Raw genomic sequence first — 72,089 nt, 5'->3', positions numbered from 1 at the left:
GAGACGGTCACATAAACAGTAATGAGTATGGACCCTGTAGAGACGACCATTTTTTTAACAGCCACAAAAATACTGTAAACAGCTACAATAATATTTAATTATTTGAGGCTAAAGTAATTCTGATACAATGTTAAGCCTGTATATATCTTTAAATATTTTAAAGGGACAAAAACCATGTGTGGAAGTTGTGGTAGAAGTATATAGTAATTGGGACTTCCCTGGCTGTCCAGTGGTTAAGACTTCACCTTCCAGTGCAGGGAGTGCAGGTTCAATCCCTGGTCAGGGAGCTAAGATCCCACATGCCTCCCAGCCAAAAAACCAAAACATAAAACAGAAGCAATATTGTAATGAATTCAATAAAGACAAAAAAAAAAGAATAAATATATAGTAATTGGTCATTTTAAGTTTCACACATTGCTTCTAAGTTTTTCAAATCCAACAATTCCAGTGCTTGCTTTTTCCCCCCAGAGCATGTCTGAAAGTAAACATAATTTGTTCTATAATTTCAAGTCTTCTTTATAGAATAAAATAAGATTAGCAGCTCCATTCTTCCTAACATGGCATTAAACCACCTTTCAATTGTCAGCTTTAAATAAAAAATACTCCTAAATGCCAACTCATAAAAATTTGACAAGTCACTTCATTATTCAGGTTGTTCTTAAAGTGACCAACAGTGGTCTCTGTGAGAGAGTACACATTTTCTCTCATAAAAACTATTTTAATGGTCTCAGCCACTCATTTCACAGAAAATATTTTCACTCCTGCTGCTGTGTAACTTCAGTCACAGCCAACTCCAATGCAAAGGACATGCTGAAATGAACTATTTATTAACTAAAGTACATTATCAACCTTATCCACTCCTCCCCTGGATTACTAATTTGATGTTACTTCAAAAGACAGAGCCACATCGTTATCGGTGGCTTGTCTAGGACTTAATAAGCACATAAACTTAGACAACCATGACAATCATTCAAGCTTCATAAAATATAATTTTTATGACTGCTATTTAGGTACACCCAGCCCTCAGCATGACTTGCATATTTATTTTACAGAGAATGATACCAATCATGCTGAGTTTCAACATACCAATATTAAGCTTGGAATTCATACTTTATTCTGAGTTGACATTAATGCTAGGGCCAGTTGTATGAATTTCTGTCATGGGCACATGACACGGTATTCCCAACTCAACCAAAAGAGAATGAGTTTCAATTCAGGGTTCGGTTTTTTTTTTTTTTTTTTTTGCTTATTTGTTTTAAACAAGAAAGAGATGTAAATGAGATGAGTGTCAATTCTTGTGTTCGAATATTGGCAAGGATCTCCAATCCGCAGGAAGTAAAGAGGGTTAGTGGACCGTTCAGTAACAGGAAACCAAAGGAGAAAATTGCAGTAAATGAGCCCAACCAGCATGTTGGTTCATTTCATCTTTCAGGGCAGAACTTTTAAAAATACTTTTCTACTTAGTATATGCTCTAAAGCTGGCATTTCCATTTCTCTCACCACCTGCCCTTATTCTAAACATGTAATCTATCATTTTAAAAATAATGTTGCATTGAGAAAACTGCAGAAAGTCTCCAGTAGAGTAAAATAACTCTAACTGTGGCAATTGCCTGATTTTAAAACATCTTACTGTATGTTATTCTGTGTCACATAATAGTCACGTTGCTGTACTGATAACAAGTCTTTTCAGAGATGTAATGGTTTTCCCCAAAACCTCCTCCCCATTTCTCTGAACCACCTGGGGAGAATGTACATTTCCCAATGCCTTTTCCTCATTCCCCCCACCAAGAAACAAATAGCTTCTGTGGGATCCCACCCATTTTTAGAATTCACCTTTCAATGAGAATGCCAGAATTAGTTTCCACCTGAACCCCAGATTTCCGAAGGACTTATTAATGATGTGATCACATGGAAAGATCCAGAAATGAAGAGAACTCTTTGAAATGAGACCAAGAAGAACTGAGGATCCTGGCCTGCTTTTAACCATTCTAGTTCCATGTGTGCCCCCAGATCAAAAATCTTTAGCATCTTAGTAAATGAAATACATCATATACATCTACAAATTGAGTCATTGACAGGCATATAAAAATTAAAATCAGATATCTTGAAGTTAAGTTTGTTTCAATTTTTACTACTGGCATTCCTTTCTATCCCACTGGTAACCAGAGTAAAGTTTTCATATGAGAGATGATTAAAAACACCAAAAAGATAAAAACTGTACAAAAATTAATGGTCTAAATATGAAGGAAACTAAAATGTGATACCATTTTCGAGCAAGTGTTGGAGTGTTAAAAAAAGAAAGAGAGAGAATGTTTTATCCTTGGCATCATGTTCCTTTGAGAGGCATGAAATTAATGTCAATAGATTCCGTTTCTTTTCCTAAGGGCCCAAACGTAATACTTCGTTTTACAGTGGACAACACTTACACACTCATACTATTGTAAAATCTATTTATCAGATTTTAATTTTTAGAATCAACCTGTGGACATAGCATAGCAGACTTAGTAATAATCACATCTGAAAATAATATCTATACCTAGACCTCTAATGCTATACACAAAAACAAACTCCAAAAAAAGAAGACTACTTGAGATTTAAAAGACACCATTTATAAAACTAAAAACAAGTGGCAAACTAATGTGAACTATATTAAGAACTTCTCTAAAACAAAAGGAAAATTGATAATTGAATAGAAAAGATGAGAAAATGTTATGAACAGGTAATATACAGAAGAAATAAAAAAGAGAAGGAGTATCAAATTCATTGGCAATTATGTTAAGGCAAATTAAAACAATAATAAGATATCACTTCTGTCCTATCAAGTTGACAAAAATTAAGATGATTAATGCTATCCGGTATTAGTGAGGATGTGGGGAATTGAGTAGTCTCATGCCTTGCAGGTGGGCAGGTAAACTGGTAAACCCCTTCTCAGAATAATAGGGCATTAACTAACACAGTTTACAATGTTCACACCCTTGGTCCTTTATTTCTACATATAGTTATCTAGACTAAAATATTATCCCACCTGGTAACAAAGATGCATGTAAAAAAGATTGTCCTTGCACATTTTGTAACAGTAAACTTTGAAAACAACTTAGCTATCCCTTAAACTGGTGAATGACTACATAAATTACAGGGCATTCATTTTATATGCATTAACCTGAAGAGAGATTCCTGATATATTACCTGAACTAAAATAACAAGTATCAGTGCAGTGTACATAATATGACTATATTTTTAATTTTAAAAAAAATTGAACTACCATCTATATGTATGTTCTAACATGGAAATGTTTCCAAGCTCCTCTATTCATCATTAAAAAGTGCAAGTCATGATGCATTTATTTTTTGTTTGTAAAGATACACAATTATATATTGATATTTATGTATATATATATATAAAATTATACATTTAATATGATATAAATATATATAATATATAAATAAACTGGAATGATATAGCCCAAATCAGGGTTTTTCTAGGTTAGTAAGGAAAGCATGAGGGAGAATCATAGTTTTTAACAACAATGTACTCATTACTTTTTTATATAATAAGCAAAAAAGAATCAATTCTATGTAAATATAGACTGACAATAAAAACGTTCTGAAAAATAAATGAAACAAACCAAGGATATGGGTGAAACAGGAAATAAACCAACCTGAACCACAGGGCCCCATCTCTCCATCTCCCTGCCAGCACTACTCAGCTGGGTTAAGGGTTGTCACTTTTCTGCTTCTTACACTCTACATTGAAAGTTTAAAGTGTAAAGGGTCAAGTCTTTCAAAAATGAATTCCCCCTACCTAAATTCATCTAAATAAATAATTATTCTTTTGAATTTGTCATTCTTCTTTTAAAAAATCATTTGATTTGCTGGCAATAAGATCCTGAACCAAGGGAAGACTAAAATGAAGCAGAATGTATCAATTACTAAGGAAATGAAGGTGAGAATCCTGCCTCAATTCAATAATATCAATAATTACCAATAAAGAGATGATACTGAAACACTAGATTACCATAAGATAATGCTACAGTAAAAAGTATATGACCAAAATAGATTTTATCAAATGGTTAAGGTAAAAATATATACAATTTTCTTGGTTAACTGTTGAGCTTGAACAAGACTTCTGAATATTTTGTGCATAATTCATTTAAGAACGAACAGGCTACCTATGTTCTGTTACAATAAATAGGAGCACACATCTAATCAGAGTAGTAATCTTTGTGGTTTTTTAAAGTTTCAGATAGCTCAAGCTGTATCAAAGAATTATAAACATATTAACAAATCTGTAGTTGGCAGTTTTAAAAACAATGTCAAACTAGGGTATGTCTTAACCACAAAATGTCTGGGAATTGATGACACATTTTAGGAGCTTCCCTGATGGTCCAGTGTTTAAGACTGTGCTTCCACTGTAGGGGGCATAGGTTCTATCCCTGGTCGGGGAACTACGATCCTGCATGCCAAGTGTGGCCAAAAAAAAAAGAATCACATTCCACAAGTACATAAAATTAAAGACAAGTCCTGCATCAGTAAAAGTGACCTGATATGTTTAGGTTAGATTAAGGTGAACACTCAGAAAATCTTCTCCAGTTTCATTCTAGTTAGGACAAATAACTTAAGTTCTACTCAGACTAGGTAGGGGAGAAGTTTCCAATATTTTTAATTGAATTTTAGCATAACAAAAATGGCCTTTTACTCAGATCTAGACATGGATCATAGAGATGAAAGTCATTATCTTGAAGACATCATCTGAAGCAGCCTCCTCCATTAAGAAAAGTGATGTGTTTTCATTCCCATTTTACAAATGAAGCAACTTGAGTTTAAAAAAGAAGTTACATAGAAAAAATAGACTGAAAACCTGATCTTCCTATAGGAGCACTAATTGTTCCAATCTAGCATGTTAGTACTCTCATTCCAAATTCATTATTGGTACTAATGCGCTTTGCCTGCACTGCTTGAGTTCACAAAATCATTAATACAGTTAGTTAATAACAAGGTAGCACATAGGGACAGACATACAATACAATCTATTTGAATTAATTTTGGCAGTCAGAATTTTCCCTTTCCAGACCTCCTTTCTAGTCTTCCCAAATCCCTGGATCTAGGTTTCATATAATTGATCCTGAGCCTTTATCTTTTATGTATATTTCTCTTAAGAGAAATCTATAAAATTATTAAGAAGAGAAACTATTTATTACAAAGACTAACATTAACTTTCCTTTCATCTAAGAGTGTAATATATTTCCTTCTCTTCCTTATAACTTTCCATCATTGGTTCTTGGAAATGATATGCTTGCCTAGATAATTTGACTTCAAACTGCTCTATCAGAAAGGGTGAGTTTAATGGTAAGATGTATATACAACTCTCTCGAGAATGTTTGGTTTTTTCCATTTCTCTTTTTTCGAGTTCTTATATGTTTTAAAAAAATCTTTTCTGAGTAATTCCACATGGTTTAAATGCTCAAAATCTAAAGAGATTTAAAGAAAGAAAACAGATTCTATTTCACATCAGCTCAACAAGAAAAGGTCTAGCTTTGGGCCTTAAAAAAGTAAATTGGGTTACCTGTTCTACCATTTTAAAACAGCTCAGAGTCCCTAAAGAACGAAGATCTTGACTTTTATTGCCTTCTAATACAGAAGCAACTTCAATATGTGGCTTCGATTAAACAAGGACAGCTAGAAACAATGACATAAGGCATGAGAGGCTGAAGCTGCTGAAATCTCGAGCACATTTATCATGTCCTAAAATAGATAAGCATAGAACAGATAATGCGTAGGAGACATGTCCATCTCAACCGCGGAACTGAACTTAGTGAAGCTTGCCTGCTCTTGAGTGCAGTTTACTTTTGCTTTTACAGCTCAAATCCTGTCAGAATAAGATTTCTCTGGAATTATGTCATAGATCATTATCTAGGCATTGGAAATCTTTAGTTGCTCAAAGGGTTTATGAAATGGGACCTGACCTTTATGCTCTTTGAATCACTGAAAGGTAAAGAAAAAAGAAGTGAAGCTAATAAATTATAATTACGAGTATTATATTTACACTCCATCGTTCATTTTTCAAGGTATCTCTATATTTGTAATCCCATGGCATGAGTAGCTTAAGTACGACCATCTATACTTCACAGACAGGTCTAAAGTCACATGGATGGTGAAGGAAAAGAGAGGAATTAAAACCCCAATCTCCTTACTTCTTTTCATTATTTTTTTCTTGTTTTGGTTACCATTCCCACCCCCCCAAAATAAAACACAGACCCAAAATGGAGGCACTTACGCTGGGCCATGCCACCAACTGGGGCTTAATAACTTAATTGATGCTTTAATCTCCCCAAGGAATGTAGTCTTAAGTGGTCAGTCAGAACTTTCTGGTCAACACCAATGAGGTAATCTGTCACATGGGCCCTTTCCACCCCCCCCCCAAATGAAGATGAGGTAACACATCTAATAAGACCCTTTTGTCCCCAAAAGGAGATGACCTAACCTGAAATAATCTCTCTTTTTTTGGTTTTGTTTATGACTTCTCTGTCTTCCCTTTAAAAACCTCTCCCTTTCTGTAGACTTTCAAGCTCGCCTCTACTTGCCAGATGGGATGCTGCCTGATTTATGAGTCATTCAATAAGGCCAACCAGACTTTTAAAATTTACTTGGTTGAATTTTGTTTTTTAACACAATGTATCTATTCCTAGTTTGGTTCTTCCTTTTTTTTTTGTTCCTTTGGTTCCCACACTGATATTCCTCATTTTGGTTCCCATGCTTCTCTGGCTCATTGCAGACCTTTTGGGGTTAAAATGCCTAATTCAATGCTTTGATAGAAAGCACTCAAGAAATACAAATGAGTTTGAATTATTTATACAATCATCAAGATTCACTGACTTTTGCCTATTGTTTGTGTGTCTCTACAAGAATATCTGACTGCTCTTTATTTCTGCCTGTTATAGGGATATTCATCTGAAACAGCAAGAAGCCATGCCTTGTTACAGAGTACTCTATGTGAAGAAAACCTCAGTCCTTCCTTCAAACAGCATCTTTCAAAAATATTTTTGAAAATATTATCTCTTATCCCTAGGCAATGAGACTGCACTGAAAATATACTCCTGACTTGTCCAAAAGTTTGGAGTAAGAATTTCCATAGCAGATTCTCCATTGAAATGTAGACCAGGTTTATCCCAAAATGGACTCCAATTCTATCTACTTCAGGAAATGGAAATTAAAGAGAGTGGGAAAAAGCTTTTAAAAATTCACAGCATTAAATAATTCAAATGAAAGAGAGATCTATCTACTGCAAGTCCTAATTAAAGGAGTGGATTTCCACTTATAATTGTTGTGTTATTTTAATGAACACAAAAGGAAAGTGTTTATACCTCCTTATACCCAGGAGGTGAAAGTTTAGTTGAGGAGAGCTGGGGCCTTGGGGGGTGGGAGGGGGAGTAGTCACACTTCACTGAAACTGGAATACATGCATATGTGCATAAAAATTGGGGATTTACACTACAATTGACTTTATTCTCTTCTTTGATTTAATACTGACAGATTTTTTTTTTTTTTTGCGGTACACGGGCCTCTCACTGTTGTGGCCTCTCCCGTTGTGGAGCACAGGCTCCGGACGCGCAGGCTCAGTGGCCATGGCTCACAGGCCCAGCCGCTCCACCGCATGTGGGATCCTCCCGGACAGGGGCACGAACCCGTGTCCCCTGCATCAGCAGGAGGACTCTTAACCACTGCACCACCAGGGAAGCCCCCTGACAGATTTTTTTAAGGAACCTAAATACTCTTCAGATATTTTAGGCTTTGAGAAGTGGTTCTCCCATTGCATCAAAACCTAACAAATTTTTAAGGTTAATTTAAGTCTTTTGGATCATTGTAAATGATAAGAGGAGGAGTTGTACCGTGAGCCAACTCTCATCTATATTTTAAGAGCACTTTAATAATTATTTTAAATCATACCTTTGCCAATTCTAACCAAGTTACCTTGAACCACTGTAGCCACTGCCTTGACCATGGCCTTCAAAGATAGCAAGTAAGTGTAGCTTTTCAAATAATACCTTCTAATCTATGCTCTGACTAAATTTACAATTTGTTCCTATATTTTCCTTTCAGCACTGACAGAAAGCTCTCATAGTCTTTCCTCGCTTACCACCCCCAGTTTCCTTCTACTCTTTACACATTCTTATAAAAATATTTTAGCTGCCAAAGTATCCCTATTAGCGAAGACTTTAATAAAATTAATTATAAATGGTAACTTGAATAAAAGCCTTTAAAAAAAAAAGGATAATGTTCTATTTTACCCTGAATTTAAAGAAATCTGCTCTGTAACAGCATATCAGGGTTTTGGCAGCTCTTCTTCCAGTTATATTTAAATTTTAAAGGGAGAAAAATTCACCTTTAATGAGATAACATGGAAGCACTTCTGTGTAATCAAAAAGAAATTCATTTGTAAACGTGGAACTTGTTTGACAGAAGGAAACATTTTAACAAAGCAGGTTTGACCTGTAAAGAAATATTCAATCTTTCAGAACTATCTTCTAAAAATGCACATACTGCATTCACAGTAGAGTAGCGGTCCCCAAACTTTTTGGCACCAGGGACCAGTTTGGTGGAAGACAATTTTTCCACTGATGGAGGCAGGGGGCTGGGGTGGGGGGTGATGGTTCAGGTGGTAATGCATGCGATGGGGAGCATTGGGAGTGGCAGATGGAGCTTCCCTCACTAGCCCGCTGCTCACCTCCTGCTGTGCGGCCCAGTTCCTAACAGGCCGTGGACTGGTACCAGTCCACAGCCTGGGGGAACCCCTGTTGTAGAGCTCAAACTTGCCCTGAGCACAGAAACTGAGAATACTAATCTAATTTACAAATGTACAGCTTAAGGAAGAAGTTGCACATTGTCTGCTGGAAAAGTCACTCTGGGGGGTCAGGAAGTCCAGATTCTAATCCCTAACCTGCTAAAAACAAAACCCTCTGATATTGGGCAAGTCTCTTCATTGGGCTGGCTCAGTTTCCTCACCAAAAAAAAGTGAAGTTTGTAAAAATACTTTTACAAACAGTCAATTTGTAAAAGTATTTAGAACTCCAGGGGCAAATTTCAAAGTAGGAAAGCCATATTTAATGTGTGTTGTTTTTTTTTTTTTTCCAACTGCCCATTTCATTTATTCAGCAAGCGTACCTTCAGGTAATCTGTTAAGGATACAAAGTTGAATAAAACACACTTCCTGCTCTTCATAGTTTCTCTAATATAAAGGAAAGAGAAGTGAACAGTCATGGCAGCAAGGTAAGTGCTATAATCAAGGTATGAATGAGGAACAAAGATGAAAGATTTTCTCTTCCCAAATACATCATGGAAGTCTTTCTAGAAAAGATGGCAGCATTATATATTGATTAAAAGTGTGGACTCCGGAGCCATACAGCCTGGGTTCACATTACTACTTCACCACTTATGAGCTGGGTGCCCTTGAACTAGTCGTTTAACCTCTTTGTGCCTCAGTTTCCTCTTCTTTAAAATGGGGGCAATAATAGTACCTATTTCATAGAGTAGTTGTGAGGACCAAATGAATCAAAATATGTATGAGTGCTTAGAAAAGTACCTTGTTCACACTATGCATGTTAGGAAACCATTGATCAAAACCACCTGCCTTGGCCAGGCACGATAATCACCGCTTGCCTGTGTTGTCTCACCACAGGAAGTCCCGATAAGGAACATGGTCTGCTGCCGAAAACTACCTAAGAGAATTCAGGAGGGGCCAAAAGAGGGAGGAGACGCCAGCCCATATATGTCCTGTCAACTCCTCAGAAGTCCTCGTGCTAGAAACCATCTTGACTGAGAGATGCACACACTTCTGTGAAGGGACTTGAATCAAACCACATATGGGCATAGGAAAGATGACTGACCAGAGACAATCCAGAAGGCTAACCCCACCACCATAAACTCTGAGACTGCAAGCCATGTGGCAGAGCAGTTCTCCTGGGTTCCCTTTACCCTGCTGCTCTCTGCCCGGGTGCCCCTTCCCAATAACGTCTTTTGCTTTGTCAGTATGTGTGTCTCCTCGGACAATTCCTTTCTGAGTGTTAGACAAGAGCCCACTCTAAGACCCTGGAAGGGGTCCCCCTTCTGGTAACGAACACACATAAATTAGATTAGATGTTGGCTAGGGAGAAAAATATGTGGGGCATAGTGGGCAGAAGGAGAAATAAGTATAAAGTAGATTTTTATATAAAGAAAAAGAATGGTGTGCTTAGGACATTTCAAAGTGTTTAACATAGCTGGAATATTGGGTACACCTGGAGGAGTGGGGAAAGATGGCCCTGGAGGGATGGACAGGCCATTTTATAAAGGCCTCATGCAACATGCTTAAAATAATTGAAAGATTTAAAGATTTATCTGGGCTTCTGTGAAAAGCCTTATAGGCACAAGAAATGTAGGTGTTAGATGTAGAAATTATGCCCCCCAAAATTTAGGGTTTTTTTTTTTTTTTTTTTTTGCCGTATGCGGGCCTCTCACTGTTGTGGCCTCTCCCGTTGCAGAGCACAGGCTCCGGACACGCATGCTCAGCGACCATGGCGCAGGCTCAGCGGCCATGGCTCATGGGCCCAGCCGCTCCGCGGCATGTGGGATCTTCCCGGACCAGGGCACGAACCCGTGTCCCTTGCATCGGCAGGTGGACTCAACCACTGCGCCACCAGGGAAGCCCCAAAATGTAGGTTTTAAGCGTAGAAATTGTTTTTAAGTCTATATTTTAAACTTGCAGCTAGGTAATAATTTCAGTAACTTGCACTGATAAGCACATAATTAGATTGGTAGTTTCAATTTTCTCAAACAGTAAAACCTACATGGTTAACTTTGAATTTTAGTATTTTTATATCACACCAAAGTTTATGTTTTAAATCTCAGAAAATTGTGAATGACAGACATAACCTGTGTCTATTTACACCAATATTTCATTCACACACTAATTGTATTTCCCATTCATTTCTCCAAGTTTCTTTCTATGGGACTGTGAGTGTTAACCACAGAGGTATATAGCTCGATATATCAGGAAACCTGTCAGAAATGGCCAGAGGGAGAATTTAAACTTAACACATATCTTAAATAATGATCCAGATACAGACCCTTTAAGGAACTGTGAGTTTGTGAGGAGAATTGTGAGATTCATTATCTATGTGCTAGTTATCATCTTATCAATACTTCAAATTTAGGATAGAACTACATCACATTTAGTTTTATAACATTTTTATGTAGTCAATAAATAAAAAGCATGATCCACCTGTCAACACTCATGAAATATTCCAGGAATTTTTTGGAGGCATCTAAAAATATCTTCAAGCCATAAACAAAAATATTCCTTGCTTGAATGGTGGTTAAACACAAAATCAGTACTCCTGAGGGAAAAGAATAAAAGGTCAAATCTCTGCCCAGGTGCTCTGAAATCTGAAAGCCCAGAAGAAAGATGAACTGGATGAATTTTCTTGAATATGTGAGATGATGCTACCTACTTGATAAAAATTGAGAACCACTTTGGCAGGATGCAAAAATGTACCAACCTCCCCCCCAAATATTTTTAAGTTGAAAACAGACACTGTATGTTTGTATAAATGTATAAAATCCTTGCTGATATATCAAGTCACATGGAAAATCCAAGTGGGTCTTTTCCCCTTCACCATGCCCTCTGCCAGAGAGCAGGGTCTTATTTTCAAATGGGCACCAGGAAATACACAGTTGACAAAAGCTCTACAGTGGCCCATAATATCTGTTTTGCATGTTTACTGCACTCACACAAAAAAGCTTGGTGTTTACCATTCTAAACATCCAAAATTGTATGTCCACACAATCTTTGCCCTGGGCTAGACATGGTTCTCAGAATTTTGGAGATTACAGGGAAATATCTGGAAAGAAATGAGGAACAGAAATGTAGTGTTTTCCCTAGACTAGCAGTTAATATCTCAGGACAATTTTACATCATTAACAATTATTAACAACCAAAGAGAACTTTGGTTTTGTAGGTGATATATAGTGATGTTTACTATACTAGACATTTTAAATATATTTATTTAATAATTTATTTGGAAATAGTCATAATAACCCATGACAGGTTAAAACACATATTTTTATTAAAAGTAACTTTATTTTTGAAACATAAAAGTAGTGAGAAGAAAGGCACTGTCTTACATTTTTGAAATATCTTTTATTAAAAGGTTAATAGAAGACTACTGGATTCTCAATCTATTGTACTATGTTCTTTTGGTTAAAAGCTATGAAGCAAAACTTATACAGATATTTAGTTGGAAAAGGGAGGAGTATTTTAATAGCATTTTCAGATAATTTTGGATATTACATTTTTATACTATATCCAAACTCAACAAATGGTAATTTCTTAAAGTTTAGCTGCAATGTGAAATTTGGAGCCATATCAATGAAATTTTCATACTCTGTTATGATAAAATCATTGATCTAGCTTGTGCTTTGAATGGGTCTTTTACCTATGCATGATTATGAATAACATGCTTTGGTCATTTGGAAAATATTGCTTCATGAGTTATGCATATCTCCCAAATGTCAGTACATTTTATCATATAATATCAAAAATCAAATTCATCAATATACTAGTGAACTCATCAAAAAAAATCTTCAATTATTGGGAAACTATCAAGCTCACAATGACAAATACAACTTTTCCAAAATTCTAATTTTCACTTGAAGTCTCAAATTTCATTACTGGCAGTAAGTGCTGGGTGTTGTGTACTGAAGAAACAGCCTCACCTCATTCATTTTCATGGATTGCTGTCCACTAAATGCATAAGTCTGAATAACCATAGTTTGTCTGTCCATAATTCTTTCAAGTAAAAATGATGTTTCATAAATAAGTGGCTACTTCAGCTGGCAAGTCAAACAATCACACAAATGCTTTTTCTAAAGACAACTAGCATAGTTCATCATGCTCTATGCAAACATGCCATTTTTAATACAAAATATTGAAAATACATGTACTCAGGGATCAAATTTTAATAAAATTAATAATTTTTACTGCTTCGTTGACAGTCACTTTTTTTTTATAATTGTACATGTATGGTGGTAGAGGATACAGTTTAAAGCCACTGCCTTGATTTGCAATTAAGGTATCAATAGTTTTACCATTCCTTTTGCACTATCAATGTAAATATCAGTCCAGTGAAAATGATAGATAACATCTTTTGAAAAGGTCTCAGAGACGCCAAGGGGTTTGTGGACTACAATTTAAGAACAGCTGTTCTAGTCCTTCTGTTCTTCAAATGATTCTTATGACCTCAAATCTCCCTAGTTTCCCCCAATATCTCTCCTGTCTATTTACAAAACCCATCAAGGTTGAAAGTGATAGCAGCCGATCCTAGCTTTCTCAGCTGCCTGAAATCCAGCAGAGCTTACTTCACCCCACCTTAACTGCTGGCAAGTAGATCATGAGACTGATCAGTAAATTTGTGGCTATTTTGATCTGTAACACATACTTCTGCAGAAGCTACAAAACTAAACCATACCAAGAAAATGATTAAAGTTTCCACTTCTGGGTATATAATCAAAACTTTGAAAGCAGAACCTCAGAGAATTATGTTCATACTCATGTTTATAGCAGCACTGTTCATAATAGCCAAGAGGTGGAAGCAACCCAAATGTCTATCCACAGAAGAATGGATAAACAAAATGTGGTATATACACACAATGGAATATTATTCAGCCTTTAAAAGGAAGGAAATCCCATCACATGCTACAACATGGATGAGGACATTATGCTAAGTGAAATAAGCCAGTCACAAAAAGGTAAATACTATAAATTCCACTCACATGAGGCAACTAAAGTAGTCAAATTCACAGAAACAGAAAGTATCAGTAGAACGGTGGTTACCAGGGCCTGGGGGTGGGGGTAAGGGGAATTGTTTGGTGGGCATAAAGTTTTAGATTTGCACAATGAAAAAGTTCTGGAGATGTGTTTCACAATGATGCATGTACTTAACACTGCTAAACTGTACACATATAAATGGCTGAGATGGTAAATTTTATGTTTTTTACCACAATAAAAAAAAGTCAATTATATTTCTATATACCAGCCATACACTGAATAATATCCAATGTATGTTTCCATTTATATGAAGTTCAAAAAGAGACAAAACTGATCTAAAGTATTTAAGAATGTATATTTAGTAAAAAAGAGAGAGAGAGAGAGAGAGAGAGAGAGAGAGAGAGAGAGAAAGAAAAGAAAAGAAAGAAAAGTACAGAAATAATTATCAATAAGGTCAGAATCAAGGTTATCTTTAGTGTGGAGAGAGGGCTTGTGATCAAAAGGACAGACAGTAGCTTCTGGCAGGCTGGCAGTGCTCTGTTTCCCAGCCTTTGTGGTAGAGACGGGGTATTTGCATTATATCAATCTGTGAAGCGTAAATCTATATAGTACATATTTTTCTGTCTGTGTGTTATTTTTTACCACAACAAAAACAAAAAATTTTAGGTAACAAAGAAACTGAGACACTGAGACCTTATAAGTTCTCTGTCTTCACATAACTTATAAGTGGTAAAGCTGGAGAACTCAGGTCTCTGGACCACAGGTCCCATCTTTGCAGCTACTTGTAGAAATAAACCTTGAGTCATGAGAATTAAGGTCTGAAAGTAGTAGACTAGAGAAGCTCACAATGACATGTAAATAAAGATAATCCAAAATACAATTCATGGGAGCCAAACAACAGTTCAGGTCAACAAGCACTGGGTGAACATATAAAATGTGCAAAAGGGGGACCTTCGAGATGGTGGAGTAAGACATGGAGATCACCTTCCTCCCCACAAATACATCAGAAATACATCTACAAGTGGAACAACTCCTACAGAACACCTACTGAACGCTGGCAGAAGACCTCAGACCTCCCAAAAGGCAAGAATATCCCCATGTACCTGTGTAGGGGAAAAGAAAAAAGAGAGACAAAAGAATAGGGACAGCACCTGCACCTCTGGGAGAGACCTGTGAAGGAGGAAAAGTTTCCACACACTAGGAAGCCCCCTCACTGGTGGGGATGTGGGGGGTGGGGAGATCCAGAGCCACGCAGGAGGGCACAGCAACAGGGGTGCGGAGGGCAAAGTGGAGAGATTCCATCATTGAGGATCGGTGCCGACCAGCACTCACCAGCCTGAGGGGTTTGTCTGCTCACCTGCCGGGACAGGTTGGGGCTGGGAGCTGAGGCTCGGGCTTCGGAGATCAGATCCCAGAGAGAGGACGGGGTTGGCTGTGTGAAAAGAGCCTGAGGGGGCTAGTGTGCCACAGCTAGCCGGGAGTGAGTGCAGGAAAAAGTAGGGACCTACAGAAGAGGCAAGAGACCACTGTTTCGGGGTGCTCGAGGAGAAGGAATTCCTTCCCTGGCTACCAACAGAAGGCAGAGCACCGCCTAAATGAGCTCCGGAGATGGGTGTGAGCAGCGGCTGTCAGCTTGGACCCCAGAGACAGGCATGGAATGCTAACGCTGCTGCTGCAGCCACCACAGTTCACTATCAACACAGACTCACACACACATGCACACACAAACACACACACACACATACACCAGGAGCCTGTGCAGCCCACCACTGCCAGGGTCCTGTGATCTAGGGGCAACTTCCCCAGGAGAACACATGGTGCACCTCGGGCTGTTGCAACGTCACGCCACACTCTGCCAACACAGGCTCGCCCCACCTTCTAATTATGACGACTGTACCCTTCCCTCCCCCTGGCCTGAATGAGCAAGAGCTGCCTAATCAGCTGCTGCTTTAACCCCCTCCTATCTGGGCAGGGAACAGATGCCTGAGGGCAACCTACACACAGAGGTGAGTCCAAAACCAAAGCTGACCCCAGGAGCTAAGAAAACAGAAGAGAAAGGGAAATTTCTCTGTGAAGCCTCAGGAGCAGCAGACTAAATCCCCACAATCAACTTGATGTACCCTGCAACTGTGGGAATACCTGAATAGACAGCGAACCACCCCAAAATTCAGGCGGTGGACTTTAGGAGTAACAGTAGACTTGGGGTTTGCTGTGTGCGACTGATTTGTTTCTGATATTTATGTTTATCTTGTTTTAGTTTTTAGCACTTGTTATAATTGGTGGATTTGTTTATTGGTTTGGTTGCTCTCTTCTTTTTTTTTCTTTTTAACTACTATTATTTTTTTATGTTAATAATTTTTATTTTTTTACTTTTATTTTTATTTTTTTCTTTCTTTTTTTCTCCCTTTTCTTCTGAGCCATGTGGCTGACAGGGTCTTGGTGCTCTGGCCTGGTGTCAGGCCTGAGCCTCTGAGGTGGGAGAGACAAGTTCAGGACACTGGAGCACCAGAAACCTCACGCCCAATGTAATATCAATCAGCAAGAGCTCTCCCAGAGATCTCAGTCTCAACAGTAAGACCCAGCTCCACGCAATGGCTAGCAAGCCCCAGTGCTGGATGTCCCATGCCAAACAACTAGTAAGAAAGGAACACAACCCCATCCATTAGCAGAGAGGCTGCCTAAAACATACTAAGTTCACAGACACCCCAAAACACACCACCAGATGCAGCCCTCCCCACCAGAAAGAAACGATCCAGCCCCACCCACCAGAACACAGGCACCAGTCCCCTCTACCAGAAAGCCTACAAAAGCCAGGGAAGAAAACTCACCCACTGGGGCAGAAACCAAAAACATCAGTAACTACGAACCTGCAGCCTGTGAAAAGGAGACCCCAAACACAATAAGTTAAACAAAATTAGAAGACAGAGGAATATGCAGCAGATGAAGGAGCAAGGTAAAAACCCACCAAACCAAACAAATGAAGAGGAAATAGGCAGTCTACCTGAAAAAAAAATTCGAGTAATGGTAGTAAAGATGATCCAAAATCTTGAAAATAGAATGGAGAAAATACAAGAAACTTTTAACAAGGACCTAGAAGAACTAAAGAGCAAACAAACAATGATGAACAACACAATAAATGAAATTTAAAATTCTCTACAAGGAATCAATAGCAGAAAAACTGAGAGAGAAGGGCTTCCCCGGTGGCGCAGTGGTTGAGAGTCCGCCTGCCGATGCAGGGAACGCGGGTTCGTGCCCCGGTCTGGGAAGATCCCACATGCCGCGGAGCGGCTGGGCCCGTGAGCCATGGCCACTGAGCCTGCGCGTCCGGAGCCTGTGCTCCGCAACGGGAGAGGCCACAACAGTGAGAGGCCCACGTACCACAAAAAAAAAAAAAAAAAAAAAAAAACAGAGAGAGAAGAATGGATAAGTGACCTGGAAGATGTAAAATAGTGGAAATAATTACCACAGAGAAGAAAAAAGAAAAAACAATGACAAGAATTGAGGACAGTCTCAGAGACCTCTGGGACAACATTAAACACAACAACATTTGAATTATAGGGGTCCCAGAAGAAGAAGAGAGAAAGAAAGGCTCTGAGAAAGTATTTGAAGACATTATAGTTGAAAACTTCCCTAACATGGGAAAGGAAATAGTCAATCAAGTCCAGGAAGTGCAGAGAGTCCCATACAGGACAAATCCAAGGAGAGACATGCCAATACACATAGTAATCAAACTATCAAAAACTAAATACAAGGAAAAAATATTAAAAGCAGCAAGGGAAAAACAACAAATAACATACAAGGGAACATCCATAAGGTTAAAAGGTGATCTTTCAGCAGAAACTGCAAGCCAGAAGGCAGTGGCAGGACATATTTAAAGTGATGAAAAGGAAAAACCTACACCAAGATTACTCTACCTGGCAAGGATCACATTTAGATTCGACCAAGAAATTAAAACATTTACAGACAAGCAATAGCTAACAGAATTCAGTACCACCAAACCAGCTCTACAACAAATGTTAAAGGAACTCCTCTAGGCAGTAAACACAAGAGAAGGAAAAGACCTACAATAACAAACCCAAAACAATTAAGAAAATGGTCATAGGAACATACATATTGATAATTACCTTAAATGTAAATGGATTAAATGCTCCAACCAGAAGACATAGATTGGTTGAATAGATACAAAAACAAGACCTGTATATATGCTGTCTACAAGAGACCCACTTCAGACCTAGGGACACATACAGACTGAAATGCAGGAGATGGAAAAAGATATTCCATGCAAAAAGAAATCAAAAGAAACCTGGAATAGCAATTCTCATATCAGACAAAATAGACTTTAAAATAAAGAATATTACAAGAAACAAAGAAGGACACTACATAATGATCAAGGTATCAATCCAAGAAGAAGATACAACAATTGTAAATATTTATGCACCCAACATAGGAGCACCACAATACATAAGGCAAATGCTAACAGCCATAAAAGAGGAAATCAACAGTAACACAATAATAGTAGTGGGACTTTAACACCCCACTTTCACCAATGGACAGATCATCCAAAATGGAAATAAATAAGGAAACACAAACTTTAGATGATACATTAGACAAGGTGGACTTAATTGATATTTATAGGACGTTCCATCCAAAAACAACAGAATACACTTTCTTCTCAAGTGTTCAAGGAACATTCTCCAGGGTAGATCATATCTTGGGTCATAAAGCAAGCCTTGGTAAATTTAAGAAAACTGAAATCATATCAAGTATCTTTTCAGACCACAACGCTATGAGACTAGATATCAATTACAGGAAAAAATTATTAAAAAATACAAACACATGGTGGCTAAATAATATGTTACTAAATAACAAAGAGATTACTGAAGAAATCAAAGAGGAAATCAAAAAATACCTAGAAACAAATGACAATGAAAACACAATGACCCAAAAGCAAAAGCAGTTCTAAGAGGGAATTTTAAAGCAATACAATCCTACCTCAAGAAACAACAAAAATCTCAAATAAACAACCTAATCTTACACCTAAAGCAATTAGAGAAAGAAGAACAAAAAAAAAACACTGCAAAATTAGAAGAAGGAAAGAAAACATAAAGATCAGGTCAGAAATAAATGAAATATAGCTGAGTCACTTTGTTATAAGAAGAAACACACCACTGTAAAGCAATTATACTCCAATAAAGATGTTTAAAAAAAATAACAAACAAGAAAAGAAAGATATGAAAAAGAAATGAAGGAAACAAAAGAAAAGATCAATAAAACTAAAAGCTGGTTCTTTGAGAACATAAACAAAACTGATAAATGATTAGTCAGACTCATCAAGAAAAAAAGGAGAAGACTCAAATCAACAGAATTAGAAATGAGAAAGGACAAGTAACAACTGACAGTGCAGAAATACAAAGGATCATGAGAGATTACCACAAGCAACTCTATGGCAATAAAATGGAAAACTTGGAAAAAATGTACAAATTCTTAGAAAAACACAACCTGCCAAGACTGAACCAGGAAGAAACAGAAAATATGAACAGACCAATCACAAGCACTGAAATTGAAACAGTGATTAAAAATCTTCCAACAAACAAAAGCCCAGGACCAGATGGTTTCACAGGCAAATTCTATCACACATTTAGAGAAGAGCTACCACCTATCCTTCTCAAAATCTTCCAAAATACTGCAGAGGGAGTAACATTCCCAAATTCATTCTATGAGGCCACCCTCACCCTGATAGCAAAACCAGACAAAGATGCCACAAAAAAAGAAAACTATAGGCCAATATCACTGATGAACATAGATGCAAAGATCCACAACAAAATACTAGCAAACAGAATCCAACAGCACATTAAAAGGATCATACACCATGATCAAGTGCGGTTTATCCCAGGAATGCAAGGATTCTTCAATATATGCAAATCAATCAATGTGATGCACCATATTAACAAATTGAAGGAGAGAAACCATATGACCATCTCAATAGACACAGAAAAAGCTTTTGACAAAGTTCCACGCTCATTTATGAAGAAAACCCTCCAGAAACTATGCATAGAGGGAAATTACCTCAACATAATAAAGGCCATATACAAACCCATAGCCAACATCATTCTCAATGGCGAAAAACTGAAACCATTTCCACTAAGATCAGGAACAAAATAAGGTTGCCCACTGTCACCACTATTTTTCAACATAGTTTTGGTAGTTTTAGCCACAGCAATCAGAGAAGAAAAAGAAATAAAGGGAATCAAAATCAGAAAAGAAGTAAAATTGTCACTGTTTGCAGATGACATAATATTATACATAGAGAATCCTAAACTTGCCACCAGAAAACTACTAGAGCTAATCAATGAATTTGGTAAAGGAGCAGGATACAAAATTAATGCACAGAAATCACTTGCATTCCTATACACTAATAATGAAAAATCTGAAAGAGAAATTTAGGAAACACTCCCATTTACCATTGCAACAAAAAGAATAAAACACCTAGGGATAAACCTACCTAAGGAGACAAAAGACCTGTATGCAGAAAACTATAAGACCCTGATGAAAGAAATTAAAGACGATACAAACAGATGGAAAGATATACTATGTTCTTGCATTGGAAGAATCAACATTGTGAAAATGACTATACTACCCAAAGCATTCTATAGATTCAATGAAATCCCTATCAAACTACCAATGGCATTTTTCACAGAACTTGGACAAAAAATTTCACAATTTGTATAGAAACACAAAAGACCTCGAATAGCCTAAGCAATCTTGAGAAAGAAAAACAGAGCTGGAGGAATCAGGCTCCCTGACTTCAGACTATACTACAAAGCTACAACAATCGGACAGTATGGTACTGGCATGAAAACAGAAACATAGCTCAATTGAACAGGATAGAAATCCAGAGATAAACCCATGCACATATGGTCACCTTATCTTTGATAAAGGAGGCAAGAATATACAATGGAGAAAAGATAGCCTGTTCAATAAGTGGTGCTGGGAAAACTGGACAGCTACATGTAAAAGAATGAAATTAGAACACGCCCTAACACCACATGCAAAAATAAACTCAAAATGGATTAAACACGTAAATGTAAGGCCAGACACCATCAAACTCATAGAGGAAAACATTGGCAGAACACTCTGTGACATAAATCACAGCAAGGTCCTTTTTGACCCACCTCCTAGAGAAATGGAAATAAAAACAAAAATAAACACATGGGACCTAATGAAACTTAAAAGCTTTTGCACAGCAAAGGAAACCATAAACAAGATGAAAAGACAACTCTCAGAATGGGAGAAAATATTTGCAAACGAAGCCACTGACAAAGGATTAATCTCCAAAATATACAAGCAGCTCATGCAGCTCAATATAAAAAAAGCAAATAACCCAATCCAAAAGTGGGCAGAAGATCTCAATCAACATTTCTCCAAAGAAGATACACATGTTGCCAACAAACACATGAAAGGATGCTCAAAATCACTAATTAGAGAAATGCAAATCAAAACTACAATGGGGTATCACCTCACACCAGTCAGAATGGCCTTTATCAAAGAGTCTACAAACAATAAATGCTGGAGAGGGTGTGGAGAAAAGGGAACCCTCTTGCACTGTTGGTGGGAATGTAAATTGATACAGCCACTATGGAGAACAGTATGGAGGTTCCTTAAGAAACCAGAAATAGAACTACCATATGACCCAGCAATCCCATTACTGGGCATATATCCTGAGAAAACCATAATTCAAAAAGAGTCATATACCACAATGTTCATTGCAGCACTATTTTCAATAGCTAGGACATGGAAGCAACCTAAGTGTCCAGTGACAGATGAATGGATAAGAAAGATGTGGCACATATATACAATGGAATATTACTCAGCCATAAAAAGAAACGAAATTGAGTTATTTGTAGTGAGGTGGATGGACCTACAGTCTGTCATACAGAGTGAAGTCAGTCAGAAAGAGAAAAACAAATACTGAACGCTAACACATATATATGGAATCTAAAAAAAATGGTTCTGATGAACCTAGAGACAGGACAGGAATAAAAACGCAGACGTAGAGAGTGGACTTAAGGACACTGGAAAGCGGAAAGGTAAGCTGGGTCAAAGTGAGAGAGTAGCATTGACATATACACACTACCAAATGTAAAATAGATAGCTAGTGGGAAGTAGCTGCATAGCACAGGGAGATCAACTCAGTGCTTTGTGACCACCTAGAAGGGTAGGATAGGGAGGGTGGGAGGGAGACACAAGAGGGAGGGGATATGGGTATATACGTATACATATAGTTGATTCAGTTTATTATACAGCAGAAACTAACACAACATTGTAAAGCAACTATACTCCAATAAAGATGTTTAAAAAAATACTAAAAATAAATTTTAAAAATGTGCCAGATGCTACCGTAGTTACTGAAAATAGAGAAATAAATGACATGTTCCCAGCACTTGAGAGTTCTGTAATAAAGTGACCAGACATATCAATATATCATTATAATACAGTGTGGTACCTCACAGCCTGCGAGGTCTTGCTGTATGAGGGGGTGGGAAATGGGGACAGGACTGTGGGAGCTTCAAAGACTCCTATTCTGTGATTCACAGTTAGAAATAATGAGTTGGAAATAGGGAAGGGTGGAAAGAGTCTTTCAGGAAAAGAAGATAACGTCAGCAGAACTGGGATAAAGAAAACCCTCAGTATTATATATATTGCAGAATCATGATGTGTGAGGCAGGAAATAGTGAAGATGGAGCTGGAAATAAGAGGAGGTCACTTCAGGTAGGGCCTCATGGGACAAGCTAAGGTTCTTTGGACATTTGAGAAGATCTGTTTCTCCCTGCCACATAACAGGTTACCAGCTAATAGGGAACAGATAGCATTGTGCCTACGACTACCTCTGAGGCCTTGGGTATGTCATTTCCTCTGTCAGGGCCTCAGATTCTTTATTTGTTAAAGGTGGAGCTTGAACTAGATGGCCTACAAGATCAATCGCTCCTAGATCTGATTCTAAAGTTTTATGAATCTGTGTCAAAGCTGGCAATCAGTGTCATTAAACACTTCCATTAAAGAAAAAAACTGATAAAGAGATCTATCCTACATAACTCATAGGAAAACTGAAACCTCAAACATGGAACCAAAAATGAAGAGGTATATAAACTGTCTTATCAATTACAAAGATTACTAAATGCAAATCAAAACTACCCAATGTATAAAATGCCTCAGAAATAATGACAATATTTCTTGAGATTTTACCCTATGCCAGAACTTTACCTGTATTATTGCATTTAATCCTTAATCCCCTCTGAAATTGGCCTTCTTGTCTTCATTTTAAATAAGAGAAATCAGAGTTTGGGGATATTAAAAAGGTTATCCAAACTCCTCATCAAGGAGGTGGCAGACCTGGTGTCGTGCAGGCCTGTCTGCTCTAAGGCTAGTTCTCTTCTCGGGTTTTCCAATATATTAGGATTCCCATAAAAGTAAATGGAAAGAACATGCTATTTCTTGAGAATTCATATACTCAATTTACATAAGATCCAATATCACCATTCTCAATTCTATGTAATATTTATGCTTCACTTTGCATGCTTAGAAAATGTGAAAACATGACAATGATAGCTTTTAGCAACTGAATTACTGTTTATCCAGAAATTACCTGCTCAAAATAAATGAAATTATATTTACAACTGCCCAGGCTCTACCGAAAATGCTTTTAAGCAGTCACTCTAAGTTTATTCATGTGTTGATATAAGCACTGAAACACTAACCAAAAAAAAAAGATTATACTAAGATTAAATTAAGAGGCCCCTTAAAATAACAATGCACAAGGCAGTCATAGACACTAACAAATCCCAGTTTCTCAGGGATTATCTCCCCGGAAGGAAAATAAAGATTCTCAGGCCTTGGTTGTTGCTATTGAACAGAAAAGCAGATAATCAAATGAAATAGGCATTTCCAGTGATTATTCACAGGAGACGTGACTGCTTGGTTCAGCCATTAGCTATCCCCCGCCTTTAGAAAAAAATGGTTTTCCCCCTAAATCTAACATAAGCATTTAATTCTATGCTGGGCCTTTTAGTTTCCTAATCAGCTAATGTTATATGATGAGCATGTCAGCAGGAAGAACAGTGAACACCACAGCAAGAGCAGTGAGACAGGAACTGCATGAAGCAGTTCAAACCCTCATCAAACAGTGGTTCTCAAACTTGACTGTATATCAGAATCCCCTGCAGGGCTTGTGAAAGCACAGCTTACTGAACCTCACTACCCAAGCTTCTGATTCAGTAGTCAGGAGAGGGGCCCAAGAACTTGCATTTCTATTACCTTCTCTGGCGATGCACTCTGAGAACTACATCTATGCCTGGTTTTGGAAGTGAAGGTCCATGTGCAATTTGTAACCAAAAAGTAGATTCATTGTTGATAGAGGACTGTCCTTCAGGTGTGTGGTGGACAGTTAATAAGTAGACCTCTTTGGTTATTTGCTAAATGTAAAACTAATCAAACCTTAATGGTTGGCAAAATTAACTGATATGTTAAGCTTAGCTAAAATTCTGAGTTTGCAGTTTTGCTATAAATAAGTAATTAAAAAAATCATAGCATCTATTGAGAAGTTATTACATGAAGGAACTGTGGTACTTACCTTTATATACAGTATTTGATTTAATCTTCATTAAAAATCTAATATACAAATGCCATTATTATTGTTATTCTCAGTTTTAATAATAAATGTGCTTAGAGAGATGAAATCACTGCCCAAGTTCACATTGTTAGTAACTGATAGAAGAAAGCTTCATCCCAGGAAGTCTGACTCCAGAGTTGGAGCTTTATTTTGCCTCCCATTCTATGGCCTCCTGAGTAAATGGCACAATGACTATCAGCAGTAGAAATTATAATCTGAAACTCTAAACTCAAATGTGAAACTCTAAACTCTAAAACCAAAGCATGAAATAATTTACGAGCTGAACGTAGGCACAGAATTGCACAGGATACCAGAGCCACTATACCACAAGAATGTGTCATGGTTAAGTCACTATAAATTTAAAAAGGGAGAACTTGGTGTATAAAAAATTGATGGAGCTGAATTGGCTACCCTTAGGTTACTTTTCTTTGCAAGATTATTTTCCATTTTCATTGAAATTTAAAATTCTATGTTAAATGAAATTCAACTATGAGAGCAAAATGGTACCTGGGCAGTGAGAGTAAGGAAATGTTTAAAGGGCATAGGAAGCTGAGTCATGTTCAAGATACATTAAAGCCTACAGTATTTCAAGGGAAAAGCTAGGGTCCCAGAATTTCGATACAGTGCACAGATATGACATCAGGGCTAGACATAACCAGGAGTCCAGGCAACAGATAGGTATTGTCAGGGAGACACATCCACATATATTAGCCTGTGCTGTAACTAGAGAAAAACAAGGAAGCAGGACTAAAAACAAAAAACAAAAAACCAGAAATCTTGTCTTAGGAACTAGAACACATAGAGATAAACTATGTCTCAGGAGAAAGTGATGGCAGTGTCATTGATCATAACTGGAGGGACTGAGTTCCAAGGAAAGTGAAAATAGAGCAAGATTCATGGATATCTACCTGGGAATTTATTAGCCAGAAGCACAGATCCTCACTTGGGTTGGGGAAAACAACAAAATTTTAGAGTTGCACCTTGCCAGAGTAGAAAGACAAAACAAGCCAAGAAATGCAGGTGGCCACCAAAAGTGGGAAAAGTGAAGGAAACAGATTCTCCTCAAGAACCTTCAGGAAAAAAATGCAGCCTTCCTGATGCCTCAGCTTTTAACCCAGTGAAATTTATTTCAAACTTCAGACCTCTAGAACTGAAAGAAAATAAATTTGTGTTGTTTATTCCAAAATATTTGTGGTGATTTATTACAACAACAGGTGGGAACTAAAACAATCAGGAATAAAGAACTTGGTAAGCAGAAATATGGGTAAATACAATAGACTTTCCCTCTCTTCTAAAGTTCTAAATTATGTTGATGGTTGAAACAAAAATTATAACCATCTAATGTGGTTCTAAATGTATATAAAAGAATAATCTAAGGTAATTTTATTATAAAGTGTTATATGATAAGTTCATCTATACTATAATTATTTTTACATATTATAAACAAGGGAGGATAAAAATGTAAAGGGAAGTGAGGTTTCTATACTGCACATAAACTGGCAAAATGATGACACCAGTAGATTCTGATAAGTTTTGTGTGTATAATGTTATATCTAGAGCAACCACTAAAAGAGTTATATAAAGAGATACACTCAAAAACACTATAGATGTTTATATATTTTGGTTATTAACCCCTTATCGGTCATATCATTTACAAATATTTTCTCCCATTCTGTAGGTTGCCTTTTGTCAATGGTTTCCTTTGCTGTGTAAAAGCTTTTCAGCTTAATTAGGTCCTATTTGTTTATTTCTGCTTTTATTTCCTTTGCTTTAGGAGACGGACCTGAAAAAAATATTGCTATGACTTATGTCAAAGAATGTTCTGCCTATGTTTTCTTCTAGGAGTTTTATGTTTTCTGGTCTTACATTTATGTCTTTAATCCATTTTGAGTTTATTTTTGTATATCATGTTAGAGAACGTTCTAATATCATTATTATGATGATACATATACAATGGAAAACTACTCAGCCAAAAAAAGAATGAAATTTTGCCATTTGCAACAACATGGATGGATTTGGAGGGTATTATGCTAAGTGAAATAAGTCAGATAGAGAAAGACAATACTGTATGATATCCCTTATATGTGTAATCTAAAAAATGCAACAAACTAGTAAATATAACAACAAAAAAACAGACTCAGATATACAGAAGAAATTACTGGTTACCAGTGGAGAGAGGGAAGGGGGAGGGGCGATAAAGGGGTAGGAGATTAAGAGGTACAAACTAGGGCTTCCCTGGTGGCACAGTTGTTGAGAGTCTGCCTGCCGATGCAGGGGGCATGGGTTTGTGCCCCGGTCCAGGAAGATCCCACATGCCACGGAGCGGCTGGGCCCATGAGCCGTGGCCGCTGAGCCTGCGCGTCCAGAGCCTGTGCTCCACAACGGGGGGGCCATAGCGGTAAGAGGCCCGCGTACCGCAAAAAAAAAAAAAAAAAAAAAAGAGGTACAGACTATTATGTATAAAATAAGCTACAAGGATATATTGTACAACACATGGAATATAGCCAATATCTATAATAAGTATAAATGGAGTATAACCTTTCTTATATAAGTATACTTATAGTGAATACTTATACTTATTGTACACCTGTAACTTATATAGTATATCAGCTATACTTCAATTCAAAAACACACTATAGGGACTTCCCTGGTGGTCCAGTGGTTAACACTCTGCGCTCCCAATGCAGGGGGCATGGGTTCGATCCCTGGTCGGGGAACTAGATGCTGCCTGCCTCAACTAAAAGATCCTGTGTGCCACAACAAAGAGATCCTGCATGCCGCGACTAAGACCTAGCACAGCCAACTAAATAAATATTTAATATACCAAGGACATCTTTAAAAAAAAACACTATAGATGAATCAAGATGGAATTCTAAAAAATCTCAAGTGACCACATAAAGGCATGAAAAATAAAAGAGAGAAACCAAAAAAAAGAATATAAAACAAAAATTAAAATAGCAGAGTTGAACTCTAACACCAATAATTATATTAAATGTAAATAGTCTAAATATACCAATTAAAAGACATAAATTGACAGAGTGGATTTAAAAATATGACCCAACTATATGCTGTGAATGTCTGTAAATTGCTGGGAATTTCTCCAGAAATTCACTTTAAATATAATTATACAGGCAGTTTGAAAGTAAAAGAATGGAAAAAGATGTACCATGAAAACACTAATCAAAAGAAAGCACAAGTGGCTATATAAATATCAAATAAAGTAGACTTCAAAGCAAAGAAAATTACCAAGGTAGAGAGAGAGATTTAATGATAAAGGTGTCAACCCTCCAAAAAAACATAGCAACCCTAAATGTATATGCATCAAACAAGAGAGCTACAAAATATGCGAAGCAAAACTAGTAAAACTAAAAGAAGAAATAGACAGATACACAATTATAGTTAGATAGCTCAACAATCCTCTCTGAACAATTAAAAGAACAACTAGAAATAAAATTAGCAAGGATATAGAAGACCTCAATAACACCATCGACCAACAGTATCTAATCAGTATTTACAGAACACTCCACCCAATAAAAGGAGAATACACATTATTTTCCAGTAACCATGGCCCGAGATAGACCATATACCCAGCCATAAAACAACATTTAACAAATTTAAAATAATTGAAATCATACAAAGTGTGCTCCCTGACCACAATGAAATCAAATTAGAAATCAATAACAGGAAGATGACTGGAAACTAATGAACACATTTATATATAATCCAGAAGTAAAAAGGAAGTTTTAAGGGAACTGAAAAAATACATTGGAATGAATGAAAATGAAAATTTAGCATATTACAGTTTGTGGGGTATCATTAAAGCAGTACTAAAGCCAAATTTATATACTAAATACATAGACTAGAAAATAATCTAAACTCCCACCTCAAGAACCTAAAAAAAGAAGTGCAAAATAAGCTGAATGCAAGCAGGAAGAAGGAAATGATAAACAGCAGAAATCAATGAAATTGAAAATAGAAAAACAGTAGAGAAAATTAATGAAACAAAAAGTTGGTTTTGTGAAAAGATTAATAAAATAAACTTCTAACAAGACTGACAAATTTTTTAAAGTGAAGATACAAATTACCAATATGAGGAATGGAACAGGGAATATCACTACAGACCCTGCAGACGTCAAAAAGTATGTCTAAGGAAATGTTACAAGCAATTCTATGCACATATATTCGCAACTTAGGTGAAATAGACCAATTTCTTTAAAAGCACAAATTATCACAACATACCCAATATGAAAGAGATCATTTGACTAGCCCTATGAACTGTTAAGGAATTGAATTCCTAATTCAGATACTCACAAAAAAGAAATCTCCAGGCCTAGATGGTTTCACTGGAGAATCCTACCAAATGTTAAAAGAAGAATTAATACCAATTCTTCATGATCTCTTCCAGAAAGCAGAAGAGAAAATGATACTTCTCAATTCATTTTAGGAAGCTGGTATTACCTTTATACCAATACAAAAAAAAAAAGGAAACTGAAGACTAACATCCTTCATGGATATAGATGCAAAACCCCTTAACATAATATTAGCAAATAGAATGTAATAAAATATAAAAAGAATTAAACACAAAGAGTAGGGGTTGTAGTAGGGGTTGTAGGGGAACACAAAGCTGACTCAGTATTTGAAAACTAATCAGTGTAATCTACCATATAAACAGGCTAAAGAAGAAAAACCACAATATCATATAATTCAATGAAGAAAAAGTATTTGAGATATAATTCAATTATATATAAACTGAAAAAAAGAAGAGTACAAGCATGTGATGAAATTTAATACCCATTAATAGTAAAATCTCTCAGAAAAATAGGAATAGACGGTAACATCCTCAACTTGATAAACAGCATCTACAAAAAGCCTACAAAAGGCATTATACTTAATGGTGCAAGACTAAAATGCTTTTCTCCTAAATTGGGGCACAATGTAAGGATGCCCACTCTCACTGCTCCTCTTCACAATAGTGAAGTTCTAGTCATTATATTAGGGAAATAAAAGGCATACAGATTGGAAAGGAAGAAGTAAAACTGTCCCTATTTTCAGATGACATGTTTGTCTATATAGAAACTTCCAAGGGACCTACAAAAAAGACAAAACAAAACAAAAACAAAAACACCTCCTAGAACAAATAAGTCGGTTTGGTGAGATCACAGGATACAAGACAAATATACAAAAATCAATAAGACGTCTATATAATACTAGCAATGGACGTGTAGACAACAAAATTAGAAATACCACTAACAATCACCAAAAAATAATAACAATAAGCTAGGTGTAAGTTTAACTAAACATGAACAAACTACTGTGCTAAAAACTACTAAATGCTGATGAAAGAACTCAAAAAATACCTAAACAAACAGAGAGATGTGTTCATGGATTGGAAAACTCAAAATAGTAAAAATGTCTATTTTCACCAAATTAATATATAGGTTTAAGGCAATTCCTATCAAAATCTCAGCAAGATTTTTGTAATGTAGACGAGGTTATTATAAAACATATATGGAAAGGTAAAGGGAGTAGAATTACTAAAACAATTTTGAAAAGAGAGAATAATATGGAAGAAATCTGTCCAACAGATTTTAAGACTTATCATATAGCTACCCGAATCCAGATTGTGTGGTGCTGTCAGAGACATAGATCAATGGAACAAAATAGAAAACCCAGAAATAGACCCACACAAATATATCCAACTGATTGTTGACAAAGGTACAAAGGTAGCCTTTTCAACAAAAGGTGCATTCAAAGGGAAAAAAAAAATCTTGACCAAAGTCTCATTCCTTATACAAACATTAAGTCAAAATGGATCACAGAGTTAAATATAAAAAATACAACTATACAACCTCACTAGAGGTAGGCAGATTTCTCCAACTTAACACCAAAGCACAATCCATAAAAGAAAAAGCTGACAAGTTCAACTTCATCAACATTAAAAATATTTACTCTGTAAAAGACCTTGGGAAAAAAATGAAAAGACAATATACAGCCTGGGAGAAAGTATGTGCAAACCACATATGCAACAAAAAACTGCTGTATAAAATATATAAAGAACTTTCAAATCTCAACAGGAAAAAAATATCCAAAGATATCTCATTAAAGAAGATATACAGATGGCAAATAAGCATATGAAACATGCTCTACATCGTATTTCATCAAGGAAATGCAAATTAAAACAATATAACTCTACTCACTTATTAGAAGGGCCAAAATCCAGAACACTGGTAACACCAAATGCTGGTGAGGATGTGCAGCAACAAGAACTCTCATACATTGCTGGTGGAACTGCAAAATGGTACAGCCACTTTGGAAAGCAGTTTGGTGGTTTCTACAAAACTTAACACACTCTTACCATATGTTGCGGCCGTTGTGCTCCTTGGTATTTACCCAGATGAACTAAAGACTTATGTCCACACAAAAACCTGAACACAGATATTTATAGCAGCTTTATGCATAATTGCCAAAACTTGGAAGCAAACAAGATGAATAAACTGAGGTACATCCAGACAATGGAATGCTATTCAGTGCTAAAAAGAAATGAGCTATCAAGCCATGAAAAGACACGAAGGGAACTTAATGTGTATTACTAAACAAAAGAAACCAATCTGAAAAGGTTACATACTGCATCATTCCAAATATATAACATTCTGGAAAAGGCAAAACTATAGACAGTGAAAAATCAATGGTTGCTAGAGGTTGGGGGGTGAGAGGAGCGACAAATAGGTGAAGTACAGAAGTTTTTAGGGTGGTAAAAATACTCTGTGTGATATTATAATGATGGATTCATGTCCCTGTACATTTGTCCAAACCCATAGAATATACCATACCAAGAGTGAACCATAATGCAAACTATGGACTGTGGATGATCATGATGTATCAGTGGAGGTTCATCAATTATAACAAATGTACCACTCTGGTGGGGGATGTCAATAATGGGGGAGGCTCTGCTTGCATGGGAGGTACATGGGAAATCTCTGTACCTTCCCCTCAATTTTGCTGTTAACAGTAAACTTCCTTTTTTAAAAAAAAGTCTTTAAAAATCCAATTAGAAAATAGGCAAAAGACATGAATAGATATTTGACCAAAGAGAATATACAGATGGCAAATAAACACATGAAAAGAGGTTCAACATCTAGCTATTAAGGAATACAAGTTAAACCACGGTGAAACGTCATCACGCACCTATCAGAATGGCTAAAATAAAATACAGTGACAATACCTTATTCTGGCAAGGATGCAAAGAAACTGGATCACTTATACATTGCTGGTGGGAATGTAAAATTGGTACAACCACTCTGGAAAAGTTTGGCAACTTTCTTTTTTAAAAAACTAAACTTGCAACCACCATACTACCCAGCAGTTCCATGATTGGACATTCATTCCAGAGGAATAAAGACTTATGTTCCACAAAAACCTTACACAAATGTTTACAGCAGCTTTATTCATAATAGCTAGAAACTGGAAATGCCCTTCAATGGGTCAAAAATTAAGCAGATGAGTAACCTCCATACCATGGAAAACTTTTCAGTAACAAAAAAGAACAAACCATTGTTACATGCAACAAGCTGGATGAAGCTAAAAAGAATTACCCTGAGTTAAATAGCCAATCTCAAAAGGATGCATAAGATGCCTTTTATATAGCATTCTGGAAATGATTAAATTACAGGAAGGGAAAACAGATTAGTGGATCCCAGAGGTTAAGGAGTGGGTGGCGATGGAAGGGAAGTAGGGGTGGCTATAAAAGGGGCAATTTGAGGGATCCTCAACTTTTCTGTGTCTTGACTGTATCAGTATCAATATCCTGGTTATCATAATATACTAAAGTTTTGCAAGATGGTACCATTGGGGGAACTGGGAAAGGATACAAAGGGTCTCTGTGTATTATTTCTTATAACTGCTTGTCAATCTAAAATTATTTAAAAATTTTAAAAATTAGTTAAAAAAGAAAGAATCCCCTAAAGTGCTTTTAAAAGTTCAGATTTCCCAATCCCACCTCCAAACAGTCTCATTTACACAGTTTGGAATGGATTCGGAAATCTGCATGTTTAACACATGCCTGGTGATTCTGATAGCATGGTCCATAGACCGCAGTGACAGGAGCACTCAGATTTGATGGAATATGCCTCCAATCAAATTGCTTCCTATAAATCAGCTCTGATCCTAATAGTACTTGGAAGAAAGCCAAACCTCTAGGAACCGGAATTGCTGTGTCCAGCTCTGTCACCAATCAGCTGTTTTCCAACATCCGCACAGCATGACAAAGGGCCTCCTCCACAAAGAACTGTTCTTAGTGTGGGACTCTGACTAAAGGAGTTGGACCTTGCAGGCATTCCTTTAACAATGCATTGGGGAACACTCATGGCATGTTAGGTCATAAAAATGTGAAAAGCAAGCTATGGTCTCCTTTGTGAATAAAATTTATTCAGAAAATAATTTAGCTGCAAATGCTGTATAAATAACATAAGAGAAAATTATGCTGCCACTCCTCACATTTCAATGAACCTTCACTTGTTACTCAAAAGGAAAAGTAAAATTACATCTTCACAAAGTGAATTTCCCTTTTAGATGGATAATGAGAAGAGAGAATGTATTCTAATTTTGTCAACCTTTTAGGTGTAATTAGAGGCAGGCTGTTTTATGAAACTGAATGTCAGTCTGATCGAGACGAATGAGGTCTTATATAGAGAGCAATACAGTAGTCAGAAAAAAATAAGACTCAAAGGAGAATAACTGAGATTATCTTTGGATTTCAAAAAAACATTTAGTAGCTACACATTGCCTTAACTGTTCACCTATCTTCTGCCTTGGTTACTCTTTTGATTGGGATTAGCAAGTTCAGAACACAATTTTAGATCAGAAACGATGGGTAATATACTAGACTTCTGAATATTACCAGGAACCAGATTTCTCCCTCCCCAGGCCTAAAGTCTGATTGGCAGCACTAACCAAAGGGAAATGTACTGATCAAGGGAAGGGAAATATATTGGATTAAATAATGAATGTATAAAATGTATTTGATTAGAGATTTTTTAAAATAATAGACATAGTTATAAGAAAATGCACATTTGGGAATAGCTTGCATGTTTCTTTTTATAAAATTATGATGTGTTTTATCAGGAGAATTAGATAGCATGATTCAACCCTCGAGAAGAACAAGTGTCTTGGTCAGTAAGACAAGGAGAATTAGACATGATAAAAAAAGAAGTGAGGGGCTTCCCTGGTGGCGCAGTGGTTGAGAGTCCGCCTGCCGATGCAGGGGACACGGGTTCGTGCCCCGGTCCGGGAGGATCCCACATGCCACGGAGTGGCTGGGCCCGTGAGCCATGGCCGCTGGGCCTGCGCGTCCAGAGCCTGTGCTCTGCAATGGGAGAGGCCACAACAGTGAGAGGCTTGGCTTTGTCTGTCCTGCCTGACAGCATCTCTGACCTGAAAATAGCAGAGCCAACTCTCCTGGCCTTTTTCATAGGCTGAGTTGAGTTGCTCCTTGTTAAGATCAGAGAGGTCTACCTGATCGAGAAAAGAAGGAACAGACAGCATAAGGTAGTACTCCCCAACTTTTTTCAAGCCAAAGAACACCAAGAAAATGATAATATTTGTGCAGTACACTGAGGTAAATTGAAGGAGACTGAGAGACCTCTATATGAGTCCTGATTAGAAAGTCATTACCTTTTCCTCATATTATTAAGGTAAGAAAAATAAAATGCAAAAATTTAGGGAGGGTATTAAACATAGAATTCTTATAAAACTTCCAGTTAAAATCTTTAAACATTTTTAATGAAGCCATTTTAACCATTAAAAAACAAAAACAGGCAGTTGCAGCCGCGGTCTCAGTGTAGTCTGAGTTCCTGTCTCCCTTCTCAGCGCCACCAGGATGGCTTCCCAGAACTGCGACCCAGCTGCCACCAGCGTTGCTGCCGCCCGTAAAGGAGCCGAGCCCAGCGTGGGCGCCGCCTGGGGCCCCGTGGGCAAGAGGCTACAGCAGGAGCTGATGACGCTCATGATGTCTGGTGATAAAGGAATTTCTGCCTTCCCTGAATCAGACAACCTTTTCAAATGGGTGGGGACCATCCATGGAGCAGCTGGCACAGTATATGAAGACCTGAGGTATAAACTGTCCCTGGAGTTCCCCAGTGGCTACCCTTACAATGCACCCACGGTAAAGTTCCTCACGCCCTGCTACCACCCCAACGTGGACACCCAGGGTAACATCTGCCTGGACATCCTGAAAGACAAGTGGTCCGCCCTGTACAACGTCAGGACCATCCCGCTCTCCATCCAGAGCCTGCTCGGAGAACCCAACATCGATAGCCCTTTGAACACACATGCCGCTGAGCTCTGGAAAAACCCCACAGCCTTTAAGAAGTACCTGCAAGAAACGTACTCAAAGTAGGTCTCCAGCCAAGAGCCCTGACCCAGGATGTGCAGCTCTCCTTCTGTTGTCTTTTTATTTTTTTTCCCTTAGATGGTCTGTCCTTTCCTCGATTTCTGTACAGGACCCTGTATCTTATCTGTGGTGTCATTTGTGTTTTGTTTCTGTTTTTTAAATTAAGTGTCTGGTTAAGCCCTTGTGATGAGTATATTAAATAAATACATTTTGGGGTTTTTTAACAACAACAACAAAAAAGTTGAATTAACAAGTTATGTGCATTTTTATAGTTTGAATGGTTTTATTCAATTCCTGTTCAAGACATTTTAATCATGATCTCTATAAAATTTTAATGGGCACTGCAGAGAGAAGTTTTATTTTTACCAGATGATTTTTTAACTGTGAATCTTTTTATGCAAACATTCAAAATTTTACAACAGCTGAAATTATATTTAAAGAATTTAAGAGCTCTTTCATTGACAAATGTAACTGTACAATTCCTTACAACATGAAGAGATTTTTAAATCCAATTGAACTTTTCATATCAAGTATTTCAAAATAATGATGAAGCCCTGATTTGCAGAACACATATATTAGTAAAACAGATCCCTACAGCTAGTTTGGACACACTAATAGGACCCATCTATGGAGAATGGACAGAAGTAGCTAGTACTGGACAAGAAGGAGTTTCTGGATTCCTGTCTGGAAGTGCAGTCACAAGGAGCCCCCAATGAGCCTCCTTAACCCCAAATGGCATCACCTGAAACTGCACCCTTGGCCAGTACACCTAGAGCACAAGACCACCCAGTAGTACATGGACTCCTTATGCATGATAGACAGCAGAATGCTCTGCAGCAGGTTGACAGAGGAGATGTTGAAGCAACAGGCATGCCCTAGTACAGCAGCCACGCCAGATGAGTACCTGAGGTCCTTCATTGTCCCCAGCACACGCAGGGAATGTGCTGCCAGACCCTCTGCTCTTGGCTCCCGCTTTGAGATGCCCCAGACAAGACTGCTCCCTTTAGAGAGAGCTGCCTGGGAGTTCCAGTCACCCAGCCTTCCTAAGGGATGAGGGGATCAGTATCTTAGCATGCATGGCAAACCCAGTAGGAAGCTCCAGGTTAGAGAGTAAACACAATCATTTTAAATAGGTATGTCATGTAAGTTTATTTTTTCGGCATATATTTAGATGTACTGACGCTCATTGCTTACACACTAGTCTTTCAGTGTCACATATTTCTTTTGTCTAAAATGGAACACGGCAGCAGACTTAATTGGTTCTCAGTTGCAAGCTGTGAATGTCAAATGAGCTTCCAAACCTGAATGAGAAACACAGAAATGTCTCCAAATAAAACTGTCGTCAACACAGCATTCACTTACTCATCCACACAAGGACCAGTTATTAAACACCTACTATGTGCCAGAAAATGTTTTAGGCACTAGGAATAAAGAACAAAACAGACAAAATTTCTTCCCTCATAAAACTTACTTTCCAAGGTGGGGTGGGGAGAACAATATCTTTAAAATAATAATAATTAATAAATAAATAAGTAATAAAGAAAGAAATTATATAGTATTAAAGTATAATGTGTGCTATGGACCTCAAAGGTCCAAGAATGGGTCCCAAAAAGAGTGACATGGAATTAGGAGCTTTCCAATAACCCATCCTACAGCCTGAGAAGTTTCTTGTTTTGTTTTGTTTTGTTTTAATGCAGACCTGATAGTACTACAACTCTGCTCAGAACTCTTGAATGGCTCCCCAAGCCAAAGAACAAAGCCCAAACTCCTCAGCATGACTTGTGCCTTCATCATGTAGCACCTGCTTAATGGTTCATTCAGCCTCATTTCTTACCGCAATCCCTCACCTCCATAAAAGCATTCTCCACTTCATAGAGACTGAATGACTTTTAGAAACTCAGGGTTTCCATCTATTTCTCAGTTTGCCCTCCCCCACTGCCTTACCAACCCTAACCCATATTGCTTTGATAAGGTTATGATTAGGTATCATTTCATCCTTCATTTTAACTGCCTTCTAACCCACTAGATTGTCAACTCTCTGAAAGGCAGTGTATTCGTTTCCTGTAGCTGTAACAAATGACCATAAACTTGGTGGTTTACAACAACAGAAACATAGTCTCTCACAGTCCTAGAGACAAGAAGTTAGCAGTTGGTTTCACTAGGCTGCAACCAAGGTGTGAGTAGGGACACGCTCCCACTGGAGGCTCTAGGGGAGAATGCTTTTCATTGCTTTTCCCCACCTCTGGAGGCTGTTCCCTCCTAGGCTCATGGCTCTGCATCACATTGTCTTTTCTACCCCTGCTTCCATCATCACATTACCTTCCTCCTCTTCTCTCAAACCTCCCTCTCCCTTCCTCTTGTAAAGGACACTTGTAATTGCATTTAGAGCCCACCTAGATTATCCAGGGTAATCTTCCATCTCAAGATCCTTAACTTCATCACATTTGCAAAATCTCTTTTGCCATGTAAGGTAACATATTCACAGGCTCCCTGGATTAGGACTTGGACTCATCTCTGTGGGCCATTATTCAGCCTATCACAGTCAAGACAGGGACTGCTTTGCTTATCACTCTATATCCCCAACAGCTAGTGCTATTACATAATAAGTCCTCAGTTTACATTTTTGAAATGAATGAATTTGGTGAGTTTTGATCACCTGAATACCTCATTAGTCTTTCTCTCAGATATAATGAGAGAAAAGTCATTATCTCATATCAACTTATTGTTGATGAGCAAAAAGGAGCTTTCATTGGAGTAAACAGAACTTGTTCTTCTAGTGTCAGATTTGACGAAGTTTGTTAAACTGTGAGGGGTAAACAACCTTGGTTAGGTTATTTAGCTGAAATATAGAAAAGGCCACTGGGGTTCTTATCAAATTTAAATCTTACTATAAACTTCTAATTGCCTCCACAAAACTTAAATAATAAATCCTTCTGGGAGGACCAATGCTTTCTCTGAGAATGGTTAATGAGGGTCGGTATGGGGGATTTAGTTACCAGGGGTGAGTAAGGTCCTGGGAGTCCAGATCCCAAGGACACAGGAAAGACTTGATTTTCTTAGCTTTATCATCTTAAAATGCTTCCTTTCTGATTAAGTCCCAGTAACGTTTTCCTCGCATAGCACAGTTCATTTAAAAGTTTAAATGCATGAGAAAACTAGATAAAGGAAATATAAAACAGAGCTAAGTGATTTAAAAGAGGATGCAAGAGCTACTCTGGGTACATGACCACCCACAATAAATACATTTCCCATCTTCCCTCTCAGTTAAGTATAGCCAGGTGACTAACTGTTGGCAAATGGGATATAAGTGGAAGCTGTGTGTGCAAATTCTGTCAATAATAATAACCATTAAAGAAAAAGGGCATACTCTTCTTTGCTCCCTTTTCCCTTACTCCTGGCGAGAAAGTGGGCATGATGACTAGAGCTCAAGCAGCTCTTCTGGATCATGAGGCAGCAGGGTAAGAATGTCAGAGCATCAAGATAGATGAAGCTGAATCTTGACAGTCATGGAACTACCATACAAATCCTGAATTTCCTACCTCTGGTCCTCTATGTTACACAGAGAAAGAATTCTATTTTGTGTAAGGCACTGTTATTTTGATTTAGCTGTTACTCACAGCTGGATCTAATCCAAAATGATTTAGAAGGTTAGATACCTAGAAGTGGGTGCTGAAAATGATAGAACTTTAAAAAAAGAAAGGTGAGGGGGCATTGATTTAATGGATGCGGTAGACACCTGGTGATAAGTATACAGTTACTGCAGAGTAAAAATTTAGTGACCCTGTTTTATGACGGCACAGCTTTTGGGCAGTCATAATTCTTAGTCAAACTGAAACTTGTTCACCTTGCAAGGCAGATCACATGCCCAACAAGGCTGTAGCTCTAGGGGAAATGATAGAAAAGATTCAGAATCCTGGTTGGCCATTGTTGGCTGCTTCTTTCCACTTTTAGCGAAGATCTACAAGAAAAAGTTAAACTTGGGCCAGAGCCAGCCAGCATGCAGAGATGCAAGGGAATTTATCACTTTGCTAAGGGAGGCACCCTCTACCTATGCCCTGAAATCTAGGTTTATTGAGAGTTCAATGATTCAGAACATTGCTAGGTTGAAAAAGTTTACAGCTTCAGTATCTCATTTTGAAGCAGCAGAGGGAGACTGGGAGGTGGGGTAACTGAGAAGTTAAAGACTCCAGCAGATTACATTTATGCCCACCCTATAAAGACTGAACATACTGGCAAAGGTGATGTTAAGGGTGTTTCCTTCACCCTTGATGCATTATTTCAGCTAGTCACCATTAACATGAGGGGTAGGGGAGGGGAGATCAAAAGTCTTAAATATCATAGTCTTAAAAACTAGGTTTATTCAAGAACTCTGACTGTGGTCATTTATACATGGAATTCACCAAAAGTGAATACTTTGAAAGCCTGTTTTTTCTGTTTTGTTTTGTGTTCAGAGAATTGTATTGGCGAAATCTTCATGCCCAGTCTGCATATGCCTTGTATTAATTACTTTTTGCTGCCTAACAAACCACCTTTAACTTAGTGGTGTGGAACTACAACAATCCTTTATTGTTATTATCATCATTCCTCACAGTTCTGGGAGATGACTGTGCTCAGTCAGGTGGTTCACACTTAGAGTTGCTCATGTAGTTGCGACCAGACAGTGGCTGGTGCTGAGGTCATCTTAACAGTTTCCTCATTCATGTGTCTGGTGGTGGTTGATGCTGGCTGTTGCCTAATAACTTCCAGTTAGGTCCATGAGCCCAAATACTGCATGTGACCCCTCCATGTGGCCTGGCCTTCCTTAAAACATGGTGGCTGGTTTCCAAGGAGCAAGTCCACTAGAGAGTCAGGTAAAAGCCGTATCATCTTTTATGACCTAGCTTTGGAAGTCACATGGTGCCATTCTGCTCTATGCTATTGGTCGAGGCAGTCAAAAAGTTCCAAGTTTCAAGAAGAAGGGGACTCAGACTTTACTTCTTGATGGGGAAATAGCAAGGTTGTAAGAAGAATTGGTGTGATGAGAGGTATTGTTACAGCTATCTTTGGAAAATACAGGTCTATAACAATCTAGCCTTCAAAATACAATTCCTGAGCTCCCCACCCCCTCCAAGACAGCAAAAGCAGTAAGTGATGTGAAAAAGTTTCAAGACCCTCAGTAAAAGCTTAGTACCCATTGTTGTCCTCAGAGGTGTCCTTGGAGGTAAATGGAAATGAAAAAACTTCCCAGGAGCAAAGCCAGAACCATAGAGGATAATGGATACGGGAGTTCCTTCCAAAGAACTAGGGGTCCAGGTGGCTAATCAAGGAACTTATCCCATACTGTTCCAGCCCATAGGGAATTTGCAATTTCTAAGGACCAGTGACTGATGGGTGTTCCCCATTCTCCCCATTTCTGAATGGAAGCTTTTATTGAAATTAGCCTTTTCCTTCTCCACTATTGAACATTGGATGTGTTTATGGAAGACAACTTGTCTTTTAGTTTTTGGGTCACCAGAACATAAGGCATCATATCCAGACCTGATGGATAGGTTTGCCTATCTCCCAGAGATCCTGGACTTTGAACTGGAATTAGTAGCTTAATAGGATTTAGGGCTACCTCTCTAAGAAGGAAGAGAGTATGGCCAAAAAATATGGGATCCAAATTTGTCCCAAATATTCATGTTCCCCTTCTTCCATAGGAATAGAATTGTTCACTTTTAGCTAGATACATGGCACCACAGAAAACTTACTATATACCCCAGCATCCTCTGGAACTGAATGTTGGCAGGTAATTAAGTTCCAGAACATGGAAGCATTGTGTATAATTTCCAGTAAGTGTCCTTAAAGGGAGAAGATATGTTCTTCATCAATTCCTTCTCCTTTCTGACAAGGAAATTAATGTGATGTCCAGAATTCAGATGGCCCTCTTGGGCCATGAGGTAGTGTACACTGAGATGGTTGAGCAGCAGGAAAGGAGATCACTGCTGCTTGATGAGTCCTAAGCTTTCGTACTCACCCTGGAATGCCTACTTCCAGGTTCCTTTATGTGAGAGAAAAATGAACTTCTGTGTGTTTAAGCTGCTATTTGTTTAAGCTTCTGCTACTAATAGAAAATCAAATCCTAATTACTGTAGCATATAGTTGAATGGGGGATAATTCTATAATATGAGGTAGATTAAAATAAACATTAATTATCTAGCAACATCCTGTTCACACAAAATCAAGCGACAAAACGTGATTCAGGCAAGTCCTCTGCCCCTACACAGTAGCCAAAGATTTTCTTTCAAAATGCAAACCTGATCCCATAACTCGCCAGCTTAAACCTATCCTATGACTTCCCTTTGGACAAATCTCCTTAACCTGGTATATAATTCCCTGTGTGACCTGGTCCCTGCTACCCCTCCAAGCCCATTTACCCCCAAGGTCCCACTACTCTCTGACATGTACCTACACTCATTTTTCAGTTTCTCTTGCTAAAAACTGGAGTCAGAGGCAGCAGATTGTGTGAGTGCTGAAGATAGGTACCTTTTCAACTATTTTAAGGTAATATTTTAGCATAACTATTAAGATTATGACGAGAGAAAGCATAATAAATCAGGATCATGATTTGTGTAATGTAGATGGTCAAAAAGGGTCTCTTCCGTGTCACCTCGCCTACTACTGGCCTGACCCACCCCTAGGTTCACTCCCCTAATTTTAGAAACTAGCTCTGCCCTTGATCTTTGTCACTATGTTGCCTCCCACGTGTTGCTCCTTCATCAGCTCTTCATGCAGATGACTATTATTCATTCTCCAGGTTTCAAATATCCCTGTCAAATTTCCCTTTTATAGTAGCTCTTCACGCCATGTAACTTTGTATGATTATTTGATAACAGGTCAGTTTTCTCATGGAGCTATGTGTATCTGTGTCTGTGAATATTTGATAAATGTCATTTTCTCCCAACTAAACTATATGTTCCATGAGTCAGATAAGACATTGGTTTTAGCTCATCAATGCACCCTCAGAGCAGAGCGCTGTGGCTAGCATATTGTAAGCTCTCAATAAATATCTGGTGAATGAATAATTGACATGCTCAGGGCTGAGCCAAAAAGAATGAAAAAAATTGATAGGGTGAGAATGAAAAGAAGAGCTGACGAAAAAGCACATAGTCACAGCAGCATAAACACCGATGACATACTTAGGAGGAGAATGTGATCAATGTGCTGGAAAACACTGTTCTAGATGATGAGAGAATATAAAGGGGTATAAAGCATGGTCACTGCTTTTAAGAAATGTACAATTTAGGGTATAATAAAACATGCAAAAGAAAAAATAGTTAACCAGGAAAGGCAGAAAAAATGTGTTAAGACTAACCAACAACATGCCATAGATTACATCAAGAAAAATTAATACAGATTAGATGAAATCAGGGACAATAATAATTTTTGTGTCCCTTGTTATGTACCAGGGACTGTATTAAGCACCTGATATATGTTATCTTACCTAAACTTTACAATAACCAATGAGCAAGGTTATTAATAGTCTTATTTTAAAGATGAGACTCAAAGTGTTTAAACATGCTTAAGTAACAAAGTTTATATAGAGAAGGCCAGAATTTGAGCCCTAGTCTTTATAAATTCAAAACCAATATACTAATATATATGTTATAAAGATGAGAGTTCAGTTAGACTCCAAAGAATAGGTAGGAAATACATAAGCAGAGGGAAAGTATGAAGGTCGATCAGGCAAGGAGTATAGTGTGAACAAAAAATGGGAAGAAAATTAAGAGGTGATGAGTGTACAGCTGACTCTAGCCATAGGTAGAAAGTCCATGAAGGAATAGAATCCAAGGTGAAGTTGGAGATAGAATTTGGGTCAGAATGAAGACAGCCTTTAACAGCAGACCAAGGTGTATTTGGCTTTTAACCTGTAAGCAACTGAAAGTTTCTATAAGGTCCTGAGTTGGCAAATGGCAAAATGAAAATGAAATGATGGTCTGGTTGGATTGGAATGGGAAAAGAAAAGAAAGGAACAGATTCACATAGGAAAACTCAGCATACTTGTGATCAAAGAATGTTATAACTGAAGAGAATTGTAACTTAGTACCAGACCTCATTTTACAGATGAGGAAACTGTAGCCAGGACAATTTAAGTGACTTCCCAGAGATTGGTAGAATTCCTAGGACTGTAACTTGGTTTTCTCACTATTATTTCCACTATGGCACAAGTACGGAAACAGATAAAAAATGGAAGACAGAGAGGAAAACCAGAATCGAAAAGAACTCCCAGGTTTTAGGCCAGAACAACTTTGAAAATAATGACATCACTGTCAGATAAAAAATACCCCAAAAAATGACCCTTGTGGCAGACAGACTCTAAGATGGGCCCCAGTGATCTTCACCTCCTGCTATTTATGCCCTTGTGTAATCTCATTCCCTTGAGTGTCTCCTGGCCTAGCAACTGGCTTCCAATCAATAGAATACAGCAAAGATGCTGGAGAGGCACTTCCATAATTATATTACAGGAGGTTAGACTGAAACTTCTACTTTGCTAGCTAGCAGAAGCTCTCTCCTGCTGGCTCTGATGAATCAAGATGCCATGCTGTGAGCTGCCCTATGGATAGGTTCACATGGCAAGGAACTGAAAGTGGTCAACAGGGAGGAGCTTCAAGATGGCGGAAGAGTAAGATGTGGACATCACCTTCCTCCCCACAAATACATCAGAAATACATCTACATGTGGAACAACTCCTACAGAACACCTACTGAACGCTGGCAGAAGACCTCAGACCTCCCAAAAGGCAAGAAACTCCCCACATACCTGGACAGGGCAAAAGAAAAAACAGACAAAAGAATTGGGACGGGACCTGCACCAGTGGGAGGGAGCCGTGAAGGAGGAAAGGTTCCCACACACTATGAAGCCCCTTTTCAGGCAGAGATGGCAGGTGGCGGGGGGAAGCTTCAGAGCCAAGAAGGAGAGCACAGCAACAGGGGTGTGGAGGGCAAAGCGGAGAGATTCCCGCACAGAGGATCACTGCCGACCAGCACTCACCAGCCCGAGAGGCTTCTCTGCTCACCCGCTGGGACAGGTGGGGGCTGGGAGCTGAGGATCAGGCTTCGGAGGTCAGATCCCAGGGAGAAGACTGGGGTTGGCTGCATAAACACAATCTGAAGGGGGCTAGTGCACCACAGCTAACTGGGAGGGAGTCCAGGGAAAAGTCTGGAACTGCCCAAGAGGTAAGAGACCATTGTCTCGGGGTGCACGAGGATAAGGGATTCAGAGCACTGCCTAAATGAGCTCCAGAGACAGGCGCGAGCCACGGCTATCAGCGTGGACACCAGAGACGGACATGAGACGCTAAGGCTGATGCTGCAGCCACCAAGAAGCCTGTGTGCAAGCACACCTCCCCTACCGGGAGCCTGTGCAGCCCGCCACTGCCAGGGTCCCGAGATCCAGGGACAACTTCCCCAGGAGAACACAGGGCGCCTGAGGCTGTTACAACGTCACGCCGGCCTCTGCCGCCGCAGTCTCGCCCCACATTCCGTACCCCTCCCTCCCCCGCGCCTGAGTGAGACAGAGCCCCCGAAGCAGCTGCTCCTTTAACCCCGGCCTGTCTGAGCGGGGAACAGACGCCCTCAGGCGAGAGACAGGGCCAAATCCAAAGCCGAACCCCAGGAGGGTGTGAACAAAGAAGAGAAAGGGAAATCTCTCCCAGCAGCCTCAGGAGCAGCGGATTAAATCTCCACAATCAACTTGATGTACCCTGCATCTGTGGAATACCTGAATAGAAAACGAATCATCCCAATTTGAAGAGGTGGACTTTGGGAGCAACGATATGTATTTTTTTCCCCTTTTTCTCTTTTTGTGAGTGTGTATGTGTATGCTTCTGTGTGTGATTTTGTCTGTATAGCTTTGCTTTTACCATTTGTCCTAGGGGTCTGTCTGTCCATTTGTTTTGGTATTTTTGTGTGTGTGTAGTTTTTAGTATTTGTTATCATTGGTGTATTTGTTTTATGGTTTGGTTGCTCTCTTCTTTTATTACTTTAAAAAATTTTTCAATAATTATTTTTTATTTAATAACATTATTTTATTTCATTATTTTTTCTTTCTTTCTTTTTTTCTCCCTTTTATTCTGAGCTGTGTGGATAACAGGGTCTTGGTGCTCTGGCAGGGAATCAGGGCTGCGCCTCTGGGGTGGGAGAGCCAAGTTCAGGACACTGGTCCACCAGAGACCTCCCAGCTCCACGTAATATCAAATGGCAAAAATCTCCCAGAGATCTCCATCTCAAAGCCAAGACCCACCGCCACTCAACGACCAGCAAGCTACAGTGCTGGACACCCTATGCCAAACAACTAACAAGACAGGAACACAACCCTACCCATTAGCAGAGAGGTTGCCTAATATCATAATAAGGTCACAGACACCCCAAAACACACCATCACATGCAGACCTGACCACCAGAAAGACAAGATCCATCCTCATCCTCCAGAACACAGGAACTAGTCCCCTTCACCAGGAAGCCTACACAACCCACTGATGAACCTTAGCCACTGGGGGCAGACACCAAAAACAACGGGAACTACGAACCTGCAGCCTGTGAGAAGGAGACCCCAAACACAGTAAGCTAAGCAAAATGAGAAGACAGAGAAACACACAGCAGATGAAGGAGCAAGGTAAAAACCCATCAGGCCAAAAAAATGAAGAGGAAATAGGCAGTCTACCTGAAAAAGAATTAAGAATGATAGTAAAGGGCTTCCCTGGTGGCGCAGTGGTTGGGAGTCTGCCTGCCAATGCAGGGGACACGGGTTCGTGCCCTGGTCCGGGAGGATCCCACATGCCGTGGAGCGGCTGGGCCCGTGAGCCATGGCTGCTGGGCCTGCGCGTCCGGAACCTGTGCTCCATGACGGGAGAGGCCACAGCAGTGACAGGCCCACATACCACAAAAAAAAAAAAAAAAAGAATGATAGTAAAGATGATCTAAAACCTTGGAAATACAATGGAGAAAATACAAGAAATGTGTAACAACAACCTAGAAGAACTAAAGAGCAAACAAACAATGATAAACAACACAATACATGAAATTAAAAATTCTCTAGAAGGAATCAATAGCAGAATAACTGAGCCAGAAAACGGATAAGTGACCTGGAAGATAAAATAGTGGAAATAGGGCTTCCCTGGTGGCGCAGTGGTTGAGAGTCCGCCTGCCGATTCAGGGGACACGGGTTCGTGCCCCGGTCCGGGAAGATCCCACATGCCGCGGAGCGGCTGGGCCCATGAGCCATGGCCGCTGAGCTTGTGCGTCCGGAGCCTGTGCTCCGCAATGGGAGAGGCCACAACAGTGACAGGCCCACGTAACACACACACACACACACACACACACACACACAAAACAAATAGTGGAAATAACTACTGCAAAGCAAAATAAACAAAAACAATGAAAAGAACTGAGGACAGTCTGACAGACCTCTGGGACAACATTAAATGTACCAACATTCGAATTATAGGGGTCCCAGAAGAAGAAGAGAAAAAGAAAGGGACTGAGAAAATATTTGAAGAGTTTATAGTTGAAAACTTCCCTAATATGGGAAAGGAAATAGTTAATCAAGTCCAGGAAGCACAGAGAGTCTGTTACAGGATAAATTCAAGGAGAAACATGCCAAGACACATATTAATCAAACTATCAAAAATTAAATACAAAGAAAAAATATTAAAATCAGCAAGGGAAAAACAACAAATAACACACAAGGGAATCCCAATAAGGTTAACAGCTGATCTTTCAGCAGAAACTCTGCAAGCCAGAAGGGAGTGGCAGGACATATTTAAAGTGATGAAACAGAAAAAACTACAACCAAGATTACTCTACCCAGCAATGATCTCATTCAGACTTTTTTTTTTTTTTTTTGTGGTACACGGGCCTCTCCCGTTGCAGAGCATAGGCTCCGGACGCGCAGGCTCAGCAGCCGTGGCTCATGGACCCAGCTGCTCCGCGGCATGTGGGATCTTCCCGGACTGGGGCACGAACCCGTGTCCCCTGCATCGGCAGGCAGACTCTCAACCACTGTGCCACCAGGGAAGCCCCTCATTCAGATTTGACAGAGAAATTAAAAGCTTTACAGACAAGCAAAAGCTAAGAGAATTCAGCACCGACAAACCAGCTTTACAACAAATGCTAAAGGAATTTCTCTAGGCAGGAAACACAAAAGAAAGAAAAGACCTACAATAACAAACCCAAAATAATTAAGAAAATGGTGATAGGAACAAACATGTTGATAATTACCTTAAGTGTAAATGGATTAAATGCTCCAACCAAAAGACACAGACTGGCTGAATGGATACAAAAACAAGACCCGATATATGCTGTCTACAAGAAACCCACTTCAGACCTGGGGACACATACAGACTGAAAGTGAGGGGATGGAAAAAGATATTCCATGCAAATGGAAATCAAAAGAAAGCTGGAATAGCAATTATCATATCAGACAAAATAGACTTTAAAACAAAGACCGTTACAAGAGACAAAGAAGGACACTACATAATGATCAAAGGATCAATCCAAGAAGAAGATATAACAATTGTAAATATTTATGCACCCAACATAGGAGCACCTCTATACATAAGACAAATGCTAAGAGCCATAAAAGGGGAAATTGAGAGTAACACAATCATACTAGGGGACTTTTACACCCCCTTTTCACTTATGGACATATCATCCAAAATGAAATCGAATAAGGAAACACAAGCTTTAAATGATACATTAAAGAAGATGGACTTAATTGATATTTATAGGACCTTCCATCCAAACACAACAGAATACACTTTCTTCTCAAGTGCTCATGGAACATTCTCCAGGATAGATCATACCTTGGGTCACAAATCAAGCCTTGGTAAATTTAAGAAAACTGAAATCATATCAAGTATCTTTTCCAACCACAACGCTATGAGACTAGATATCAGTTACAGGAAAAAATCTGTAAAACATACAAACACATGGAGGCTAAACAATACACTACTTAATAACCAAGAGATCACTGAAGAAATCAAAGAGGAAATCAAAAAATACCTAAAAACAAATGACAATGAAAACACACTGACCCAAAACCTACGGGATGCAGCAAAAGCAGTTCTAGGATGGAAGTTTAGAGCAATACAATCCTACCTCAAGAAACGAGAAACATCTCAAATAAACAACCTAACCTTACACCTAAAGCAATTAGAGAAAGAAGAACAACAACAACAAAAAAAACCCCAGATTTAGCAGAAGGAAAAATCATAAATATCAGATCAGAAATAAATGAAAAAGAAATGAAGGAAACCATAGCAAAGATCAATAAAACTAAAAGCTAGTTCTTTGAGAAGAAAAACAAAATTGGTAAACCATTAGCCAGATTTATCAAGAAAAAAAGGGAGAAGACTCAAATCAATAGAATTAGAAATGAAAAAGGAGAAGTAAAAACTGATACTGCAGAAATACAAAGGATCATGGGAGATTACTACAAGCAACTATATGCCAATAAAATGGACAACCTGGAAGAAATGAACAAATTCTTAGAAAAGCACAACCTTCTAAGTCTGAAGCAGGAAGAAATAGAAAATATAATCAGACTAATCACAAGCACTGAAATTGAGACTGTGATTAAAAATCTTCCAACAAACAAAAGCCCAGGACCAGATGCCCTCACAGGCGAATTCTGTCAAACATTTAGAGAAGATCTAACACCTATCTTTCTCAAACTCTTCCAAAATATGACAAAGGGAGGAACACTCCCAAACTCATTCTACGAGGCCACCATCACCTTGATAGCAAAACCAAACAAAGATGTCACAAAAAAAGAAAACTATAGGCCAATATCACTGATGAACATAGGTGCAAAAATCCTCAACAAAATACTAGCAAACAAAATCCAACAGCACATTAAAAGGATCATACACTATGATCAAGTGGGGTTTATTCCAAGAATGCAAGGATTCTTCAATATATGCAAATCAATCAATGTGATACACCATATTAACAAACTGAAGGATAAAAACCATATGATCATCTCAATAGATGCAGATCAAGCTTTTGACAAAATTCAACACCAATTTATGATGAAAACTCTCCACAAAGTACCCGTAGAGGGAACTTACCTTAACATAATAAGGGCCATATATGACAAACCCACAGCCAACATTGTCCTCAATGGTGAAAAACTGAAACCATTTCCACTAAGATCAGGAACAAGACAAGGTTGCCCACTCTCACCACTCTTATTCAACATAGTTTTGGAAGTTTTAGCCACAGCAATCCAAGAAGAAAAAGAAATAAAAGGAATCCAAATCAGATAAGAAGAAGTAAAGCTGTCACTATTTGTAGATGACATGATACTATACATAGAGATCCTAAAGGTGTTACCAGAAAACTACTAGAGCTAATCAATGAATTTGGTAAAATAGCAGGATACAAAATTAATGCACAGAAATCTCTTGCATTCCTATCCACTAATGAAAAATCTGAAAGTGAAATTAAAGAAACACTCCCATTTACCACTGCAACAAAAAGAATAAAGTACCTAGGAATAATCCTACCTAAGGAAACAAATAACCTGTATGCAGAAAACTATAAGACCCTGATGGAAGAAAATAAAGATGATACCAACAGATGGAGAGATTATACCATGTTCTTGCATTGGAAGAATCAACATTGTGAAAATGCCTATACTACCCAAAGCAATCTACAGATTCAATGCAATCCCTATCAAACTGCCAATGGCATTTTTCACACAATTAGAAGAAAAAATTTCACAAAATGTATGGAAACACAAAAGACCCCGAATAGGCAAAGCAATCTTGAGAAAGAAAAACGGAGCTGGAGGAATCAGGCTCCCTGACTTCAGACTATACTACAAAGCTACAGTAATCAAGACAGTATGGTACTGGCAAAAAAAAAACAGAAATATAGATCAATGGAACAGGATAGAAAGCCTAGAGATAAACCTACGCACCTATGGTCACACTATCTTTGGTAAAGGATGCAAGAATATACAATGGAGAAAAGACACCCTATTCAATAAGTGGTGCTCGGAAAACTGGAAAGGTACATGTAAAAGGATGAAATTAGAACACTTCCTAACACCATACACAAAAATAAACTCAAAATGGATTAAAGACCTAAATGTAAGGCCAGATACTATGAAACTCTTAGACGAAAACATAGGCAGAACACTCTATGATATAAATAACAGCAAGATCCTTTTTGACCCACCTCCTAGAGAAATGGAAATAAAAACAAAAATAAACAAATGGGACCTAGCGAAACTTAAATGCTTTAGCACAGCAAAGGAAACCATAAACAAGATGAAAAGACAACTCTCAGAATGGGAGAAAATATTTGCAAATGAAGCAACTGACAAAGGATTAATCTCCAAAATTTACAAGCAGCTCATGCAGCTCAATATCAAAAAAAAAAACAACCTAATCCAAAGATGGGCAGAATACCTAAATAGACATTTCTCCAAAGAAGGTATACAGATTGCCAACAAACACATGAAAGAATGCTCAACATCATTAATCATTAGAGAAATGCAAATCAAAACTACAATGAGATATCATCTCACACCAGTCATAATGGCCATCATCAAAACATCTACAAACCGTAAATGCTGGAGAGGGTGTGGAGAAAAGGGAACCCTCTTGCACTGTTAGTGGGAATATAAATTGATATAGACACTATGGAGAACAGTATGGAGGTTCCTTAAAAAACTAAAAATACAACTACCATACGACCCACTAATCCCACTACTGGGCATATACCCTTAGAAAACCATAATTCAAAGAGTCATATACCACAGTGTTCATTGCAGCACTATTTACAATAGCCAGGACATGGAAGCAACCTAAGTGTCCATCGACAGATGAATGGATAAAGAAGATGTGGCACATATATGCAATGGAATATTACTCAGCCATAAAAAGAAATGAAATTGAGTTATCTGTAGTGAGGTGGATGGACCCAGAGTCTGTCATACATAGTGAAGTAACTCAGAAAGAGAAGAACAAATACCATATGCTAACACATATATATGGAATCTAAAAAAAAAAAATGGTCATGAAGAACCTAGGGGCAAGATGGGAATAAAGATGCAGACCTACTAGAGAATGGACTTGAGGACATGTGGAAGGGGAAGGGTAAACTGGGACAAAATGAGAGAGTGGCATGGACATATTATACTCTACCAAATGTAAAACAGATAGCTAGTGGGAAGCAGCCGCATAGCACAGGGAGATCAGCTCGGTGCTTTGTGACCACCCAGACAGGTGGGATAGGGAGGATGGGAGAGAGGGAGACCCAAGAGGGAAGAGATATGGGGATATGTACATATATATGTATAACTGATTCACTTTGTTATAAAGCAGAAACTAGCACACCACTGTAAAGTAATTATACTCCAATAAAGATGTTAAAAAAAAGAAAGAAAGAAAGTCATCAACAGCCCAGCAAAGAACTGAGCCCTCTGGATCAACAGCCTCAAGAAACTGAATCCTGCCAATAAGTATGCAAACTCAGTTGAAACTTCAGATGAGATCCCAACCCTGACCAATGATTTCACTGCAGACTTCTGAGACATCCTGAAGCAAAGACCACATTTTGGTAGTGCTCAAAATTCCTGGCCCACAGAAACGGTGGAATAATAACTTGTGTGTTGTTTTAAGCCACTAAGTTTGTGATAATTTATTGTGCAACAATAGACAATTAATACAATACTGTTGGAAGTAAAAGCCACGTTTTGTTTGAGGCAATGGAAGAATCAATTGTAGTTTCTGTAGAGCACCAGGGATCGAATCCATGTTTTTTAGGACAATAAACTGATGAACAGTGAAAAACTAAGAGAGTATTAAAATTTCAATTAAGACATTGGCAGTGAAAAAAGAGAAGTGAAATTATGCATACTGAAAATTAAGAGAAAAAGCTTTAAGAGAAGTTTGGAGATAAAATATGATATTGTTCAGAAATAGATTTTTTTCTTGAGATACAAAAATTTGTACAAACACAAAGTAGGCATTTGGCAGTAAGGTAGGGAGTAAAATGAATAAGTGACTGAAGCCATTACGTATGCACAAACTTAACCTCAGGGAAAATTCAGGAACTCTTGAATTTTCTCTCTCAGTACCTCTCAATTCACTTCCAACACTATCTAATAAATAAATAGCACAACTCCAATGATCAGAGTATCCCTGGAGAACAATAAACCATGCAGGTATTATTATTTTAAAATATTAACATCACCAATTTGGAATAATACAACTAGAAACTTCCAGAACATTTTTGAAGATACTCTTCCATTTTACCTTCAATTTTTCAAATTTGGCTCTTAGAAAAACAAGTTGAATTTTTATTCAAATCCACCTTTCTTAATAAGAACACATATTAATAGCCTAGTGGTTGCACATGGGCTTTATTTTCCTTTTTAAGAATTTCAATGAACTACTCTACCCTTCTTCCACTGGTAATTTGTACTCCAGCACAGAGGAGAAAGCCAAGATATAATTGACAACCTAGGACATAGTACATTGACTCTTGAGCAACACAGGTCTGAACTGTACTTATATGCAGTTCCACTTACATGCAGATTTTTTTTTCAATAGTAAATACTTCAGTACTACACAATACTTGGTTGGTTGAATCAGCAGATGCAGTACCACAGATATGGAAGAACCACCTACTATATACAGAAAGGGACTATAAATTATCTGTGGTTTTTCAACTGTGGGGAGGGTGGGCACTCTTAACCTCTACATTGTTCAAGGATCAACTGCTTTTCAAAAAGTCATCTTCCTTTCTATGGAGTCCACTTATTAACAGTGTTTTAAGTTCAGAGAAGAAAGAGGAATTCTATTCTACATAGGCACATAAGAAATATTTAAACTATAAACAATCACCTATCTCAAACAAACCAAAGGAATCTCATTAATGTCCCACACAAACTATCCTAAGAAGGGAGGAGTATTTCCCCATCCCAAGCCCCCTACAAGCAGAGAAGAGACTCCAATGCACAGAGAGATAATTTCTCAAGTGATTCTCAGGCATTTAGAAGGTGGCATATTGAAGAAGACCAACGTGCCTTCTGTTCCAGCAGGGCCTTTATTTATGGAGGAGTTGTGAATGTGACAAGTGCAAGAACTATATCTATCTTATTCATCCACTAGCTCACACACTACCCTTCATAGGCATTCAAGAAATATGTCTGAGTAAAATGCCATTCAAGGATAGCAAGAGAGAAGAAGAATACAGCTGATGTAAACTCTTTATCTCCTTAAACTATAGACATATATATTAAGAATTATCTACATTGAGTATAAGAATCTTAATGTATAAAGAGGCAACCCTGCCAATGCAGAGACTGAATACTATGGAAGGTCATTAAGAATCAAGTGCTGATCAGTCCACATACAGAACCAAGACAATGAAAGTGATGGTCTGGACAAGCCTAGAAGTGAGACAATTCCCACCTGGTGGGACTTTCTTAGTTCATTGCATTACAAAGTTGGAAGGTAGATATTAGAGCCACAAAATATCAGTTTATTATATATGTGATCTAGCTTATTTTATATGTGAATAATATAATATATATGTATTTTATGTTTGTTTTACATGTAACCATATTCTGGAGTATGGATTATCACTCTCAATGTATCCTTTAGTTTTGTTTTTTTTTTTTTACTTCGGAACTCAGTGCTTTGTATTTACAAAAGAAAAATAATAAAGGAAAAGTCTGAAGCTAATCTGCTGGAGACACCAGGCAAAGGTGGGAATCTGGGGGAAAGGGTAGGGTCCTCTGCAGAGAGAGAAGGGCAGGGGCTCTGGCATTAAGGAAGCCTGAGGGTCCCAGCCTCTAGGGGCTTCCCCAGGGCCAGCTCCACCCTCCCACAGAGGCTCAGATCAAGGGTCCAGGAGCTGAATCTCCCTCAGCCCCCTCTGGTTTTTCCAGGAGCCTGAGTTCCCAGCTCCAGGGGTCTGGGATGGCAGGGGAAACTGAGACCAGAGAGAGCCCATGGGTCCTGCCACCACTTCTCACTGTGGTGTGATCTCGGCAGCCTCGGCCGGAATAAGGGCAATGAGGTCCTTGTAGATGAGGAAGACAAATTACAGGCTGGCAATCTCCACCATGGAGCTCTTGCTAAGGCGCCATTTGGAACCATACAGCACAGGCCATCCATTGATGTAGATGGGCCATCGGGCCTCAATGGCAATGAAGAAATCACCGTTGTTTTTCAGCTTGATGATGCCTTGCTTCTGGGAGATCTTCCAGGCCGGACCCTCCAGAGACAGGTCCACATCAATCTGGTTAGCCTCGGTTGCTCTGCTTAGGATGATCTTTCTCAAGTGCATCGCACCATGCGGCCCCGCAGCACTGCCAGGGTCTGGTTGTCAAAGTCCGAAGAGTTCATGCCTGTGAGGCTATCTACTAGCACCAGCCACTTACGCAGTTCCTGTTCCAGCTGCCGAATCTCTTGTTTCTGGCGTCAGTCAGCCACTGTCAGCTCATGTTCTAGGACTTCATCTCGCATATCACTGAGCTTACTGTCATCAATCAAGTCCTCTGTGATGGAGAATTTCAGCACTTGGTCCCCCTTGGGCAGCAGCTGTCTGGTCCTCCAACAGGTAATACGGCTTCATGAGCTGCCACTGGGCCTGCAGAGCCTTGGCAATACGGGCCAGGTAGAAGGCATCGGGGTGTCTGCGCAGCAGGTCTTGGAAGGTCTCCAAGGTGGGCTGGCTGGTAGATCCCACTTTGCTCAGCAGCTGCTCTTCAGCCTTGCTAAACAGGGCCTTGCTCTGGATGGCGGCAATGGCCTCTGGGTGCAGCTGTCTCATGGCCTGGCAGGCCAGCTTGGAGATGACAGGATCATAGAGCAGGGCGTACCAGTGCTCCTGGACTTCCCGCAGGGTGAAGCGGCAGCTGAACATCACAACTAGGTGGACAGATGTCAGGTCATTGGTCTGCAATACGGCATTGATGAGCAGGAGTTCATCTGCAGGCTTCCAGCGGCCCAGATCCTTGGTCACCTGGAGTGGCTGTTTGCTCTTCTTCACATGCTTGGTGTGTCCAGGGGCAGGGGCTGGGCTGGGTGGCACCAGGGTGCTGGGGGCCTTAGACACCTTCTTCTCATTGGAGGAGGGTTCACTCCCCGAACAGCACCCTGGTTCCACCCCACTGGCCCCCTTCACCCGAGTAGAGGACTTAGCCAGGCTGCTCTCCACCAGCTCATCATCAAACTTCTTTCTCCTGATGAACCTGGTGGAGCTTCTCCATTTAGGGATGGTGCCCAAAGCCTGTGAGGAGACCCGCTTCTGCCCTGCCAGTGACTCTTCATCCTCTGAATGGCTGACAGGCCTGATGTCATCAGGGATGACTCTAGCAGCCCCTGAGAATCTTCCATGCTGGGCAGTTCTCCCTGTGCCACGTGTCATGTCATGTCATGTTATGCAGCACATGGTGCTCAGGTCAGACTGGTGATGCCGACACACCGGGCTCTGGGCATAACTGCTCCCTCTGCCATCAAAATGCAGCCATGCCAAAGAGTGGAAGCTCAACAGCAAGTCAATCAATTGTGGCCTCTGCCAAGAGGTATGTGGGTGGTGCTGGCCCAGGGGGAGGTGACAATGCCCAGCCAGGACCGAAAGACACACGTGCCAGGCACAGGGTGGAATCAGCAAATGCTTGGCACCCGAGCATTTGGGGAGCTCACCAGCCTCATACTACCTTTGTCCATCCTCTTACAATCTATCCCATATAAGCCCAACCAAGCACAGCAGAGCCCATCAGAGTCACTGGATCTTCAGACCAATTAGTGAGAAATAAATGTTGCTAGCCACTGCGATTTGGGGAGTTATTTGTTACACAGCATTATTACAGCAAAACTAACAACAACAAAAAACCTTATGGTAGGACATCTCTTCCTAAATACAGATCAAGCTGAAAACAGATCTCCCACTGGGAAGTATTATGATGAAAATATGCCAATAAAGCTACAACATTAAAACTACTGGTAATTCTAGAATACTGTTTAATAACTTCCTACCTAAATAGTTTTACTCCAAATCCTATTTTCATTCACCTACAGGATACAGGTTAGGAGACAGGAGATTTATAGAGCCAATAATCTCATCACATGAGACATCAAAAAAAAAAAGTCAACTAATTGTCTACCAGCACTCTGATAAATTATGGAAGAAAACATCAAGGGACTAGAAGTATCCAAAATTAAATGTCAGGCACAGAAATTAAACTGCTATGGCCACATACAGGGGCATAGCAGTTTACTTACATTTTAGTGCTCTCTTAATCCATCAGTTTTTGGATATTGGCTACTTTTTCATTGCCCACTATCTATTTCACATTCTTGATTTCTTTGGGGAGAATTACATCCCCCCACTGGATCAGAGGTCCTACATTCCCTTAACCAAGCTAGACAAATCAGATATTTCTTTTTTAGAAAATAGGGAGGGGAGAAGAGTGAAGATCATCTCCAGGAAAGAAAGGAGCAGCCCCGTGTCAGCTTCACTGACCAAATTGTGTTACTGACAAGATCCAGAAATGAAAGCAACATGGTAACTGATCAGCCCATGGAAAGATAAGACAGGTATTACTCCTGTTGAGAAGGTACAATTATCCAAACTCTCCTTCCAGAAAGAGAAGTAAATGAATGTATGCAGACAGTATGCAGTCATTGGTGCTTTAGAAAATAAGCTTTTAAATACAGATTATGTTGGTCAGCTCATCATTTGAACAGAATTAAATCAAGCGTTGCCTCCTGGACTTCACACCACATACAGGTCTTTTCCTAGGACCATGCAATGGCCACCTCAGATGGGGTCCTGGACATCCACTTGACTTCCCAGTGTGCAAAGTTACACTTCCAGGAAGTCCATGAGCCAACCAGACCTTCTGAGAATCCAAGAGGGAAACTTCTAAGGTCTGACCCACAACTGGGTTGCATGCTTTTACAACTCTGCAATAAAAAATTTCACATTAAACTGAGTTTTCCATATATTTCAATGTATCCTTAAATCATTTTTTTAAAATTATATCATTCTGAAAATTGCATTTTCTCTTCAACAACTTAATTTCAAGTTCTAGTGAATCCAGCATATTCATTCTCTTCATTTTATCAACTCAGGTAATTTCTCTGTTCTAATCCTTAATTTCTCTGAATTATAGAGATCATTTTTTAAAAGCACTTTAAGAAACCAAGACTGACTTACCACTTATAACCACCTTGAGTATACAGGAGAGATCATTATGCCCACCTAAACCAAATCACAGCCTGCGATTTTTCAGACACACTGACGTCCCTCCAAACCAGCTCTCTTGTCATCAATCTCCACCTGCACAAACACTGTGAGTGCATCCTTAATTTTCTCAACGAATTTATCAGCAGCCCATTAATATTCTGAATTATCCTCTCTGGAAGACAAATTGCTTTGCTATTTGTCTTCTTTAAACATTTTCTAGTTACAAAATGTGGCCTCAAGTTTCCTGCTATCAAGTTAGTGTATAATCTTTTCTTCACTCTCCCACCAAAATTGGGTCCTCCTGCATTTCCAAGGCTAATGATCACATGAGAGCTGGGCCTTTAGGCCCCTATGAGCCTACTTGTTCTTTCAACAACTATTTTTGGAGCTCCTACTATGTGCCAGGCAATCTCAGTGATTCCAGAGATGCAAAGTAAAGAAGAGTCCCTGACCTCCTGAAGCTGGTCATTTTAGTGGATGGAGACCAACATTAAACAAACCATTCAGTTAAACTTAGAGTATGGCATACGGGGATATGTGCTTTAGGAGAAAAATGATGTAAGGCAGGGGGATGGAGAATGCTGAGCATGGGAGAGATTGCAGTTTTAAATGGAGCAGTCATTGAAGGCTTCACTGAGAAGGTGACATTTCAGCCAGGTTCTGAAAAGGATGAGGCAATGACCCACAGAGTTAGATGGGGAAAGAATTTTTTAGACAATGAGTGCAACATGTGCTAAAGCCCTGGAGTAGGAGTAGGTTATGTTGCCCCCAGTGGATTTGCTAGTACCATTTTCTCCTCTTCGTTCTGTACCTGCCTCTGTTTAAAACCAGCTCAGAGAAGGGAATCTCATGGCACACCCCTTCCCTGGGTCCATCTCTTCCCACAGGTGAACCCATCCTCTCAAAGCTGCTTAATCCCAATTCTGCATACCAAGTACAGATCCCTCTTTTGAGGTACACATCTCTACTGTTGAGAGCCTACCTGCTTCTCTTCCTGTCCCCACCATCCCAGTCACCCAATCTGGAAACCTTTGCTACATCTCAGGCTCCCTCCACTTCCTTCCATTCCACACCCAGTCTGTTGCACAGCAAGACATTCCCCCTTTTATATACATGGTGCTTCTTGATCCTGAGCACAGACATGAGTCTCACTCTCAGGGTCTTAGCACATGCTGATGACCTCACTGTGTTTGTTGGCTGCCAGGGAACAGCACACACACACACATACCACCACAATTCACAGCTCAGTATAAACACTTCAAGTCTTTAATAATAAAGTTTATATTTTCATAGAGTCTTATCTTCCTGAGATTTTATGAGTTATTACCAATAATTTAGGCTATAAAATTTAAGAAAACCTCAGCCATTCAGACTTTTAACAATACATTTAGACTCCCAGCCCTGTTAAATAAAAAAACTCAAGTTACATAAATCTTACATAACCAGTAAGGGAAAATGCATATTTCCAATATCAATAACCTAATCCTAAGAGCTGTAACTCATCAGACCCCTCAGTGAAAGCAAAACATTTCAGAGCACCTCTCTCTTGATGTTAACAGAGGCCTATTGAGAGAAGCAAGGAAGTGTTTTTTTTGGACTTTTTACCCTTGATGGAAAGAACCCAAAGAAAATGGGTGAAGAAGTTTCAAACCCCTTTATCAGCATTCCCTCTAAACCAGTTTGAGTAGTGGGCATTCTCACCATTACAGATAATGTTAAAAAAAAAAAGACAACAGGCCCAAAATAGAGTTCTTTATGCCAAGACCCACATCACCAAACCAAGACTGAATTACATTTACAGCTCTCATAAATGAAATCTTAAGCCAGTCAACCAGGAATCACCTGACCAACAGTTAGGTAGTCTGCCTGGTAGACTCCTGTCATCCCCTAAAGGAAAGTAAGTAACCTTGCAATAACCAACCTTTTTTTTTTTTTTTTTTTTTTTGCCTAGTGTAACTTCCTCATTCCCATTCCTTTCTGGCTATAAAAGTCATTCATTTTGTAAAGCTATTCAGAGCTCCTTTGTATCTGCTAGACTGGATGCTGCCTGATTCAAATCCACTCTTGCTCAAATAGACTCTTAAAATTTTTAATATGACTCAGTTTATCTTTTAACAACAGTCATCTTCCTACCAATACAGGTAATCATCAGACACATAGACCTTGATCAGACTGACCTGGGTCCAAATTCTATCTCATATGTTTACTAATTTTAGGGTAAGAAATTTCCCCAATGATCCTACCCCAGATTGGATATATGATTTATAAACATTTTGACCAAAAACTGGAACTGGTTTCAAAATCGGATGCTGTATTAACAATAAGAGTCCCACTTTGATTTTTAGGTAGCTCTTTATATCCTTTAAAGCACTGACCTGTACATGGTCTTATTTCATCTTCATAAACACTCCATGAAACATAAAAGGCAAATAGCAGGGCCATAGAATATGAGAAATATGGAGTTAATTGAGAATTAGCTTACAAGAAATATGAAGGCCCCTTACCTAGACATTCTCAAAAGTCATAAATGATCTCACTTTACAGATAAAACTACCAAGATTCAGGGAAGTTAAGAGGTGTACCAACCCATTTCACACAGTCACAGTGTGTTATCATAATCTGCTCAGCCAATGAAGAAACTGGAGTATGAAAAGGTAGATAGCCTGACTTAATGGCCAAGGCAGGCATAAGGTCCTTAACTCTAAGGCTTGAACTTTTTCCATTCCTACGTGTTCCTTTTAAGTCAAAGTTTGAACTGCACATCTGAGAGTACAAGAGTGGCCCAAAACTACTCTTGGCTGTCATGAAATTCGACTTCCTTCCACAAAGCAGTACTTACAAAAGTCTTATTTTAAAACATCACCCAGCTGCAAATGAAAATCTTCCCAACAGGGACGAGATGGAACATCTGCCTTCCTTTTGCTTAACAGAAAACTGCAGAGCTGCTCTCTGCTTGGATAAATGCTATTTGGGTTTTCTTGATTTCTGAATGGGTTCTTAGTGTCACTCTCTTGAGCGCTCTCTCTCTCTTGGTATTGTCATTGTCTTCTTGCCCAGAATTTTATGTGTAATAGTCTGTTCCACTATTGGCTTTTCTGAAACCAATCTTCCTCGTCTTTTGTAATTATGTAAAGCTGTTCTCTTTGCAGGCCACACACTGTAGATATCTAAAACCTGGAGAGAAAAACACCCTAATTGTAATTATAATGGATTTCAAATTCCTATTATTCATGTTGGAGAGAAAACATGCAGTGAGGTTTCATTACCCATTTCTTTTAAAACTTGGAAAAAAATAGTACTTGAACTTATTTTTGTTAAAGCAGGCAGTCTTTAATTTAAAAAAATCCTTAATTACTTCTTCAGAATTTTAAAAATGCATTCTATTTTTATGTCTACCTACTCTAGTTAAAGAAAATTGAGTTCCTTTAGTTGGACCACACAAATACAAGTAAAACCAACCTTAGCGACACCAAAAATCAACCAATTGACCTCATTCCCAGAGGACAGACCAAACTTCAAAAGCAGCAATTATTTTGAGATTCTGAACCCCAGTAGTAGTGAGGGTACTAACTGTTGATTATTATGCAGGTCTTGCACTAATTTAATTAAGTAAAATGGAAATACAATTTCAAGCTTTGTTGTACACATTTGTATATGGCACAAGTAGTCAGAAGTCTGTCTGAAGTTAAATGAAGCACATGTACAGCGCCTTTATCAATTAGAATTTGGCTTTTCCACTCAGTTCCATTTTGAAATATTTCACTCTCAACATCTACAAACCACTCACAGCCCAAATGCCATTGCTAATAGCTGCTTGTTTTAGTGTTGCCATCTCTCTTAGTGAGCATTAGTAGCAAGGACTGGGCACAATTCAAGCTTGTATTTCTGAGGAAAGGATCTTCTGGGAATTTCTTAGTAAAGGGAGAAGGAAATAAATGCTACACTTACTGCCAAGTCAGTTCCTCTTAGACTTTGGGAGGATGTGGCAGTAGGAGATTTTTTAAAAAGATACTCAAAACTTAGGTACCAAAAAGGAATTCTATTCTGGGTGAAACTCTTGAAAAAAGTTTTTTTTCTTTGAAAAGAAGAGGGCGCATGAAAATGGAACACCAACAGGAAGATGCTGGAGCCAGCCTCAGATACCCTTGTCCCTTGAAAATTCTCACAGAATTGTCAACCAGTTGTCAACTATTCTAGTTAACTGGAAGAGCCAAGGTAGTCAGCACCCTGTTATACCCCAATGTGAGCACAAGTGTGACAGGTGTGGAGGGCAAAGCTGAGCCCTTGCCACAGCACCAAGTTTTCTCAAAGTCCTGGGGAATGACTCAGTGTTCCATCTATTCAGCTCATTTCAATGTTTACAATGCTCTGGTTAAAGAGCATTTGTCTAGAACAGAGGGACAAAAGGTTCCACTCATATTCTATCTGTATTTTCTGATTTACCCATGGCATCTGACAAAAGGAAAATAAAGTATAAGAGTGAATTAAATGTGTTAAGGAGAGAGAATAATGGAAGCAGATGCAATAAAGAGCAAGCATTTATAAAGAGCCATCATGACAAGAAAAATTGATTGCTTTATACTAGGAAAGACTATCAAATGAAGGACTGGAGATTCACAATAGCATTTGAGGTTATGCTTTCAACACAGTACTTCAAAAGAAAATGTATTAATTCAGAGGAACTTTGGAATAAGAGCCACTAGAATAGCTTAGTGGACATTTGACTAGGTTCTCTGCACTGTTCAAGGAATTTGGTTTACAATTGAATAAAGCATGATCTTTTTGCCCTTGAGTCATTCATAGCTAGTGGACCAGAATAGTCCAGGAAACTAGAGACTGGAAGAACCCCTTTGCCTTGGAATCAAAATCTACATTGCTAACATTGCCAAAAGCTCACAAGTTCTCCTGCAAAGTATCTTTCTTACCTTCTCTCTGGCTTATAAACTATGCTAACTTGCAAAAGTCAGTTGGTGAAATACCACATCACTCGTTACCACAGATAAGCTTGAGCCTTAGGCATTTTAATACTATTGACTTTAAATTTTTGGACACAATGGTTCAAGTTTCTAGCAAATATTTTTAAACTACAGAAGTAGTTTTTGTTTTAATCCAAACTGATTCCATCCTTCATTTAAAAATATTTGTATCTTTCTCAGATATTTCTCTCCCTGTCTATAAACTAAGAATAATACAATAATACCTGCCTTACTTACTCATAAGGTTTTGAGAGGCTCAAATAACTAAAATTTGTGAAAGATATTTATAAAGTGCCATGTTAATATTAGCAGTCGTCATTATATTCACAAGAGCTGAGGTTGCCAAGCCAGTGGATGTAGTTCTCATTTACAGACCCAAAGGGAAAACATGCATGAGAAAGAATGGCAGAAAGCTCAAATTAAAGGATTCGGTTAATCACAGACCCAAAAGACCACAGACAAAATGAAGGCCAGTGGAGAGCACAGTGTACTAGAATCAAAACAGCTAGGATGTGGTCCTAACTCCACAACCAGAAGTGCAATCTGGGGAGAGCCAAATGATTTATGATTCATGCCTCATTAATCCTCATATTTCAACGTGTTTTGAGCTCATCCTAAGATAAACCTATTATATACAAAATTACATTCAGAAAATTAAATAGTCCACAATATTCAACCTCAGAATGTGGTTTTGTACCACACAATCAAAAGCAGTCATGTGAGATTTAGTTAAGACTTAAATAAAACTAGTGACCAATGAAATAAATTGTTCACTGTTAAACTGGGGTGTTGAGTAAATAATTGCAGAGTCTGAAAAGGTTCACCTACCAATAAATAATAGAGTATTTTTTAACTCAAAACTTCTACTATCTTTAATATCCTATTTGCTGTAATTGTTTGTTACTGACCAACTGAACACATTTGCACTTGTTTTGAAGAACACAGGAGTTCATTCTCCCACCTTTAAAATGACTAAAGGAATATAGGTGAATCCTTAGCGTTTTTAAAGCCCTCATAGTTCATAAGAAATCAGAAACATAAAAGCAAAGAAAACTATAATATAAAACCATTTTGTGTATAATCTGGATGGGCATGAGATATTTTTACCACACCAACAAATGATGTTGAGCAATTGTGTCGGTCAGGGTTCAATACAAGAAATAGAGAACTCTCTAAGTGTTTCTATCAGCAGGGGATTTAATAGGGAATTTGGTATTTTCAAAATTGTTGGAAGGGCTGGAGAAGCAGAAAAGTCAGGGAGCTGCCACAGCCTGGATTTTGTTTTGTTTCGCTTCAAAATCACCCTCCCTCAGCTGTGACCCAGAGGTTACTGAACTACTTCTGTGACCACCTGTGTGCCCCACACTCACAAGCTCATGTCCAGAGAGTGGAATGTGGCATCTGGATGCTGAAAACCTCTCCATCCTTAGGAGTTTGCATATCAGCTGACACCTCTGTAGAAAGACATCCTCCACCTCCCTTGCAATCTCATGCTTTTACATCTCATTGCACGAATGTAAATCACATCCATCAAAAAGCTAAAAAGGTCCAAGAAATGCCATTTTTAGTCTTCTAGCCCCTTTTACATGAATTGGTTGGAGGGATAAAAAGGAAGTGAAAGTGAACACTAAGTATAATAAAGCATATTTAGCCCAGCAGTTTCTGTGCAAGGCAGTATCCTAAGCTTCTTGAAATATTAAAAAATATTCAAGGCAAGACTCTTTCCCTCAGTGAGCATTTATTCTAAGAAGACAAGAGACATATGTGAGGAGTTAAACCTCAATAAAAGAGGGTCTTGGTATTCAATACAACAGACCACTGGTTATGGGACTGAATATAAAGTTTCATGAGAATGATTAGCAGTGAGGAAATTGGCTTTGTGTTAGGTAAGACACAAACTACTTGCTTCTGTTTATTAGCTCAAACTATTCCAGTAATGAAGAGAGCATTGCTAGTATAAAGGGTTGAGTGGGGATTTAAGAATCTCCAGGATTAAAGCAGACCCACAAATTCAGCAAGATCTACCTAGTTCTCAAACCAGGTGAAATCTTCAAGAGCAATTGACTGTGCAGCTGCAGTCCACCATTCCAGAGTAAGTTCTCCCCTTCCACTTGGGTTGTAGGGTCATTATAGTGAGAAAAACCACAACAAAATCTAGATTAGTAAGTAAAGCAGTAAGCAAAATTGGGACATTAAATAAATGAGAAATAAGAGTGTTCTCACAGGGAGGAGGCAAGATAAAACACCTATCATGAGAGAAAAACAATACAGATATAAGGGATTCACTCCAAGCCCACTGATCATGGTAGGAAGCAGCTGGAAAGCTTATAAAGTAAGACCTTACGGGTCTATGAAGTCTGCATCTTTACTTAGGCTTTGCTTCTATGTGGGAAACCATAGAGATGTTTTCTGGTTGGGGAGTCTCTTGGATCTAGCTTGAGTTGGTCCTTTGTTCAAGGTGCCTATGGCCAGAGACTCCCCAAGAGCCTGTCTGCAAATGTACTCAATGGCCATCCATGGTTAACTCTTAATAGGTGGCACAAACAGACAATGGAGAGTCAGAAAAAAGGAATAGTACCATAAGCTGGAGGAATCTGAGAAGATGCCATTATGAACATTTACTCATATGTGTCAATTCCATCATCTGTAAAAATAATTTGGAGCACAGTAAGATTTCCTCCAGTTTTAAGTAGACATTTCTTGGTTGGAAGGAAACATGAATTCTGAATCAATATTCTGTAGTATGTACGTCTCTGTTTTAGAATCACAAACAATATAGGAAAAAAATTATCTATAGGCAAATCTGTTTTCAGGATTTCTTTCTTCAGGATGTCAATCCTTTCAGTTTTTTGCCCATTTTTTTTTAATCAACTGGCATTGAAAAACAAGAAATAAAGTTTCCAGGATAACCCCATCAATGCTTATGGTTATATGACAAAACATCTTTGGAACAAAACCAATATAAGTAAAAATCCTTTAAAGGGGCTTGACTAATTTGGCATATTTATGTACAATTCAATTACAGTTTGGTGACATAAATGCTCTACTGGGTAAGGTACTTAACTAAGATTGAGGGGCTTCCTAAGAGGGCACTAATCTAGTCAGAGGAGGCCTCCTGGAAAGAGTGATGTCTACACTTTTAAGAGAGCATTTTAAGGTACTAGATTCTTCCCATAAGGGGAGAGGGCAGTAGCACATTGAGATAGTGGCATAGATTGTTCTCCCCAGGAACATGGCTCTGAGATTTGCATATGGATGTTTCCCTGAGGAGCCCTCTTGGATCAGTACTTGTAAGCGAGTAAGGGAAGCAGAAATGAGTGAAGGGTGAGGTTGGAAGTGTGAGGCAGCTGCAAGAGAGACCTCAGCTGAACCCAAAGGGAGCTCTGAAGCTGGGGAGGTCCTTCAAAGATGCCCCGTATTGAGGCAAGGGGAGCAGGCCTTTGTAACCCCAACATCTATGCATCGTTAGATGCCTGCAGTCCAAAGGAGGTGCAAAACTTGGGTGAGGCAGCTCCCTCCATCAGAGGGCAGTTCCTGGGGAGGCACCCACCTGTGAGCTGCCAGCAGTCAATGCTCCCAGCAGCTGGAAGAGTGGAGGATCTGGGCAGTGTCCCACAGGTGTGAAAACCCACTGCTAGCAGGTCATTCTTTGGCCTCATCAGCAGGTCCCTCTATTTCTCCATGGTAACCTGAATAAGCCATAATGTTGGCAAAAGCCCTGGGTCTTCCATCAAAACAGAAGCATTTATTTGGGCCTACATTTCCTAGAGCCAACCTCATTTTCACACTTTAGGCCTTTCTACCAAATGGATGTTTTGGCATGATGACAAGTTCAGAATGGGGCTTGGTCCAAGAGATCCACTGTCCCTGAAGTGAAAACTCAATTACCCCAAAGAGGAAAGATCTGTCACCCTTATGGACTCTATCAGAAAATTAATAACTTGAATTATAAAATAACTAATTTTGAAGAGTACACATACCAGAAATTTTGTATCTAGTGTTACCCTGTTCATGGTGGTTAGTGTTGGGAAATTTGTACTTGACATTGTTTTAGAAACTGCTCTTTGGAAATTAGTTTCAAAGCCTATGACAAATTTTTAGGGCAGAAATATGATTATGTGGTGGAGAGAATTAAGAACTACGTAAAAATGGGCTTGAATTCTCATGTTTAACGCATATTAGCTATTTGTCCTCAGCCAAATCATTTACCTTTCTGAAGATTCTTTTTCTTTTTTTGTAAGATTGAAATAATAACTACTGTCATTGGATTATTACTAGAAGTAAATGAGAACATATACATAAGATTCTGGAACATAATAGATCCTCAAAAAAGGTTAGTTTCTTTATTCTCTTATTCCTCATTTCCTTTTCTTTTCTCAGTCAATGAGAGATATCAGAAAAAGGCAACATATCTCAGGTATAAGATTTGTCCTTTTTTGAAAATCTTATTTTGGAATAGTTTTACATTTACAGAATTATGACAAAGTTACTACAGAGAATTTCCATATGCCCTATACCCAGTTTCCCCTGTTATCAATATCCTCCACTAGTATAATACATTTGTCACAATTAATGAATCAACACATTATGGAACAAAATCCATAGTTTATTTAGATTTCTTCAGTTTTTCCTAATATCTTTTTTCTCTTCCAAGTTTGTCTTTTTTAAATAGCCAAACATTATTTGAAATAAAATTTGGTAAATAATAGAATTTTTCAAAAAGGAGTTAATATAAATAAATAGATGAGGAAGTCTTGTGGGGCTTATAAACTGACATTTACAGATATTTCCAAAGGAGACTTCCAGAAATATGTTAGCTCTGGCAGCATCACTGGACTTGGAACATGGATTCCCAAACTAACTCTGCTAGAACACAGTGTGAATTGGGTATATACAATCGTTTTCGCAAATAGCTTAATGTTAATTTCTAAACTCCCTTTCTAATCATTCTCACGTTCATCCCCTACTAATATGAATAACCTTTCAAATCCAAGCAAAAATAATATGGGGACAGATAAAGGGTCACCAAAACATATTTCAGGACATTTGAATCTCAAGATAAAGTTTTTAATTGGATTCATGATGTAAACTTTGATCTTTCACAGATAAAAGACCCCAGTGAATGACACCTCTACGGTAAATTTACGTCAGCCTCTTTCTTAAATTTTTAACAAAATAAACTTAATAACAAACATGCCTCAAAACTTGTTAGTAACGATGCTTACATCCCGATAGATTTAGCCATAAATATTTGGTTTGAGTTCATAGGAGGCTGTGGGTTTCGTTGAGAGTTTGTGAAGGTGTTTTGTCTTAATAATACATCCCTTCTGCTGAGACCATGTTTTGAACACCATTCTCACAGGTCCTCATGTGGCCCTTTGCATAGTTAATGTGGCCTCCGTATAGAATATGCATGCTATTGACCGAGGGGCTGAAGTATTCAAATCATTCAAGCGTCTTATAGCTAAGGATTAACAAAATCTCCCTCTATGCTCCAGAGTAATTAAAACATGCAGTTGTGGGCAAATCTGAGAATTGGGAATACACCTGAAATTTCATAAAGACTCATTAAACCATCAAAGATAATCCTAAGCAAACATACTTTTATGTTTACTCCCTTGGTTTTTTCCTGAAAACAGGACTGTTTGCTGGCCTTCTGCAAAAGAATGCTCCTGACTTTGCCTTTTACTTCTACAGTAAAGAATGCATAACTTCTTTTGGACAGACGTCACCTACAAATGACAAGTTCTGTGCTCCTGTGTCCCAGAAAGACAACCCTCAGTGTACAGAGCTGTTAAACTCTGGGAGTAGACCACACAGAAGTGGAAAACAGGCAGCCCCTCCTATTTTATTTTGTACAGAGTTCAGATTATAACTCTGAATGCTTTGTGGAAAAAAAAATTCCGATAACCTCTATGCTCAGGCCTCTTGCATTGCCTTCTATGGCTTGCTGTTAATGAGGCTAATGCCACCTCTGCAATACTCATGTCACATTGTTTTCTGACCATAACTCCATGCTTAACCCCAGTCATATAGCAGATGTGTTGATACAGCAGACATGCTTATTTGGAGGAGGGACAGGACTGCCATTGTTCTGTTATTCCTCTTAACCTTGAAACTCTGATAACTTTTTTCCAACTTTTCTCAATATTTCTAACAAAGGAAGAGAGAGCAGTTAAAGAAAATTCACAGAGAACAGAAAAGGAGATGCAAATGGACAGATGCTATTAGTATGGAAAACCACTGAGAGAATACTCAGTAGAAGTATTATCAATTCCTGAATTTCAAGTGTTTTTAGTAACAAAGAGGCATGTCCCTTTGACCAGTTAGAATAGGGAAGGGCGCCCCACTTTACCTGTTCTTTGTGGCCATGTGCAGGCTTGGATGTATCTCCATGGCTACATGCAAGAGGATACAGTAGGCTCATGGGCCCTACTCATCATGGTTCTATAATCCTTTTAAAAGAGAGAGAGTGTGAATTTCCTGTTTCTCTAGCCAATTAGAGCTATGACTCCATGAAAGCCGAGAAAGTAGAAGTGTGCGCAAGGCCCATGTAAATTCTGCAGGCTCCATCACATTTTCCAATCTTTTAAAAATAATTTTCAACACTCATCTGTTTGTCTCTAATGCCTGCAACTCAACACTAAGCCACTAGAATAAAAGCAGTCTTTAGTGGAGGTATCACCTTGGGGGTAAAGGTCATCAGTAGTACAGAAAGAAAAAAAAAAAAAAAAGGAGCTTCACCCCACAAGGATAGTAGAGTTCTTTCAAAGGTCAGCAACAGTGGTGCATACAGAACATGTTTGCCGTATCCATTATGTGTATCAGGGGAGTGTGGCTTTGGCCATATTTGTATGATTAAGGAGCTAATGAATCACCTTGCAGGGGCAACCTCTGAATTACAACTACTTGAAAGTTCCTGTCAGAGTCAGTGGTTTACAAAAATCAGCTGCTTATGTGCAGTCAATGCAATAAGCTATGTTTCCTAGGAGCTTGGACTAGAATGAGTTGAAAAAATTACTTGTCTAACTATTAAACTTATACATTTGTAATTTATTTATAAATGAAAATTTTAATTTGTAGAGTATTTTTTCTTAGCATATTATCTCACAGACATAGGGCTCTATGCTTAATAACTGCTTCAATTATTTTTCAATTGCTTTATCTTAACATACTTCTCTCCAGCATTAGAAATGTTGGCAATGTATTCATATTGTAAGAGACTTTTAAAATATGATACGATAAACACCTTGGCACCATAGTTGCTTACTGCCTTCAGTGAAATGAAATCCAATATTCATCTCTCAGTACTAAACTAAATTGGAAACTAGGAAGGAGAACAGGTTTCCAGTCAAAACTGGCCCCTTAGTTTTTAATATCTGTAAAAGTGAAACATTCCATAGAAATGCTGTCATAGGCTGCAGTTTTGAAACAGGACCCCTATCTCTTCCAATTCTATCCATGTAATTTACACAACATCACACATCTTCAGGCACCTCATCAGGAAAACAAGCTTAACATCTTTCTCATAGAGTTCTTTTGAGGTTTGGATAGGAAATTGCATGTGAAGGAACCTAACAATAATGAGCATTCATTCAATAAAGATTTTTAAATCTAAATCTTTCTGCTTTAAACTTTCAACCTGTAAGAAGCCAAGGAATTTCTTGTGACCTAGAGAGGGGCAGCCTCCTGACTTCATTATCCTTCACATCTTGAATCTACTCCTCATCTCCTCCTAATCCCATGCAATATACATCGCTGCAGATCACTTTAGCAAACATTTCTGCTTTTCATAGAGCTGAGACATATCCATTTAATATCAAAGAAAGACCAAAGGTGTAATGGGAGTTAAGACAGAAGTTTCCTAAGAGCAGAGGATGTGACTTACTCATCTTTACAACATGGATGCACATAGACACACACACAGAAGATGCTTCGAGACATTTGCTGTGTAAAGGCCTTTGAATGCCTAATCACATAACCTCTCTGAGCTTCATCTCTAAAATTAAATTAACAATACCACTTACACAATGCTATTGGAAATATCAATGAGAGAATATGAAAATGTCCACAACAGTAGTTGGGCTGTATGTGATACGTAATTTAAATCGTTGACTTGAACCTCAAGCTTTCCCCATATAACTAGCAAGCTAATAAAAACATCTTTCCTCAAATTTGTGTCTAAATCAAAATTTGTCTGTTGGACTTCCCTGGTGGCACAGTGGTTAAGAATCCACCTGCCAATGCAGAGGTGGATTTGAAGACTCAAGACCCAAGACTCAGGCTCAACATGGGTTTGAGCCCTGGTCCGGGAAGATTCCACAGGCTGTGGAGCAACTAAGCCCGCACTCTAGAGCCCGCAAGCCACAACTACTGAGCCTGCATGCCACAACTACTGCAGCCCGTGCGCCTAGAGCCTCTGCTCCTCAACAAGAGAAGCCACCACAATGAAAAGCCCGCGCACCGCAATGAAGAGTAGCTCCCGCTCACCACAACTAAAGAAAGACTGCACACAACAATGAAGACCCAATGCAGCCATAAATTAATTTATGAAAAAAAGTTGTCTGTCATATATTAAAGGTATAAATATGAGTGTTATACACTATGTTCAGGCTCTCATAGGTGGATATATAACATCATCTTAGGTAATCTCTCTACCTGAAGTATAGCAATTCTCTTTGAAAACTTCCAAGCTGCCATGAATTTGATGTACTATTTTGTGACTAAGACAAGGCCTCATTCTGAATCACCAGCTACCTACTCATCATTAAGAATCTCTTTAAGACATAAACTGCTAATGCTTCATCATAATCTATAGTCAGGACAGAACTTTCCCCTCTTTCATACAGTAGGAGAGAAGAATAAAGACAGAGCTGACAATTGAGAAGAGTATGATTGGGCAGCCTAGTCTCTCTCAAATAAACGTCTCATGATTAATTCCTCTCTACAGAAAACTGCTATGAAGTTTGTTGTTACTCTCACACTGCTTCTTAGAATATCTGTAAGTCATATAACTTCCACTATAGTTTGGTCTTCAAAATATTTTTGTCTATCTGCACTGATCACTGACAGGTTCAGCCCAAAGCCGATTCCACCTGAAGTTAGCCTCCTATCTGCTTCCTACCTGCAGGGTTAAGATTCAAAATTGTTAACACCCAGTACAGTACGAGGCAGTAATTAGTCAGAGGGGACGTTGACCGAAGCACCCAAGCTGGGTTCTGGGGACCACCCTGCTCTGCCTCCAGCTGTTTAGCTCTGGGGAGGTGGGCAGGGGAAAGGTGAGGATGACCACAGATGATGGGCATCACTTAGGAAGCTCAAGACAATGGCTATTTACCACCAAATAAGGACTGATTTCCATATCTTAACAACCAGTATGACCCTACTAATGTTTCCTTGCAAATATGTACCCTAATGGATGAAAAATCAGAGAAATGAAGACCCCAACATGTAAGAAGCTACTTAAAATTCCCAACATTAAAAGACAGTTGTAAGACATGCAGATGGCTAACAAGCACATGAAAAGATGCTCAACATATCTAATTATTAGAGAAATGCAAATCAAAATGGGTTTTTCCCCCATTATTCTAAGATAAGTGAGAAAATTAATTCAATGCTGTCAAACCTTCTCTAATGTCTTTTTTAATGACATGTTGATCAATAGTTACTTAAAGGTAGGGCTTTTAATAGCCAAAACCTCTTCCAGAAATTTAGATTCTTTGTAAGCAACTCATCATACCTTTTCTTTTAAAGATGTCTAAGGAAGTGACTCAACTGAACGCTTGTGAAATAAACACAGATGGCTAAGGAAAAAGAAGATGAATGTCCTAGACTTGCAGAGCCATATAAATCAATCGTTCCTAACAAAAGGTGTTTTCAGAAAAATCCAGCAAACTATCTTAAAAAGTGGATTCTATGGTTTCATGACCCTCACTCTGATATGAACTAACTTCACATCCACTGGGAATAGATGGGAACAGAAGAGTAGAGGGACCTCTGTAATTCAACAAAGCTGTGAGGATTCTGATCTT

At 38.7% G+C, this 72,089-nt stretch overlaps 1 protein-coding gene and 1 pseudogene across 2 annotated transcripts; one reads left to right on the top strand and one right to left on the bottom strand.

Annotated features, from left to right (window-relative positions):
* The first annotated feature begins 34,303 nt into the window (after positions 1-34,303).
* Positions 34,304-35,037, top strand: LOC308627652 (ubiquitin-conjugating enzyme E2 C-like). The gene has a single exon (XM_081253993.1). The coding sequence runs from the start codon at positions 34,338-34,340 to the stop codon at positions 34,854-34,856; it is 519 nt and encodes a 172-aa protein (XP_081110119.1). The 5' UTR covers positions 34,304-34,337; the 3' UTR covers positions 34,857-35,037.
* Positions 35,038-53,766: 18,729 nt separating this feature from the next.
* On the bottom strand, positions 53,767-55,258 carry LOC308627750 (microspherule protein 1-like; annotated as a pseudogene). Its single transcript has one exon. The product of its transcript is annotated as a microspherule protein 1-like (transcript).
* Positions 55,259-72,089: the final 16,831 nt, after the last annotated feature.

Source organism: Mesoplodon bidens (genome assembly GCF_964165515.1).
Source record: "Mesoplodon bidens genome assembly, chromosome: 14".
NCBI classification, from domain to species: domain Eukaryota; kingdom Metazoa; phylum Chordata; class Mammalia; order Artiodactyla; family Ziphiidae; genus Mesoplodon; species Mesoplodon bidens.
This window is presented reverse-complemented; position numbering and strand designations above follow the sequence as displayed.

Bases quoted from the DNA above. Each gene is read 5' to 3' on its own strand.
- LOC308627652 (XM_081253993.1), top strand. From the start codon at position 34,338: ATGGCTTCCCAGAACTGCGACCCAGCTGCCACCAGCGTTGCTGCCGCC.